At 32.7% G+C, this 72089-nt stretch overlaps 1 protein-coding gene and 1 long non-coding RNA gene across 3 annotated transcripts; one reads left to right on the forward strand and one right to left on the reverse strand.

The window, feature by feature from the left end:
- The first annotated feature begins 34438 nt into the window (after positions 1 to 34438).
- Positions 34439 to 36982, forward strand: LOC148276905 (uncharacterized). The gene is made up of 3 exons (XR_015823633.1): positions 34439 to 34729; positions 35130 to 35220; positions 36052 to 36982. It is a non-coding gene; the product is annotated as an uncharacterized LOC148276905 (long non-coding RNA).
- Positions 36983 to 38399: 1417 nt separating this feature from the next.
- LOC148276906 (uncharacterized) lies at positions 38400 to 42285 on the reverse strand. 2 transcript variants are annotated; one of them, XM_088233605.1, is made up of 2 exons: positions 41829 to 42285; positions 38400 to 41709 (listed from the first exon to the last, which is right to left on the reverse strand). In XM_088233605.1, the coding sequence occupies exon 2, from the start codon at positions 39804 to 39806 to the stop codon at positions 39270 to 39272; it is 537 nt and encodes a 178-aa protein (XP_088089731.1). In that variant the 5' UTR covers positions 39807 to 41709; positions 41829 to 42285; the 3' UTR covers positions 38400 to 39269. The 2 variants fall into 2 exon arrangements, with proteins under 2 accessions (XP_088089731.1, XP_088089732.1); XM_088233606.1 differs by having other exon boundaries at positions 38413 to 41709.
- Between the last annotated feature and the right edge of the window lie 29804 nt (positions 42286 to 72089).

Consider the following 72089-nt stretch of genomic DNA (forward strand, 5'->3'; position numbering starts at 1 on the left):
ATAACAGAGTTATTTTTGACAGACTATAAAGAAAAACCGATAATTGTATGCGGAAATGATTATATTTGCATGAACATTTAATTTTTTTTTGTCTGTAACCTATAATTGAACATGTTTAGAAGAAAAAATGTATCCATATTCTGCTTTTCATACAGAAAACTTAATTTTTACTTTGAAGATGAATGATAACTTTCTATAATAATCGGGGCCCAGATTGAAAAAAAAATCTGCACAACTAACTCCAGTATCAAACAATCTACTTTTGTTCTTATCAAATTATGACATAGTGTTAAAAAAAATTAAACCGCTCTGATTTAAAGTTGAAAAAACTTACATGCGTCATTGTTCTACCATCTTGACGAATATATAACCACATATTTACCGGCTTCGAGACGTACCCGGCTCTTTGCTAGGACACTAATTATACTAACATGGAAATCCCACTATGCACCTTCACTATAGGTAGGTAGAAAAAAATTGCCTTAAGGCATTATGCCCGCCCTTGTGCATAAGTTTGTACACTGTAAAAGTACATTATGAAGTATTTAAATAATTAAAAACAGCAGTTGCACAAAAATACAAAACCATCACGCTGATATGACAATTGCTATTAAAAGCTCATACCAACGTAAATATAATTGGCGGCCTCCACGGTGCAATGGTTAAGTCGCTTGACTCACGCGTTGAAGGCTCCGGGTTCGATTCCCGGTGAGAACACAGAAGCGAAATGTAATTTTTCTTAAGCCCGGGTGCTATGTTTTGTAATTCAACACTGTAATTGGGCCTTCTGGTCTAATGTGGTGTAAAAAAATAAATAAAAATAATTAGTTTCGTGAAAACAAAACGAGTACGTTTCAAAACAGGTAGACGTAGGAAGTTCGGTAAGTGGTTATATATAAACACTAGCGGACCCGACAGACGTTGTCCTTCTTGGAAAAATACTTTTCATCTCGGTACTTCTTTGTGTATTGAATTTAAGTAGGTACTTGTTTATGGTTGAATTCCAAAACGTAAAATAAATAATTTTTTTTAATATGGCATTCTTTTTGCAAACGTCAAACTCCGGTCGTCTCACCAAAAAAGGAATGTACTTATGTAGGAATACGATTTTTAAAAATGTATTGAAAAAATTCAATAAAAAGAAATAAATGGGTACAAATAATAAGGAATTTAAGGAAAGAATGTGACTGAGATCCACAAAAAACAAATGCTGTTTTGCAAACATTCAAAAACAAACTTTTTGTATGCATAAAAAAATAACATTTTTCCATTTTTTTCAAAATTTATTCTCCTCGAATGCAACCCTGGTAGATCTTTGAATAGAACATTTATGCTGCTAACTTCTTTTTACATATTATATTGAAAAATTTAATATCTACGAACATGCACAGAGCAAAGATCTATATTTTTCTGAAAACCGCACGTAAATCGGCTAAGCCGTTTAGGAGGAGTACGGTGACATTACACGTACAGAGGAATTAAATATATTTATTTTATTTATTTATTTATTTATGTATTTCACATTTTTAAAATGTTCTGAATTTCTTAGTTTCAGGTCCCAACTAGCTAGGAAATTCCTGTGTTTAGGAAGAACCTTATTTTTTACATGTGTTTTTCTTTTTTATTTCATTAAATGATGCTTAATTAATTCAAATAATAATAATAACATTAGAAAAAATCAATATAAATATAAAGTAGAAAACATGCAAGTAATAATAATAAAAATTGAATCATAAAATTAAATTAGAAAATATGCCATTAATAGTAAAGAAATGAGACATAATTATTATAAATTAGAAAACATACCGATGATAATAAAAATTGAAGCATAAATACACATTATAAAATATAACATTAGTAATACAAAAATATAAATTGGAAAACATACCGATAATAAAAAAAATTGAAGCATAAATATAAATTTGAAAATGTATCGTTAGTAATTAAAAATTGAAGAACAAAAATAAATTACAGAATATACCATTTTTAATTAGAAAATTAAAGGAAGTGTAAATACTAGTATTAATAAGAAAAATAAAATATATGTAAATTAATAAAGATAAAAAGTAAAAATAAAATATACATAAAAACAATAAGAAGATCTTTGTCAATTAAAAAGAAATACAATTTTTATTCATGAAAATAATAACAGGATATAAAAAGATTAATTGATTGATGAAAACAAATAGCTTGAAAAAAATAATATTAAGATTGTTTTTTTTCAAGATATTTTTTTTAACGCTTCACCGTGAAAACAACTAAAAATACATAGAGTTTCATATCCTTTTTCATAATGGTTCAACATCTCAGTTGAGATATCTGTTAAGCTGAAATTCCCAATAAAATTAGATTCGTTACTTTGTCAACAAAGACTTGAGCGAGCTCCAAATAATATTGTTAGTAAAATAGGGTGGCATGCCAAAAAATTTCACGATGCTTTGGGACATTGAACTTTCACCGGGTTCAAGTTGATCGTCTATTTATTATACACCCTGTTCGTTAAGACTTATTTTCCTTCAAACACAACGAATCGAGACGGTGTTTCGAGTCTTGTTACCAAACTTTCAGCAGATAAATTGATATAATTTATTTTACCTTGAAAACATTTATTATTATTTGGCCAAATCTAATGACGACAAAAAAGTTTGAAAGAAAATTTGTTAAAAAAGCGAACAGCTTCAAAACCGATTTCAAAAAGTGTTATGAACTGAAACGAGTTCGCTAATTGTACCTATCGTTATTATTCTTCTTCTTTCTGTGCCATATCAGGTCTCCCCGACGTTGGCGATCACTCTAGAGTAGGCATTCCGGTCCTGCGCCAACTGGAACAGCGCCTCAACCCCACGCACTCCCGTCCAGTCGCCGATGTTTCTCAGCCAGGACATCTGTCGCCTTCCAACCCTACGCTTTATCTCGATCTTTCCCATCCTAATAAGCTGTAGAAGCGTATATTTGCTTCCGCGCATGATATGGCCCAGATATGCGAGTTTTCTCTGTTTTATTGAGGACAGTAGTTCTTTTTCGGCACTGGCTCGTCTCAACACCTCCACGTTGGTCACTTAATCTGTCCACGAGATTTTCAGCATTCTCCGGTGAAGCCAAATTTCAAAAACCTCTAACTGGTTCATGGAGTTCACCTTGAGAGTCCATGTTTCAACCCCGTAGAGCAGTATTGACCACACATAGCGCTTGACCATCCTCTGTCTCAGTTTTAAATTAAGACTATCACTGCAGAAGAATGATTTAATGCCATTGAATGCTGATCGTGCCATTTCTATTCTGCATCTAATTTCCTTATCCGGATCCAGATCAGAAGTGATTTGACTGCCGAGGTATTTAAAGTTAGTCACTCTCTCGATTGTTTGACCATTTATTCGCAATACAGCATTTTTGTGAGGGTTTCAGCTAAACACTATCATCTTTGTTTTGGCCACATTGATGTTCAAGCCCATTTCTCTATCATTCGTCAATTTTTATTATCTAAAAATTATTAATTAATCGTTATTATGACATTCGTCAAATTAGCAGTTAAAGATAGAGTTCTGATGCTGACCCTTGCAAATGAGAGCAAAGCATGTGAGTTAGTAAGTTGGTAGTAGAAAATCATAGATAAAACTAGGCTAAATACTATCAAAATGCGACTTTTGATGCTAATATATTTAAAAACTATCCTTTGTACGGGAGTAGGGTGAAAACTTTGATGGTCTCGTAATGTAATAGTCAGCGCGTTTGCCTACCATGCAAGAGGTCTTGGGCTTGATTTCCGGCATGGTTTTTTATTTAAAAATGTGTTTTGCCTTAGAGTATAATGTATATACTCTAACGTTTTTGCAATAGAATATTTCATTATTACAGGACTGGTACCTGAAGTGTTCGACGGATCATCTTACCTAAATGAAACAAAAATGTTCAAGATACGCTACGATTGGCGTACCAAAGCAGTGCTCTATGCACTATTAGGTTCGGAAAGGGAATGATGATGATGATGCTGAAAACTAATGCACATATGATTGTAGAGTGCTAGGTGGAATGTGGAAGTAACATTCCCGCAGGTTTGAAGGCGTTGCGTTCATCCAGGGTATATTGAGACGTATTATAATGTTATGTCAACGCAAGTTAAAAAACGTTCTGTTTTCGAATTTTTAACTGTTGAAAAAGTGGCTCCTGCTGAGATTTTGAAAGTGACGATGCTGTTGACAGGTCAACTGTTAATCAATGGGTAGTAAAATTTTGTGGTTGCGTGCATGAAAAAGCCATAATTGTTAATAAAACACGCAGTGGACGTCCGATCACTGTCATAGACGATAAACATCGCAAACTCGTCGACTAATTGATTCAAAATGACTGGCAAATCACTCAGAACCTTATCGCAAACTATATTGGAATATCCAAGGAACGTATCAGCTTCATTGTTGAAGAACTGGAATAACGTGAAACTTGTGCACTATGCGTATGATACCGTCTCACAGACAAGAACGAACAACATCGATTGGAATGATGCAAGCAACTATTTCAGAGCTACCGTGACAATGAAGACGACTTTATTTTGAACTTCATCACGGGGACGTGTCATGAGTCAATCATTTCAACCCAGAAGAGAATATACAGAACACTAAATATCGACAACCGTCTTGTCGTCAAGAGAAAAAGTTCAAATCAGAACCATCAACAAAAAAAAACATCTTTTGACTGTGTTTTGAGATGTAAACCCAGTTTATGTGGCTGATTATCTGAACGAAAGGCAACGGTATTTTTTCTCAGTACAAACAGACTCTTAAATTTCTCCGAAGTGACGCGATGTCGAGATTGTCGTATAAGAGGTAGCCTGGCGCCAATAACCTTGCAAAATGATAACGCTCGTCCACACACATCGCGCGCAATTGAAGAGGCACTGCAAAACCATCAACCTTCAATCATACGATGAAATGGTCTTAATACAAATGTAAATAGGTGTGAGTTCGAGTAACAACAGAAATGAAGAGCGTTTTGAAAAGGCGAAAATTATTACAATCAAAGTAATATAATTCAATTGTTATATTCATCATTGTGTTTATGTTTAAACAGACATTTTTCTTCAATTCTTCCGTCTGCTGATTTTTGTGAAGTTAAAATGTTAAACTTATATTGATGAGAGTGAGACTCATCTAACTGAATTATTTCATCTTGAACGATTTGATTTCGACGCTGGAAAGGAAAATGTTACCAAGCGCCATGTAGCACCTTTATGGAAGATCCAATTAATTTTTTTTTTTAATTTATAAAAAAAATTCATACAAACATACTATTTTGGCGTGATTCCTAGATAATTAAAATAAAAATTTAAAATTCAAGAAAAAAAAAACTTGTCTCTTTTGTAAAGTTGCTAAATGTCACTTGGTATTTTTTTTTCTTTCCAGCGTCAATTTAATCAACAATATTTTAAGTGAGTACAAAAGAAAATGTTTGTAGATAATGACTGGATTTTATCATCTAGAGTTGTAAAATCCAGTATTTGTCTACAAACATTTAGACAAACTAAAAAATGTTTTTATTTTATTTTTTTTAATAAATGTCACAATAAACATCGTAATTCCTTAAAACTACGACGGTAATAAATATTAAGTTTATCCATTTAGTTGTACATATTTTAGTATATTTATAACTTGTTGACATCGTATTTGATAAATTGGTAATAAATATTAGTTAGTTTGCTTTACTTATGTATAAATAATATATTTATCTGAATATTTTAAACAAAGTACGAAAAATATTTTTTTTATTTTTTTTCATATCGGGTAAAACTGATGAAATCGGAGTTTTTACAAACCGGCCAATTGGAACGTTGCTAAAGGTAGGATTACATTGTCGTGACGTGTTGTGGAGTGGAATGTTAGGGAGCTAGCTGGCGCATCACGCTTTTATGGATTTTGCATGGACATAAAAATACCTCAGCAATGTAATTCTGCCTACACAATATTCATTGAAGTGACATGCACCAGAAAGCTCCTCAATACACCACTCCACAACACTGTAATATGACACTAACTTTCGTTAGCGTAGAAATTTCAAAATAAAAAAATTAAAAAAATCTTTAGAGCGTTGTTGTTTTTTTTTTTAAATCAGTTGTCCTTGGTTTGTTTTTGCTCTGATATTGAAATAAATAAAACAACGGTTAAAATGAAATCTTTAATTACTTTTTAATACGATTTATTTCACGGTACTTACGCGATCAGACGGCATGCAATATGATTGACGTATTTGGACTAAATATTGCAAAGCATACGGAAAATTTAGACTTTAAAAATCAACCCCGTGGAAAACAGGGTATTAAGATTAAAGATAAAAAATTAAATGTCGTTCTCAAACTACGACTAAGCTAGCAGCAGCTTTCAACGTTAGTGACGAAACAATATTATGTCATGTGCCATTAACATTGAACCAAATCCAGGACTGGTTAACGGACTTCAGACCTTGACACTCCATTGTTCAGCGACAGATATCGCCTTGTCAGCAAAAAGAGGGCAAAAAATTAATCAAAAGCAATCCAGCGCCCCCTGGAAACAACAAAAGTCGTCTAATTCTTTCAAAACCGGACAGCCACCCACAAAATTCTAAATAACTGTAATTAAATCATATCAAATGGAAAGAGTATTCTAACGCATCTTATCCTGACAGTCATTTACTCTACTCTACTAAAGTCATCATATTAAAGAAGCTTGAAGAGTAGGTACTTTAAGTACTTTAGGTACTTTACTTGAATCAAATCGAAAATAGATGAGCTTAATATGCAAATAGCAAACATGAAAATTAAGTCAAACATAATCATACTCACTGAAACTTGGCTGCAAGAACATGAAACAAACACATACAAAATAAAAAACTACGAAGCAGCGCACTCATGCAGAAATGGAAAAGGAGGAGGAGTATCCATACATATAGATAATCAACACGATTTTAAATTAGAAAATATCGAAGCCTATAAGGAAAAAAATAATATCATTAAATTACAGGTAATAGACCCAAAACTCACAATATATGCAATTTACAGGCAACCTGGAAAAAATAAAATAAAAGACTACATCGAATACCTCGACCGAACACTAAATAATCACAGTACTGAAAAAAGCATCATTATCGGAGACCTTAACATTAATTTACTAGACACACATAACGACGTTAAAGACTACATAAATATGCTTAAAAGCAAAAACCTAAAAATTATCAACCGAAAAACTGACAAAGAATACACCAGAAAAAACCAACGAGGACAAAATTCAATAATAGATCATGTAATAACAAATATAAAACCAAAAGAGAAAATAGAAGTTTACCTTACCGACACCCCACTAAGTGACCACAGACAAATAGACATACAATTGAAAATACCACCAAATAATCCCAAAAAAAGCCTACAAAAGTATGCCTCTAAAAAAATTGACTATGCAAAACTTAAAGAAAACATAACAAAAATAACAAATCATCTCAACATTGAAAGTTTTAAGGAACTACAAGAAATAATTCAAGAAGAAACGAGACAAAACACAAAAACCACCATTAAAAACTATACAACTTCAACTAAAGAAGGCTGGATGACAAAAGAAATATATGACAAAATTAAAACAAGAGACCAACTGTATAAAAAAATGCAATACTTTCCATCATTTACCCAACAATTTAAAATTCTGCAAGCAGAAGTTAGAAACAACATAAAAAGAACAAAAAAAAAACACTTTGCTAGTCGCATAAATGAAACTAATGGGAACAGTTACAAAATATGGAAAGAAATTAAAAACATTACCCAAGAAAATGATACCAAAAAAACTAACATATCTAAATTAAAAAAAGAAAATGGTGAAGAGACTCAGAATGCAAAAGAAATAGCCGATATAATAAACAACTATTACACAAACATCGGAAAAGAACTAGCAAGCGCTATAGTAAATCAAAATACAACCAAAACAAATTTTAGAAAAATAAAATATGATGCAGAAATTTACTTAAGATATACGAGCAACAAAGAAATCAGCAAAATAATAAACGGGCTCAAAGACAACACATCACCTGGCCATGACGAAATAAAAGTTGTTACAGTCAAAAAAATAAAGGAAGAAATAACCACGACAATAGTGAAATTGATAAATAAACATATAGCAAACGGAAGCTTTCCAGAAGTAATGAAATTAGCAAGAATAACACCAATTTACAAAGGAGGAGAAAAAAACTTAGCTTCTAACTACAGACCCATTGCAAACTTAACCATTCTAAGTAAAATATTTGAAAAAGTGCTACACAATCGATTATACCAACACCTTGAAAACCTTAATTTTATTGCAAAAGACCAACATGGATTTCAAAAAAGAAAGGGTACCTCCACAGCAATGACATCAGTTTGCAACTTTATACAAACCAAAATTGATAAAGGAAATACAGTGACTGCACTCATACTTGACTTCAAGAAGGCATTTGATACAGTCCACATAGATACCCTTCTAGATAAACTAAAACATACAGGAGTTAAGGGACAAGCTCTCAAAATATTTAAAAACTATCTACAAGGAAGAAAACAGTTTACGAAAATTGAAGAACACAAAAGTGAAATAACAACAATGCAATTTGGAGTACCTCAGGGATCAATATTAGGACCATTGTTTTATATAATATACATTAACGACATAATACACAGTGACATAATGGGAAAAAAAACAATCTATGCGGACGACTTAGGAATTTTATATGAAAACAAAAATGACATTGAAACGACTAAAACCATCAACAATGACGTGCAAAAACTATTAGAATGGACAAACAAAAACTTCTTAACACTAAATGCCAAGAAATGCAATATAATACATTTCGAAACACAAAAGAAGAACCATAACATGAACATAAAAATAAACAACGAAACTCTTAAAGAACTAGAACATGTGACTTACCTAGGACTTACAATGGACAGACAATTAAAATGGACAAAACACATAGACGGACTCACTAAAGTAATGGCATCACTACATAGCCTCTTCTACAAAATTAAAGATTTTATATCAAGAAAAGAAAAAATTATGATGTACGAAGCCTATGTCAAAAGTAAATTGAGTTACATGATCGCCTTCTGGGGAACTGGTAACAAGACAGACATAACAAGAATACAAAGACAACAAAATAAAATTCTTAAACTAACATACAACCTACCCTACCTGACCTCTACGACTGAACTGTACAAAAAAACACACCAGTTTGACATAAACTACTTGACTAAAATTGAGACCTTAAAAATTGTGCACAAAATAACACTGGGAAACATACAAGACGACGACATAATATTAGTCAAAAATGCTGACATACATAAATATAACACCAGACAACAAAAACACTATCATATTGAAAAAGCAAAGACAAACACAGGACAGTCAAAAATACTACATAATGGACTTAAACACTACAACGACCTACCTTACTACTTGAAAACTTTTAATGGAGACAAATTTAAAATCAATCTGAAAAAGCACATGATGACTGAACTAACTAGACTAGACGAGACATAAAATGACTAGACAATATTAAATTTCTAATGTAACCCTAACGGGTTTTTTAAAATTGTAAATAAATAAAAAAAAAAAAAAAAAAAGAACTGAATAAACGCCAGCGGCAAGCCCGCTTCGATGTCTGCATTACTCTGCTGAGACAAAAAAACCTTAATGGGCCTTAATACCAACCTGGTATAAAGTTACGCCGACGCATAATGGTAGAATAAAGATGGTATTCTCATCATTATAATCATTGTTAAAGGGATGGTATTCTCTTCCTTATTTAACCATATACATTTTTTTAAATTTGAGGTTAGGAAATGATAACCGTCACTTTGAAAAAAAATATTTACATATTTGCGTCTAATTAAGTGATCTAATATGATTATTTATCTTTTTCTGAAATAAATATTTTAGAGATTTATTTCGGGGTACTTAATATTTTGCCATTTTTGGAAATACTGATAGACAAAATATTTCACTTTAAATAATTTAATATACCTAAATATGTGAAATGATTTTTTCATTGTGTGTTGACGTTTACTAGAATCTTGCAAAAAAATATCATAACTATGAAAATCAAAGTCGAATTATTTGTTTTGATTTGAAGATGACCTTATACCACAACCGTAAGCGTTAATCGCAATAGTCAAATAAATGGTATCTTGCTAAACGGAAGATCGATAAAAATGTCGCCCAGATGTAGGCGTAACCCACTTCAGATTCGTAAGATCAGGCCCAACGTTAACCTCAGACGTATATTGGCAAAAATTGCAGACTGTGATGGATAAGCTTCCAGTTAAGGTGATTCTAAACAAAAATATAAAACTAATTATTTATAGATATAACTTTTTTATTGAAAAATGTAATTTTTCCGTTTATTTTCAATGGACATTTTACAAAACTTTAACACTATATTTATTGTAACACATAATTTTTATGTTTTTTTTTTTCATTATGTATTTTTGTTTAATTTAATTTACTTCAAACTATTATTTGGCATATGATTTATTGCTCTTATTTTTTATATTTCTTACTATAAGTATTGAGTGAGTTTCTAGAATGCATATCTCAATTATCATTTAAATTTTGCTTATATATATATATATATTCTTTTTTCTGTTGATTTAAATGATACTCTAATTTTTATTTTATTTTTAATACTACTTTATTTTACTATTATTTTGTTGATTTTAATGATACCACTATTTTGCATATTTGATTATGTGTGATTTTTAATTTGTATAATTTATATTTTAAAAATTATTTCTGATTATCTTTTTTGCATTGTATTCTTTGGATTCATAATAATTTCATCATAATTTGATCAATTTAATTTTACTTTGTATTTTTATTGTTATTTATTGTGGCTTGACACGGACATAGCCTAAAAAGCCTTAATAAGTTCATAAATATTTAATTTTGTAATTTTGAATAAAAAAATAAATAAATTAAATAAAAAAAATAATTAATAAATAAATAAATACATATTTATATATTTATATACACATACATATACAGATACCCACAAACACATACAGACACATATACACACATATATAAATAAAAATATTATCCTTCTTGTCTTTGTATAGTGTAGTGTTTAAAATGTCGTGGATAGTTTATATATTGGTAAATAATACTTATCTTGCAATATAGTTTGACAAACTTTCAGTTTCTTTTCTTCCTGACTTAATAAACCACTGGGTTATCCTGTTTTTTTAAATAGTAGTTAATTACTAAACATGCAATGCTATATTTCAAATACACCCTCACAACGCTCACATTTCATGCTTCAGTGGAGACGATTTTATAATTTGTAAGGTGAGGCTGAGGGAAACTTAAAATAATTTACTTTAAAGAGCATCTAAGTCTTACGTAAGCTAAAAACGTCTCAACTTTTAGATTGGAATCTTGAAAAAAAAATTTTTACCACCTTTGTCAAAATAGAAAATTATATTTCGGGACATTAATTTATTTATTATTTATTTATTTATTTGACGGACTTATGCAGTCCATTCTAATGATGGTAAACATATTTTTTTTAATAAATACAAGCACTAATAAAATAAAATACAGCTTAATAAAATTAAATAAAGACAAGATCCGGTCTATCTTAGTGAATTCTTAAATCTATAAAGACTTACACCAAAAAAGTTCCAGATCTTGTCTCGAGTTTACAATACGACACTATCGAGACATTGGTGCATGCAAGCCATAGTATGTGCTGTGTTGATCGAGGAAAAGCACATAATTTAATTTAATTTATGTATTGAGTTTATGTATATACCATTACAAATTAAAACAGGGATGGAGAATGCCTTAAATATTGGAATATAGAAGTCTAGGCATTTACAGGGCTTATGACCTGTCATTGGCTGGTTTAAGTGGCCGCTTTACACACTGTGTAACATTCACCAAATCCAGTCTTTTGTCTACGAACATTTGGACAAACTCAAATATTGTAATAAACCATAACAATATAATTAAGGTTCTTTTCACAAAATGGTGTACAAAACAAAATATAAGATTTTTTTTTTGTTTAAAAAATATATGAAAATTCCGCAAACCATGTTTTGTAAAATTTCCATTGAATATAAACGTAAATATGACATTTTTCAATAAATAATGATAAAAGTGCCATCTATGAATAATAAGTTTCATATTTTTGTTTAGTATAACCTTAAACAACCAAAGCTGTCAATTCTTCACTACACTGCCAAGCGCATATGAAAAATGGTCTGTTTGTTGCAAATGCTGTCGCTGGAGTCTCTACGTCACCTGCTATACTTGCTGGACCATGTTCCAGCTGAAATTTAACTCTGGTGAGTCGGTGAGAATAACTTTTAAGTATTTTTTTATATGGGAATTGCATTATTTTTTACCTTGCTTATAATATACAAGGTTTGTATTTCAAAAAGAGGATTTTTCTGCTATTATATTCCATTATTTTAGCTAAACTATTAGAATCAGGAAGGATATTTTAATGTGGGCCAATCAGGTACTTCTCAGCATTTTCTCATGTGGAGAGGAAACTACTTAAAACTCTTCAGGAGAAGCCGGCCTGTTGACAGTTGTCAACCGGCCTTCCGTTCCACTAGAAGAGTGTTCTGCATTTTGTTCCCTACTTTAGTTTATTTTATTTGACAGATGGAGGCGCGATGCAGAAGCCAGGGTGAAGATCTTTACGACATCCCATCGGTGATAGGTAATAAAGAACTCACACGAGTGGTAGTATCATACATGATCAATATAGTGCAGGCAATTGGTAAAATAAAAAAGACTTTTTAGTATTTGTCTACTCCCCGTGGGATTTTTAAATCAAAGGCATTAATCAACTTAAAAAAAAAAGAGAAAAAATTTGTAGATAATAAAGGATAATATTTCGATTTATTCAATTTCAAACATAACTACTTTTATTATTTTTTATAACATCTCGTTTTTTACTTTTTATCACTCATTTAAATATTGCTTTTCTTTGAACTTTTGATCAAAATGGCTTGCCAATTTAATCCAGTCTGATACCTGCTGAAAGGGAAGTTTTTCTCGGTATTGGGATGGTAGACTCACTGATCACAGGTCCCAGTTTCAGACTCCACCCCACCCCTACTTAATTTCCGTTTTCAAATAGTGAGTTATTTACAACTCGTTGAAAATGGCCACTAGAATTTAAATATTTGCGTAAATTATAAGAACGTTTTTTTTTGTTTTCAAAGTTGCCACATAAACCAGGCAAGGACAGGTCATCAGTTCTATAAATGTTTGGATTTTCATATTTCTATTTCGAAAAATGTTTTCACTCTGTGCTGAAATAAAATTTAATCTTGGTCCCTAGGGAGTGGAATCCAGCCGAGTCAACAAACATTTGTACTTACTCAAAATACCGTTGTTTTTTTCACGCCATTTTCAGTATTTCCGGAATTTTTATTTATGAAAGCGTACAATATTTTTATATGTTTTCAAATCATAGAAAACGTTTTATCCGTAAAAATTTCTTCCTAAATTGTCTTGAAAAGCTTCTCACTTCTATTTTGATTTTTTTGCTTGTAAAACGTGTATGGATTTGACAGCACTCGTTTTATTTGACACCAATCAATTGCCGTTTTTCACATTTCGTTTAAGATATTAGTTCTAACAAAAAAAATATGGCCTAACAATATTTTGAGTAGGTATGTACAAATGTTTTTAGAGATGGCTGGATTTCCCTTTCTGGAAAATTATTTTGAATACATTTTATGGCAACAGAGAGGGAAAATATTCATTAGAAGGATACATAGAAGTCTAGGCATTTACAAAAATAAAAAAGTTTTTTCAAACGTTGCCGAGTAAGAAAATAATTCAAATAATGGCTCTCGCCCTTATCAATAGTTTCAGGTCCGTATTATAATGGAAAGTGAACAGAGTTTTTTTCAACTGTTTGTAAATTAAAATCGAATTATCTATCCGAATATGTATATGTGTAATTAAATGTTTTTAAAAATATATTTTTAAATTTTTTTTAAATTTATTTTTCAAAAATATTTACAAAATAGTCTTAAATTAAAGTCCTGCTGAGTTGCATACATACAACTCGTCAGCAGGTTCTTATAAATTGCATCAATTATTTACACTTGACCTACATCAACAACAATTTTACTTGAAAAATATTACATATTACAAAATATTAAAAACTATTACTAATACAAAAACTTTTTTCTATTATCATAATTTGAGCAAACGTCTCACTCATGTATTTAACTCAGTATTTTTAATATTTTTTGATAACATGTTAAATGTTTTAGGTATACTGTATTGCAGTGTCTTTTTTCCATATTTATTGCAATATCTTAGGAACAGCTAGCCCTTCCATGCTAGTAAACCTGGTGTGTAATCATGTACCAACTTGTGCTTATACTCGGAGTGCGACGCATGCTGAAAAATTAATTTGTACCAAAGTAGAACCATAACAGATAATTTATTTACAAATTTATACATCAATGATAAAGAAATATTGTTTCTGGCGGTATACATCTTTATATAGTAGCAATAAAATGAATATTTTAATTTAAATACAGAAAATTTGCTTTTATTTAATAGACAATTGAAGATTACGCTGTTCACTACCCATTGTAATGGAGGTTCAGGTATTTTACTTCACTTGTCACCAAATGGAAGTGTTAAGAAAATGTGGACTCTCAAATAGACAGAATGGTGTATATTGCGCAGTGCGTAAAGTTCCAATTTGATGATGAGGACTATGGAGAGAGTCAATTATGGCTGGCTCTATTCTGACTATCACCACCGGGATACAATTTTAGTATGTCGTTGTTACCACCTTTATGTAGGCACCTAGTTGGTGGCCTAATTTTGTGATGTACAAAGTTATGTGGGTGCACAGAATGAGAGCAAGTAAAACAGGGTACTTACGTTTTACACAAAGATTTATTCACGAAACTAAACTACTGAAGCTAACACATTGAAAGAAGGATTCTAATAACTATATTAGGCAAAATAAAATGAAGTTGGTAAATCTAAATTGGCGGTAATTTTGTGCCTCGAAGACGCGTGCGGTGAGGTCGGAATCCGGTAGTTTTCTCTCAGTCGGTTTGGCCCGTTCGTACGCTCTACGTCGGCGTTCGGCAATGTTCGGCTCGTGCCGTCGTTGTCGACCCGCCACACAGCCCCCTTCCAAGTTTTGAAATCTGTTTTTCAAAACTGACGCTGTATCACCCTCCTGCCGCTACGCGTTGTGTATGCCGGTTGTTCTGTTGGTGTTTCCGTTTCTGCTGGACTGGCTCGTTCTTCCGCTGTCTGGAACGCCGGCTTGCACCTGTCCAGCGAAACCTTTTTATGTTCGCCATCCACGTCCAGTGTTACCGTCTTTTCCGCCCTGGTGATGACCTTGTAGGGCCCCTTGTAGTTCGGCATCAGGGGTTTGTACACTCTGTCGTCCCTCAGAAACAAGTGTGTGGCTCTCTTTAGTTCCGGGTGGATGAAAACGTTACCTTTATTGTGGTGCTCGACTGGCCTTGGTTTGACGTTTTGCATGAAATTTACCAGTTGCCTAGTGTAGGAGTCCGGGTCAATGTAGTCGTTCGTCTGCTCCAGGATGTCTGCTGGTAACTTTAGTTTGCACCCATACAGCATCTCTGCTACTGAGTGCTCTGCATTCGTGCGCAGTGTGGCCCTCAGTCCGAGTAGTATGGTGCTGATCGATTTTGTCCACGGAACAGGGTGGTGAGCTTTAATGGCCGTCTTCAGCGTTCTATGAAATCGCTCGATCATGCCATTACTTTGTGGATGGTAAGGCGTCGTGTTGGAGTGTGCTATGCCTGATCTGGAACAAAACAAGTTAAAGTCCGTAGACATGAATTGCCTACCCTGATCAGTTATAATTTTCTCCGGTACGCCGTATCTCGCAATCCAGTTGTCCCAGATGGCTCTGATGATTGTGTGGGTCTGGATATCTGCGATAGGGATTACTTCCGCCCATCGAGTGTATCGGTCGATACATGTGAGGCAGTACCTCAGTCCCTCTGATGGTGGAAAAGGTCCGATGAGGTCGACATGGACCACGCAGAATTTCTGTCTCGGCATGTCGATCTTGATGATCGGTGTCCTCGTGTGTTTGTTGACTTTGCTCTTCTGACAGGGTATGCAGGCCTTCGTCCAAGCTGCGCAGTCTGCTTTCATATTTTTCCAGACGCCTCTTTGACTGATGGTCTTGGTCGTGGCGTCGGCTCCTGCATGGTTGAGGTTATGCACTTGGTTGAAGAAAGATCTCTGTAGCGTTTTTGGATGTACGGTCGCATGTTGCCTTTGTTGAGATCGAAGACGATTTCTTGTCTCTGCATGTTGGTTTTGATCAGGTTCAGAGCAGTGTTCTTGTCGTCCAAGAGTGCGAGTAGTTCGTTGTCCTGCCTTTGTTCTTTATGGATCTTTTCGAACGATATGTTTGCCTCTTGTTCGATCATGTCGATTCTTGATAAGGTATCGGCGACGACGTTGTCTTCTCCTTTTATGTATTTGATGTCCGTGCTGAACTGTGAGATGTAGTCTAGATATCTGAGTTGTCTGGGGCTTTCTTTGTCGTGACTTTTCCTTCTAAACACGAATTGTAGTGGTTTATGGTCCGTGTATATACAGAATTCTCTGCCCTCCAGATAATGTTGAAAGTACCTTACAGTCTCAAAAATGGCTAGTAGTTCCCTGTCGTACGTACTATATGAACACTGAGCCTTGTTCAACTTTTTTGAGAAGAAACTTATCGGTTTGTAGTTGATGCCGTCTGTGGTTTGTTGTAGCACGCCTCCGATTGCGTAATCTGAGGCGTCTGTCCACACTGACATCTTGCTGCTTTCCTCTGGGTAGCTAAGCTTAGTGGCGTTGATCAGCGAGTTCTTGACCTCTTCGAAATCGTGTGTAGTGACTTCGTTCCACTCTACTTTTCTGTTGTCATTCTTTTTTGCTCCCTTGATAGGTAATCGTGTAGTCGTATCAATTTGTGTGCTGCTCGTGGTATGAATCTTCGGTAGAAGTTTCCCATGGCCAAGAATCTTCTCAACTGCTTAATGGTTTCTGGCTTGTTGAGGTTCGTGATGGCTTCCACTTTTGTTGGCGAGGTCCGATGCCTTCAGCCGAAATTTCATAACCAAGAAATAACAGTGTTTTCTTGGCAAACTCGCATTTAGATGGGTTTACCACCATTCCATGATCTTGAAGTCGCTGGAACAAAGCTTTTAAGTGTTCCACATGTGTTTCTTCGTCTGGTGAAGCGATCAATATATCGTCGATATATGCGTGTACTCCTTCTAGACCTCTTGTGACTTCGTTGATGTGACGTTGGAATGTTTGTGCAGCGCATGATAGTCCGAATGGCATTCTTACAAATTCAAATAACCCGAATGGTGTGGTTATAGCTGTCTTTTTAATGTCAGTTTCATTAATTGGAATTTGGTGATATGCTCGTTGTAAGTCAATTTTGGAAAAAATTTTACAGTTAAATAAGTCATTGCATATATCGTGGATATGTGGCAAGGAATAACGATCAGGTCCGTCTGTGCGTTTAAGCTACGGTAATCGCCACAAGGGCGATAAGTACCATCGCTCTTCTTCACCATATGCAATGGAGAGGCCCACTCACTCTTGGAGGGTCTACAAATACCTTGAGCCACCATGTGATCGAACTCTTGCTTCGCCTGCCTCAGTAGTTCTGGGGACAGCCGACGAGTCTTACACATAACGGGTTTGCCACGGGTATCTATATGGTGGATTGTGTTGTGTTTATCCAGCCCTGCGTATGGTTTATTGATATCTACTAGTTGTGGATACTTCAATATGAGTGAGTGGTAAATGTTGGTTTTGTCTGTTAATGATATGGAACATGTTATGTTGTTGTTTGTGGAGATGTCAAATGCTCTGACTATCTTGCCGTTTGTATTGTCTACTAACCGTTTGTTCCTAACATCTACTAACAGGTGGAAGTTGTGGAGAAAATCTGCTCCTATAATAGGGCGTGTCGTATCCGCTATTATAAACTTCCATGTAAACATTTGTTTACATCCCAGATTCAGTGTTACCGTGGTAACTCCGAAATTCTGGATCGTAGTCCCGTTCGCTGCATAGAGAATTAGCTTAGACTTTTCTCCATGGCGTTTGTGTAAAGATCTAGGAATTAATGATATTTCCGATCCGGAGTCAACGAGGTATGACACACCGGTATCACGATCTTTAACAAAGAGACGTGTTGTGTTGGTTGAATCAGCCGCCTCCGCTATGATTCGACCATCTAGTTTTTTGAAGCTAGATGCGGTTTAAATTCGCATGGTGTGACGCATTTCTTAGCTTGATCGCCAAATTTTGTGTGGAAGTAACAAAGAATAGTTTTCTTGTTATTTCCGTTAGCCCTATAGCTTGTTTTGTTGAAATTGTTGTTGTATTTGTTGTTATTGAAATTGTTACTGCTGTTACTTGTTGTGTGTTTGAATCTATTGTTATTGTTGTTGTGACTATGCTGTTTGTTGATTGTGTGAAATAAACTCTCTACCTTATGGGTTAGAGCTTGTACGGACTGTTCTAAACTACAAATGTTATTTTTATTGTTGGTACCTACTACCGCTACATTATCCTGTGTGTACACCTGTATTAGGCGATCTGCTATCGTCGCTTGCCTATCCCAGTCATCTTCGCTTATGGCTAAATGCGCTTGGATCGTCTTGGGCAGTTGTTGTATCCACAAGTATTGCAACGTCGTTTCGTCTATTTGTAAACCTATTGCTAGCGTCCGCATCTCTCTAAGTAGGCTGGATGGGTTTCGATCCCCAAGCTGTAAGGAAGAAAACAGTTTTTCTCTCCTTCTGTCCTGTGGACAGCCCATGCGTTGGATTATAGCTTCCTTCAGCCTCGTATATTTTGCTCGGTTCGGTTCCATGAGTAAAATATCTGAAACTTGTTCTATGTGCGTTTGTTCAAGTTTTGACACTAAGTGACTATAACGTGCGTCTTCTGAAACTATGTTTGCCAACTCGAATTGTGCTTCTATCTGTTTAAACCAAAGTTCGATGTTGTTCACCCATAGCTGTGGTAGTTTAACGCTAATCCTATCCGTGTGGAACATGTTGTTTGCTGTGTTGATATTTGTCAAGTCAGTGTTGTCCTTGTTAGCCATTGTTTACAGTTTAAAAATATTCGTTTTTAAAAAAAAAATTCAGAAAAATGTATGTAATAATGATTACAGTATAAGTTAACATATTGAAATAAAAGTATTCAATAATGAGTGTAGTTGTATTAAAAAGTTAAGTTTAAATTATTAGATTTAAATTTAAATTTAAATTTAAATTTCAAACAAAAATATTTATTTTTTAAATGTCAGAGTCACTATTTGTTATGTATGTACTGTGCAAGTTATAGAAAAGAAAATTAAAAACAGAAAATTTAAATAATTATTTTACCATACGGCGGAACACATTTTCCAACTATTAGGTATTTGTATTCTCCAAGCCTGAGTGGTCCCCTCAATATTAATATTCCTTTTGATTGTCCGTTGTACAATATATCAAGTTTAAAAATGTTTATGGTAAAACTTCAAATCTGTAACACATAATAACATGCATAGCCTAGGTTAAAAATATAAACATATATAGTACAGTCACACGATATAATGTATATAGAAAAAAAGTATGGATACTAATGTCCACGTACTAAGTTAAACATTCGTCGGCTTAGCCGCCCGAATATCTGTTTGTTTGATAGTTTCAAGTTGTTTACAAAAATAAAATTTTACAAATTGCAAGTATTGTGCACGACTGCGCCAGCTGAAAAATATTTCCGATAGATTTCGCTGGTAAAAAAAAACTTACTCCCGCAGTGCGTTCACAAGGAGAAAACTTTCGGATGCCTACGTCACGCTTGTCTCGCCATATAATATTTGTCAAAAATAATTATGTTCCGGTACCCTGTAAGTACCTCTACTCAATCTGGCACCCTATGTAAATGTTCGTGTGAATTGTTTGTGTGTTCGACTCAAGAAAAATAAAAAAAAATAAAATTTATATGTGTTGTAGGAATGTATTACTCGGCGTGCGATTTTTGGTGAGCGAGTCGCTCGAACGTATTATATTATGTTTGTTTATAATAATTTTAGTTAAATTATGAATCACCTGTTTGAATTAATCCCGGCCGAGTAATATTGTTAAGAAATTAATCACAGTTTAATCAATTCACTAGTTACATTAATTACATTTACATTAGTTACGTTTACATTGAAGATTGTTACCGACAGAAAAATTCACTCGATTCGCTCGGTCTTTGAAAAATCTAATTCTATTATATATTATAATTATTATAATATAATTCTATTATACTAAATTAATTAACCTTACAATAAGTTAACCTTGAAATAGATTAACCTTGATTAATTACAAATAAATTAAAAGTGCAATCAAATTAAAAATGAAATTTTAAATTTTTCATGTACCGACCGAAAAAAAGTAATTGTTGTACAATTTTGTCAAGCGAAGATATTTCTGTCTGAAATTTTTGCGCAATTTTTATGGAATTTGAATGGGGTCACCGTGATTGATTGTTTAATGTTGTGTTTTCGTGTTCAAACGTCGGGGTATACCACTTTTAGTATGTCGTTGTTACCACCTTTATGTAGGCACCTAGTTGGTGGCCTAATTTTGTGATGTACAAAGTTATGTGGGTGCACAGAATGAGAGCAAGTAAAACAGGGTACTTACGTTTTACACAAAGATTTATTCACGAAACTAAACTACTGAAGCTAACACATTGAAAGAAGGATTCTAATAACTATATTAGGCAAAATAAAATGAAGTTGGTAAATCTAAATTGGCGGTAATTTTGTGCCTCGAAGACGCGTGCGGTGAGGTCGGAATCCGGTAGTTTTCTCTCAGTCGGTTTGGCCCGTTCGTACGCTCTACGTCGGCGTTCGGCAATGTTCGGCTCGTGCCGTCGTTGTCGACCCGCCACACAATCACACTTTGCCGGTGCGACAAAAGTTATACAGTGGAAGCTGGGCCACGGCAAGTGGCACAAGAAGAAGCACTGGCCAACAGATGGGGGACAGATATACTGCTGCTTCATGTGGGTTTAAAATGGGTGAAGGTTTTTTTTTTTATACTTCCCTTTGTCCCTATCTTGTAATCTATGAGGCGTGGTTTTAGAGCGACAGTGAAAGGGGCATTGAAAGTTGTAAATGTAAATATCGCGCTTTTCCTTACTAAATTTGGTTAGTAAAGGATGAAATATAATCAATTCATATTGAAAAAAAAAATGCTCACTTGTATGAGTGAATCCAAAGAAGAAACTTAGTATTTAAAACAGATTCGGGTATGTGGTGGATGCTTTCAATGCTGCTTCATGTGAATCTAATGGCCAACACTTCAAATTGTTCACTCTTCCGTCAGTTTGTCCAGACTTGGGTATCGCGTTGGGAGCTCCTCAGATGCGTGAACGATAAAGTGGGTAAAATATGATGGGACAGGTAACTGTTTCTGTGGGATGCTCATTTAGTTGGGACTGTGCTCCCTTCTGAGCAGAACGCACACGTTCTTTTGTTTTGTCCTCCCCTTACGGGGGTGGTATTCAAATCGTCTGCCTCTGACCACCCAGGGAGTCCTCTTTTATTCAAAACCGTTCTCAAATTGTAAATATCCGTGTTTTTACTTATGTTTCTTGTGTAATTTATGTTTGTTCTGTTACTATTGTTTTAGAAAAATGTTTTTGTAAATTTTGATACGTTTATTTATATAAATTTTTTGTGTAAATACATTTTTTTTTAATTAAAAAAAAAAAACAGAGGCATTGAGGGGATTCTGAGTGGTAAGGACCACGTTTTGGCCTCTGTCAATACATCCTTCTCCCCCCTTCTGAATATGCATAGAGTTTGTATTCCTTAGGAATATTTATAATAACTTTCCTCTATGCGCAGCTGACAAAGAGACCTTAAGGACTTTGTAACAGCTGCGGGTGGATGGTGGGCTTAAGAATCTCCCCTCAATGCTGCTTCATGAGCCTTACACAGGAAATGCGGGTAAAACTAATGCACCAGAAGTTACCGTTTATCAATCGGGAGCATCATCGAAGCATGTCTGTAAAGCTGCGGTTATAATCTGAATTAATAACTTTTGCAGCTTGTTTTGGTTCTACCTTAAGGTATAAAAAACATTTAATATATATAAAATATACATAGACTTGAAAAACTTGTATGTCATAACAAATCACTTCTCTAATAAACGCTTTTAAAATATTTAAAAGCTTGTCCATAATGTAAATGTGTCCATGAATTACGTCAAAAATGTTAAATCATTTTTCAAATATTTTATGAACACGTTATAAAATATCATATAAACTTACTGTCAGACTCTTTTAACCTCAATTTCTGCGTTATTCAAATTTCGAGACATGGTAAATTATGTAGAATTGCGAAATGTTGAAATTGTGAAAATATGTCGGGAACACAGTGTATTTAATGCAGCGATCACGCGACTGATGTCTTCTCTGTCTCACAAGTAAAATAATACTGTATCGTACTGTCTCGGTTTTGTTATCTTTCTCACTTGAGCTCCGCCTAACAAATAGTTTCTGTGTCGTTCTTTTGATATGCTTCATTATTGTGCTCTTTCTTATAAAATTTAATAAAGCACTTATAGTGTTTCTATCTCTTAGGTTCATTAAAATAAATTTCATGCAAAAAAGTGAAAGATTTTTTATAAAAAAGCCTGTATATTTATTAAAAAACCGTTTCCTCATTTCGGTGTGAAAAAGTCCATATAAGGAATACGAAAAATAAGAGTAGGTTGTTAAAAAAATAAGAGATTTTGGCGGGAAAACGAATTCCCATGCGGGTGTGGAGCGAGAAATAACGGGGCGAAGCCCTAGGGCTTCTACAATAAAGTGGACTGTATTTTTAATTTTAATACATATATAAATAAAATATATGTATATGTATGAATAAAATATAATAAAAATATGTATGTGCGAATATATATGTATATATGTATGTGAATGTATGGTTTGAATGCATTACAAGTGCCCCGACACAACACGGATTTTCTAGCGAGTCGGAGCAAGTTCATAGACATGGGTCGTTCCTGATTGTATCGCTATAAACTGTGCCTCTGTCCTTAACAAATGTATGTATAATGTAATTAATAAATAAATAAAATAAAATAAATAAATGAATATTTTTTATATGCGGTATGGAATGTTAATCAGTCACAACCCCAACAAATGAAATGGATCAGGAATGGAAGCCACTAACCTGGTTCGTTCTTGATGGAATTGCGGTAGTCCGACTGGTCAATTGCAAGCGGCTCCAACACTAGGACAGGCCCCCGATCTGGAGCTGAACACTGGTGGTTGGTGGAAACAAATGGTGATGCGGCACACGTTCAGCGAAAAAATATACGACACGAGGTCTTGCTGTGGCAGGTTATCAAAGGATACTTGAGGTGGGAAGTAAACAGTTTTTGTGGGTAAAGGGATATTGAAGTGTGACAATAATCGACGAATGCACACTCACATAATTCACAACTAGATTAATTAAATATTACTCGTATTACATCGTCGCCACACATTAGTTAAAACAAAATAAAAGTTCTGAGTCAATGAGAATTTGCATGCAAATTGGTATTATTTAAGTAGGGTCCAAGTACTTTAGCAAACCTTCATTTTGTTACACTTAGATAACAACGTTTAACACGAGGTACGGTATTTTCAGTAAAAGGTGTAACAAAGCTTATTATACTGTGGCCTACGTAATAAAATACGAAAAACATTGAATCGGTTCGTTCCGAGAAGTCTTTTCTTTATTGAAAAAAAGGAAATCTTTGTCAGCTTTGCAAAATTCTAAGGAAAGAACGGGACAATTATCTTCCCGCTTAATTAATCAGGATTAAGTTTTGTTTCTCTCTATAAGGACTGAGTCCTGGGAGAGGAACAGTGAGTATTGTTAAAAAGAGAACGAGTAAGTAATTATAAATCTAATGAAGGAACGCTAAGAGACATTTCGACTTTACTAAATTTGCATACGATTTATATGAATTAGTTGGATTTGTTCACATTTAAAAGGCAGATTTAATTGTAATTTGACTTCTAAAATAACCACAATTTAAAGTATTTTTTATTTTATTAAAGAAATGTTGCTCTCTATTGTGCAGTGACAAAGACACTTGATTCGTGCACGGGAAGTTCCGTGTTAAATTCCTGGTGCAAACGAAAAACTTTTTTTTTCACACAGAAATTAGAAGAATTAATGACAATTGAACGTAGTTATGCAGAAAGCAGCCATTCCACAATTTTGAATAAATGAAGTTTTAATGTTATCGGATGCATAAATATCAATTCTATGTTCTGCCAAAAACAACCAAACCTCTTTCATACAAAAATTGTATTAATCACCTTCTGAAAATGGTGTCGAACACAAAAAAGCATTTCTCAATTTGCAGAAAACACCCACATCTCAAGAAAAATCTTATGGTTTTTAAAAATCATTAAAACTCTTAAAATATATAACTTAACTCTTGTTGGTTATATAAAAAAAAACTTATGTACTCATTGTTCACCATTTGTTGAAGTAAAAAACATTCCAACTGTTGTTTAGATTTGATAATTCATTCATTTTACAAAAGTGCTATTATCTCAGTTTCATTTTAATATGGCTGGCTGCTTTCTGCATCACTACATTTAGTTCTATTGTAGTTAATTTGGAATCCTTGGGTTTGCTAAAAATGTTGAAAAAAAAACATGATTACTGATTATGTTAGTAGTAAATTGTATATCAAAACGCAACTATTTGATTTCATTTTTGGCCCAACGTTTTATGTAGAATACAATTAATAGAGAAGGTATAAAATATATATTTAAGATACAGTTTCACACATTCTGACAAGTTAATTATTACAGTAACAGTGTAATTAATTTTTATAAAACTGTTTCAGCAGTTTTTTGTACCAGTTTTTTTATCCACGCTAATGTAAACTGTTATTAAAAACCGTTTTACAAAATAGCTCAAATTGTGAAACAGTCCATGTTACTGCAACTTATTTTAGAGAAAATTGATCATTGATTCTGGTTAACTACTTTGATTTTGCCAATTTTAAAAATAACGGTGCGTGATACCTATTTTTTAAGACTCTGTGAACATCTATTAAGGATATCCCATATAAACTGCATTTTTTTTATACAGCGATTAGCAAAGCTGAGAGTAAATTCTGAGAAAATAAGTTTAATGAATGTTCAATTTTCAAATTTCTATTTCAATTCATTATTTTATTTAAATGCATGTACGCAAAAAACTTAAATTTGATGCGTACATATTATAAAAATAAGAAAATTCATACAAGATACTCTAGTTAAAAAAGTAGGAGGATTCTGCTCCGGAAAACCCCTTGGAATACAAAGTACAGATCAACATCTTGAGAAATGATGTGGTCGAGCATAGCGGTATCCTTTTCAATCGGCAAAACCATCAGCAGCTTGGTACTGTACATCGAAATATAAAACATTCTAAGCTGACGCTGTTTTACATTATTATTAAGAACATTTCTCCGATGGCGCTACAGCCCATATCGAGCTTTGGCCTCCTGCAACTTTCGCCTCCAACTCTGTCGGTCCTCAGCCGCCGTCTGAGTTTTAGTCCAATTTACCACCTGGAGAAACTGCGCTGCATCCTTTCTCACTTCATCCTCCCATCTCATCCTGGGTCTTCTCACTAATCTTTTTCCTCCCGGGTGTCCGCTCATTATTGTTTTAGGGACACGTGAGTCAGGCATTTGTTGTACATGTCCGGCCCATCATAATCTAAGCATCTTCATATATGCCGAGATGCTTGGGCCCTGGTATATATTGTACAGTTCTTTGTTGTACCGAATACGCCACTAATTATTCTCTCTCACTGGTCCGCAGATCCTTCTGAGTACTTTTCGTTCAAAAGTGTCCAGCATTTCAGCCATCTTTACTTTCAGTGTTAACGCCTCACACCCGTATGCTAATACAGTACGTATAATTGTTTTGTATATGGTTATTTTGGTTTTCCTGCGGAAGTAACTTGTCACACTAGTCTTCATACGATACAAGACTTGATATATCTCTCTTATTTTTTTAAATGAAGAAATTGTATCTTTGCTATCTTCGAATAGACATTTCCACATCGGATTTGGAAAATAATTTTTTTATAACTAAGCAGGATGTTAATAAAAAAAATATTTATCCTTGCAACGCGAAGAGTTAATGAGACGCCAATACAGCAATAATTATGTATAAGAGAGAGCACGAAGAAAGAACTCAAACAAGGAAGACAGGACGCCATTCTGTGGCTGGTATTTCTGAGAAGAGATTTAGACGGTTATTGGCAACGATGGGGGTTGCAAGCACGCACGAAAGAGGACTGGCGTATTTATAATTTTTAATTTATTTTATTTATTTATTTAAACGCCTTGTAGGTTTTTACATGTTTTACATATATTTACATATAAAAAAGACATATTTTACACAAAAGTAGCAAAAAATTGAAAATGAACTAACAAGAAAAAGAAAATAAAAATATATAAAACTAATCTTACATATAGTACATGCATACATATATTCCAGTAGAGAGAACAAAAGTTCATTTTTTCCCATAGGTTATATTAAAAGAATCTCAAAATTAGAAGAATGTAGAAAAATAATAATAAAGAATACAGATATAAGTTAATAAAGGGTATACAATTTAAAACAACGTAGTATTATTTAAGAATTTAAATTTGGAGATAATAAATTGATACACTGCCTCTTAAAATTCAGAAGTGTTTAATTAAATATATCTTTATCATTTGCGTATTCGTTTGCAAACACATGAATTCTCCTTTTGGGCGAGTATGTACTGTAGTTAGTGGTAGATACATTTACATAGAAGAGTTTATTAAATCGAGTAATCCGGCCGGGCACGCGCAAGCTAATTAGTTTTAACAGTTCGGAACAGTCAAATGTTGAATTTAATATTTCAAATAAAAATAACAAATCATTTAATTTTCTTCTAGTTTTTCTATTTTGCTACAACATGCCTAAATAATATGATGTTTGCTATGAATTATGGATAAATAATTATTTAAAAGTATATTTGCATCAATATTTTGAGCTTGTCCAAATTTTTGTAGACAAGGACTGGATTCAACTCCCTGGGGAGCTTTTTATATTAATATATTACAACAGAGATGAAGAACATTTATGAGAAGGTAATATGGAAGTCTAGGCATCTACAGGGCTTATGACCTGTCAATGGCTGATTTAAGTGGCCACTTTACACACTGTGTAACATTCACCATAAGCCCTGTAGATGCCTAGACTTCCATATTACCTTCTCTTAAATATTTTTCATCTCCGTTGTAATATATTAGTATATTTGCATGTTTTGATTTTCAAATATCTAAACTTTAGAATATTCTGTCTTTTGCTTGTGGTAACACAATGTTACATCACCGCGCGCAAAGAAGTATTTACCAGAGGCTTTTAATGCTTAAAAAATGTGCTTTATGATTTGAGCCCATAATGCGTAAATAAATAAACACGAGAACATGAGAGACCCAGTTTACCACTTTTCCAAAATAAAGTATCTGGTTGCAACGAGAAGGTTTTGTTCCGGGAAAACTGTTTTCCAGGAACTATTGTTTTTCATTATATTACAGTAGCGCCCGTGGGAAAGCGGTTTACTACCTACTTGAAAGGTTTCAAGCCGTAATATACTGCCCACAAATATTTGTACATTATACCGAAGGTAGTCTTGGCACAAACAAGATCGTGAAAAAAAGTGAATTAGGTGATTTATTTACGTTGGTTTTGGCAATGTTAGGTTACAAAGATCGTAACTTATAGTTTTAGCCTTACGATAAAATATTTATTTTAAGTGCTCATATAATTATTTTTTTATAAATATTACTTCTCGGAGGATTTGCAACAAATGGTCTCTAGAATGTTTGATGTAGGTATGCCTGGAAAGCGAATTGGCGATGAACGAAAGTAAGTAAAAAATGATGATATTTAAAAGGGGGTTACTGATTGCATAATAAATGTCAATAACAAATAATTCGAACAAGTTGAAGAATTTGGGTATATGAGAAACATGTTTTCAAGAAATGGATGAGTAGAAAAAGATGTTGAAAGGACATTAAATGCGGGCAGCAAAATGAACGACTCACTAAGCACAGTAATTGCTTATAAAAATATGCCAATCGAAGCTAAACTGGCAGTGCACCAAAGAGTTTTAGTCTCAACACCTAAATATGGTAGTCAAACATGGAGCTGGCAGAGGAAGGATGAAAGCAAAGTTAACGCGGTCAAGATGTCATCTCTTAGACGAATGTGTGGGAAAACAATATGTGGCAGGGTTGCGAATGATAAAATCAGGCAAAATCAGTCAGGTGTAATTGGCAATATTAGGAAAGGGTCTCTGAGATGGTTCGGTCATGGAGACTGGTATACATGGAGAGAAGGAACGGTAACATGGGACAAGGACGACTAAAAAAGACGCGGCATGATCAGATAAACCAAAATCTCAAGTCTGGTCATGTCAAAAGTAAGCAGAACTGAAGGACATGTATGATATGTATGAATGTGGAAGAGGGTAGAAATTTATGTCAGGATAGACGTGTGTGACGATCCATCCTGTCTGCCTACCCCCGTGTTTGTAGTAAATATACATTAGAACTTCGTTTATACGAACTCCTGTCATTCGGATTTCCAAATATTTTAATTGTTATCATGAAATAAAAAATGAAGGAGATGTTTTTAATTTTAATTTAATTGTGCCATGAACATTGCTGAACCAGTTTAAGAAATACAATTCGCTGTATTATTACAAACTCATATTGATCATTGAAGTTTTACGGTTTAAACCGATATATATTTTTAAGACAGAAAAGTCGGTAAGTGGTTATATACAAGTATTCAATAACATTTAGTAAAATGTTTGGCCACAAAGTTAATTAATAATAATATAAAAAATAAACTTATTAATTCAGGGAAAGGGTTCTTTGCAATATCCACTTGACTTCCCCTGGTCCCTAATACTTCACAATTCAGTTAATTTTGAACTTTTTTGTGACCGTCAAACTTAAAAAAAAACATGCTCGCGAATCTTGTAGTCACAATTGTCAAGGCCAAACATGTTGCGTTTTTGTGGAGACATATTTTTTAACAATATTATTTTAAAAATTGTTTGAAAACATTTCTTCACTGTATCCATATTGATTTAGAAAACACAATTCATTTTTCTAAATATATTTCACATATTTTTATCGGTATTCGTAGTATCCCTAATATTTGTAACAATATTAGATTTTAATCATTCAAATATTTTATCAAATACATGAACCCGATGTCCCGTCCAACAAATAAACTTATTATTTACTTTTTGACTCACCTGTGAAATTCACCATTTGTTAACGAGCCTAATTTAGACGTGGACTTAGTTATAATTGTTTCAATGTAAAACCGCTATTTTTTTGTTGTTGTAAATAATAAATGTTAATATTTCACCATTATCTAAGCAATGAATACTGTTCCCACACTTGATTTTAAAAAAATAATTAAAATGTGCTTTTTGTTTTGCCTTACAAAATATTGATAAAAGGAACGAAAAAACATCTAAGTACATTGTGTTAGCATAAATCATTTTCATAATGTGAACATTCTATCGTTGAAGAATTTCTACCCTAGTTAACCCTCTCAGTACTGGCGTCATTCATCAGATACACGAAGAAAAATAATCATATCTTGTTATTTTCTTAACCAATCCGCTCCATTTTTTGCATGCATCTAGACAAGAATTATTTTTTTTACAAAACAATATAATTTTTATGTTGGAAGATCACGTTTTTTCTGACGTTTGTGTTTTGTAACGATTGTTTTCTTAATTATTTTATAATTTTAAAAAACTTCGGAATAATGATTTTTTTTTAAAAATATTTACATTGATTTTTTACTTATTTATAAATCATAAAACACAAAGTACTTTACAAGTATAATACGTTGAATTATATTCCCAGGAGTTACAACAACTCAATTCGGGACATAAATAATATGAGCTAAAACATTTATGTTTGTAAGTGAAAATTCTTGATGGAAGTTCATTGTAATTTATTATATAAATAAAACACGAGTGATACTTTAATCCACAAATTTGGAATATCCAGTGACCGCTTTCATCGCTTTTGCGACATCTTCGAGACTGGTATCTTTATTAAAAAGTTAAATGTATTAATACAGAACAGAAGAACTCGATGAAACCGGTCACTGGATGTTCCAAATTTGTGGATTAAAGTATCACTCGTGTTTTATTTATATAATAAAAAAATAATATTAGCATTAAGAAAATAACACATATTGAGAACAACAAAGAAACAAAGCAGGTTTAGCACCTTTATAACTAGATATACAACAACAATATGTTCGCCTAAAACCCTTTCTTACACAAGCAGAACAAATATATATAAAAAAACGCTTTTAAGAATAAAAATAAGTAGTCGAACTACTAAGGGAGATAAGGTCATTCACATCACATGCCATGCAGATGATGCTGCCAAAATGATGATGAGAACATATCCATCTCAGTTAGTAAACATCTGGATGCCTAATAAATGTCGTATAGTGCAATGAACACATGATTATTGGAAACATAATTTGGATATACAAAACGTGTGTCAGACCAAATCATGGTGTATACAACAGAGGCGAGAATAGATAGAGAGAAAATAAAAAATTCGAAAAACCAAGTAGAAAAACCAAGTAGAAAAACTAAATAGAAAAACTAAATAGAAAAACCAAATAACTGTATATTTGTATAATTTTGAACGTTTTCCTTAGTTTTTTATTTTTTTTATGTTTTTTAATATTTTTTACAAAAAAATATATTTATGAATGCCTTTTGTAGTCGGCACATTTATTTCACACCCCCTGAGCCCCAATAAATGAAAATATTTGAAAAAAAATTAGAATTTATAAACGCCATAAAAATATTTTTTTACTCTGGTACTGAGGGGTTAAGTAATCTTAATATTTAATACTGTACCTATTTATTTCTTAATATTAAGATACAGCACAAGTGTTTTTGACAGATTCGTTCGCAATATTTAAAACCAAATAATAAGTTCATACTTCTTTATTTTACAGAGTATGGTAACGTAAACAACGAATATTACACAATGTGGCCACTTAAAACAGGCAATGCAGCCCAATTTACTATACTCAGTGAAAACAGACTCTGTGCAATATGTTTGTCTTCTGTATGCTTATGATGCCGTGTTTCTTGCTAGCAGCAAAAAAGACCTGCAATTCTTGGTAACAAAAGTCTGCGATGTACGCAAGAAAAGCCATTTGCTTATGAATGTTGATAAATCGAAAGTGATGGTTTTTGAAAGGGATGAAAGTATAACTAAATGTGAGATCAGTGTGAACGGAGATATTCTGAATCAGGTGGCAGAATTTGAGTATCTGGGAAGTATGTTTACTAGGGATGGAAAGACTAAGAAATATATTAAAAAGAGGGTGGGTGCCGGGAACAGAGTGAACGGTGCGCTGAAATCTATTTTGGCAAACAAATGTTTATCGCAGGGGGCAAAGCTAGTAGCTCACAATGGAGTTCTAGTACCGACTCTTATGTATAGTAGCGAAGTATAGAATTGGAAAAAACATTATGTAGTTGGTTAAAATGCGATCCTTCAGGCAAAGAAGTGGTAAAAAAATGTATGATAGGTGCACAAATGTCCAGATCCGTGAACTTTGTAAGGCTGAGACATGCATTATCGACAGAATCGAGAAAAGGGTGCTGCGTTGGTTTGGACATGTTGAGCAAATGGGCAGCGAAAAAACGGCTAAAAGGATCTACTATGCAAATTTTGATGGATGCAGAAAACAAGGAAGACCGAGAAAGACATGGCACGACCAAGTCCATCAAATACTTGAAGATGGACATGTCAAGAGTAGGAATAATCGGCGTGCGTGTATGAGAAGATGTATGAATGTGGAGGAAGCGAGGTCTCTATGCAAAGACAGAGTGATTTGACTTTTATTCCTCTCTGCCTATCCATACGGGGAAAGGGAGTGATGATTTATTTGTTTGTTTTGTTTTTTACTTATAATATTTATTTTAGTCTATCGGTAGCTCAATTACAAACAATTATCGACGGGGTAGTAAGCGACGTGATAACAATTTCTCACCATGGTTGTTTATCGTATTCGCGATCACAATGGAACATCCGTGTTTTAAAATTACTTTATGATAAATGTTAAAATATTTACGTTTCGCAACGTATAATCCTGCCTCGCAATCACATATTTGAATTTCACCGGTGTAAATATGGAAAATATTCCAAAACAGCTACTTTTATTTATTATTTATTTTATTTTATTTATTTATTTTTATTTTTATTTTATTAGGGAAATCAACAGTTCTACATAAATATTTTTAGTAAACAAACAGATAAAGTGTATAAACTCAGAAGTAATAACAGATTTCCACGGAGTATACAAAGTTAGTAAAGAAAATATATTACATATCAAATAAATACATACAATTTATATATATCAAAATGTTATTTTCATGTACTCAATAATCAAAGATTTTTAAAATATTAATTTTAAGAACATTAAGTTACTGTAAATTGGACGGGATAAGGACAAAAATGCTTGAAGAGAGGATAAGGAGGGGAGGGGAGATGTACATATTTATTATTATAATGTCTACTGAGTTACATAATGCATTTTTAGTGTAAATTTTAAATCTGACAGAGTGATGTTTGTGTAATCTATATTTTTAAAATTTGTATTGTACATTGAAAAAGTCCTACGAAAAAAAGCATTTTTAACATACGATGTTTTACTCATTAGTACATGAAACAGGTGGTACCGTCTACAAATCCTGGCTGGCACATGTATTGATATTAAACCAAGCAGCTCTGTACAGTCAACCATTCCTGTCATAATTTTGTAAAGCAGTAGTTGGTCCGCACACACTCTGCGGTATTGTAGAGAAATGCTATCATGCTATTTATTGCATTTGGTCGGCGCGCGGTGGTTGGAAAGTCAAATGTCAAGAAAGCAGTCGCCATAGTAATTGTATGTAATTTAATTTTCACTTATTTGTATAAGATACTCCTTTCTATTTTGCGAATGCAAAATATTGTATTATTTTTTAAAGAAAACGCCGTTTTTTTGCAAATGAACTGTATTTATTTACGAGAAAAACAAAAAACAAACCGACATGAGCGTTGAATTAAAGATTACACACGCGTTAACATATGACTGCGATAACTTAAGCATGTTCATTGTTGTTCATTGTGATCGCTCAAATGCTTAGCATGTACTTAAGCACGTTGATAGTTATTTATGATTAATCTACTGGATTTCTAAAATGCCAAAATAACGATTACTCCAAGACAAATATATAAAACATTCGTTTGAAGGAAAGAAATGTAATTTTATTAGATCACTTAGTAAGACACAAATAATCTTCGGTTGTTAAAAACAAACTTGTAAAATATATTTTTTATTAAAATGAACAACCTTAAAATTACATCTTTAAATATCATTTTTATATAGAAAACAAACCCATGGTTAAAATGATATACTTTTGTACTTATCAAATCGTGTCGTAAAGCGTGATTTTTTTTTTGAACTGATTTCATGTAGAGTTGAAGAAAATGACATGCGTCGTTTTTCTACGATTATGACGAAATGGACTTAAAATGTACATTATGGTATGTTGTATTATTATGTCACGTTGTTACATTTCAGGTAAACGTGTCACGTGACAAAGGTCACCGGCAATCATTATGTAATGATACGGAAGCTCGTATTGTAACATTATTGAACTCTTCGGGTACACAAACAATTCCTAGACGTATTTTCATAATATCTTTAGATATTGAGAAACATAATAATTTATGTTTTATTTAGCTATAAGACGTATTTATAGCTTTCATTTCCCAATTTCGCTCAACTCAAATGGAGGAATTTATTAACTCTTGTGTGGCTGTGATGTCACACTAGTCGACGTAAGACACACGACTTGATATATTTCTCTTATTTTTTTAAATGATGAATTCGTATTTTTTGTAATCTTCAAATGGGCATTTTCACACCCGATTCAGAAAGTAAAATTTGTAAAACTATGCATAATGTTAATACAAAAAATATTTATCTTTGCTACGCAAATAATGAATGTCCGCTAATTCAGCAACACATCTATACAGATACCTCATACAAAAGAGAGCACGAAGATAGAAGTCATAAAAAGGAAGACTTGCATGTTTTTGAATTCAGGAAATTGCAGCGTGCAGGATACGAACTTACACAAATCCTGAAGCTATGGTTTCCTAAGACAGCGGTACCGTCACAAAGCGGCCGTCACGGGACGGCGGATGACGTCATTAAAACGTTGACTATGTAAATCAATGGCGCTGGTTTCCTAGAGAGCGTTGACCGTGAACGTAACGTCGAAGCAACGGTGCCGCCATTTGCAGGACGGCCGTCACAGCGGTGCGAACTGTTTTCGAACGGTTTTTGTCGCGAAGCGGTGACCGTTTAGCTGTCAAAATGAGTGCAAACGTGGTGCGGAATGTTGAAAATGACGAAATATTGATTAATTTTGTAAAAATCATGACGATTTATGTAATGGAAGAGCAAAGACTATTAAAAAGTCGAGTTGAAACAAAGTTCGTGAAGAAATATCGGGACAACGCTTGAAATATCAGGTATGTACTAAAATGTAAATAACAATAGAATCATATAAAAATAACAGAGCAAATGTTTATAAGCTACAAGAAAAAAGCTAAGCATCTATCATAATGTTATTTTTCTAATTCAAAACATTTATTATAACATTGTTTATACGTAACAGATTCCAAGGAATCCTAACCTATTTATTGTGTCTGCAGATAATTGGTTGAATTCTATATTAAAATTTCGTAAGGTATCCAAAGTAAAATGCTTTTATTGGATTCAATTATCCTTTTATTTTTTTTATTTACAAGGGTGTAAAATGTGACGCATTTTGTCTTGTAAGGACATTATCAAACTTTTTATTAGGTTACCTTACCAAATCCTAACCTATTTTGAAGTTGACATTTTATGAAATAACACACAACATTTCAGATTAAAAGTCACATGGGTGTGATTTAAAATAAGGAGTTCTCCATGAATATTAAAGAGCCAAGAAAAATGCCTGGAACATAATCTTAACAGAGTAAGTTTGATGAATTTTAAATAAAATATGCCCTTTGAACATGAAATGAATACAACAAATTTGTCGATGGATACAAATAAGTATACCAATGTAATTCTTGTATGAACATTACTATAATATTTTTTCTGCATTAATTATTACATTTATTTATTCTAGAAAGCTACAAACACCAAAGAGTAGTCACCAATATAAACAATTTTTGTTACAACTGAGGGAAAACATTTTTGAGAAGGGAATACTGAATTTGCGTCGTAGTTCAGTTAATTGGTTCAGGCGAATAAATCTCACCCAAATGATAAAAGTTTCAGCTCTTTTACTTCACAAAAGAAAACAGATGGAAGAGTTGAGGAAATGTGATGTTAAAACATAGGCAGAATGGAGAATGTTACAATGTGTAAAATGCCTACTTAAACCAGCCTATGACAGAGCATAAGCCCTGTAAGTGCCTAGACTTCCATATTCCCTTCTCGAAAATGTTTTCCCTCTCTGTTGCAACAAATTTAGAACTAGATAACTCCCTAGGGAGGAAATCCAGCCTGTCTGCAAACATTTGGACATACTCAAAACATTGTTTTTAATGAGTAAACTTATGGCACAGAAAAACGATTAAATGTAGACATACTTGGGACTTATTAATACATTTGTTCCAGGATTCTTATCACCGAATTCAATTAAATAATATGGTATGTAAATGAGCTCCCATTTATATTTGAGACAAGTTCAAACTAGTTTTATAGCAACTCCATAAACACCAGTAATAAGTTCTTATTTAGATACATAAGGTAGGTTGCAATAACTTTCCTGTATATTCATTGTGAATTTTATTTTCAGAATAAGTACATACTACAAAATTATTTTCACCCAAGTGCAGATCAAGATACGAGTAGTGAGAGGGTAGATACTCTCCCGATAGTACTACTAGATTTGCTGTGCGAGTCGAACTCAAATGTTTGCCAGCAGAAATTACTAGGCTCCCGAGCGATTTCTTCACTGCCTCAACATGCAAGGACAAGGGGACATTCGTCAACGACCTACGACTCAGACTCGCAGACATCAGACAAACACCAGGCATCCACCACAGTCCAAAGAAAACCTTTATCCACAAAGAACTTCTCAACACGAGCCACGTATTTATATTTACTGACTGCCACAGAAGACCATTCCAGAACGCCATACAATGTAGAACAGACGGGAGACAAGACTTTCTGAAATCTACCTTCTCTATTGTGATGGAAAAATCCAATGACACCATACCCACAGCAGTACTTACTTCGGACTCACCAGATCCACCTCCAGGAAGGCAGACACTCCCCTGAAATGAACACTTCCCAGAATAATACTGATCATAAAAACAAAAATGTACTAATAAATATGAGCAAACTATTTTTACCTGGATGCAAATTATGTTTTAAATACCTCTTATGAATGTACACATTATTGTAATTCCATTTTGTATTATAATTTTATATGTATTCTTCTCCGTTTTTTAGATCATGAGAAATGTAGTTTATACTCACATAATATATTTTCTATTACATAATATTTATGTAAATTTAGGATTATAATGAAAAATCCTCAAGTATGCTATACTAAAATGATTTCGTGTTTAGCATTAGGTCTTATACTCATATATATACATATAACTCATAAAATATTAGTTCTTTATACAAATATGAACCAAACTTTTCTTCTTTAAATATCTCTTTGTAAAAAGAGATATTTAAAGAAAAAAAGACAATAAATTTAAGTTAATTTAAAAAAACATCTTAAAAAAATAATAACATATTATGGTAAAAAAAGCAATATATTATTTTTAAATGCTATTCTAAAAGTAATTCAAATAAGTTTAAAAATATAAAACCAGCAGTGAAAAAAGAAAGAATAAAAGTCTTTCAAGTGAAATGTAAAAGAGCATCAGAAATTCAAATATATTAAAAAAATATTTTGTACTTTCTCCAGCCTGTCAATATAAGTAATGTATTGTGGATTCCAAATTATGGATGTAAATTCTAGGTGAGTACTTACATAGCTATAATAGAGTAATAATGAATTGATTACAATGTCTGCTTTGTAATGACAAATGTATTCTTTATGTTTGTTGTTACTATGTAAAATACTATATTATATTTTGACAGACTAATAAAATGAATTTAATTGTGATTCAAAGAGGTTGGATATATACTTGTATGATAGGGAGCAGATGATATTCCTAAAGAGTTAAAAGTTATACAATACTGTGTTGTGGGGTACATAAATTATTAGTTAAACGCTGAAGACATTTTGGTTTCGAACTTACAGTTTGTAGTTATGTATATTATTACATATGGAAGTTATAAGTATATATTATGGTGTCTGTAAGAAGTAAGTGTATAATAATTGTAATTTTTCAGAAGAAATCTGTACAGTTTATATATAGTAAGCAATATTAAGTTCTGATGTTCCAGTATAAATTGTTACTACAATTATTACAAGTTTATATATGTATATTAAAGAAAACGTAAAGTAAAGTGAATTCTGGTTCTTTTGTTTTACAAAGAGATATTTAAAGAAGAAAAGTTTGGTTCATATTTGTATAAAAGTACAAATATTATATGAGTTACATATAATATATGCGTATAAGACCTAATGCTAAGTAATCTCACGAAATGTAAGAAAGCATCAGAAATTCAAATGTTTTAAAAAATATGTTGTACTTTCTCCAGCCTGTCAATATAAGTAATGTATTGTGGTTTGTAAGTTATGAATGCAAATTCTAGGTGAGTACTTACATAGCTATAATAGAGTAATAATGAATTAATAACAATGTCTGCTTTGTAATGACAAATGTATTCTTTATATTTGTTGTTACTATGTAAAATACTATATTATATTTTGACAGACTAATAAAATGAATTTAATTATGATTCAAAGAGGTTGGATATATACTTGTATGATAGGGAGCAGATGATATTCCTAAAGAGTTAAAAGTTATACAATACTGTGTTGTGGGGTACATAAATTATTAGTTAAACGCTGAAGACATTTTGGTTTCGAACTTACAGTTTGTAGTTATGTATATTATTACATATGAAAGTTATAAGTATATATTATGGTGTCTGTAAGAAGTAAGTGTATAATGATTGTAATTTTTCAGAAGAAATCTGTAGAGTTTATATATAGTAAGCAATGTTAAGTTCTGATGTTCCAGTATAAATTGTTACTATAATATTTACAAGTTCATAAATGAATATTAAAGAAAACATAAAGTAAAGTGAATTCTGGTTCTTTTGTTTTACAAAAAGATATTTAAAGAAGAAAAGTTTGGTTCATATTTGTATAAAAGTACAAATATTATATGAGTTACATATATATGGGTATAAGACATAATGCTAAACAAGAAATCGTTTTAGTATCGTTATCGTTTGAGAATTTTTCATTATGATCTTAAATTTACATAAATATTATGCAATAGAGAATATATTATGTGAGTATAAACTCCATTTCTCATGATTTACAAAAAGGAGAAGAATACATATAAAATTATAATACAAAATGGAATAACAATAATGTGTATATTCATAAGAGGTATTAAAAACATAATTTACATAAAATTTTGCATACTATAAAACTATGTAATAGTACTTAATGTTTCCTAAATGAAAGAAAAAAATATTTCTTTCTCTTATTTCTGTTTACAGGATATCATGATTTGTTCACCAAAACACTAGAAATTGGCCCTGTGAAGGAATAGAACGCACCAAGATCAGTTACAAATAAAAATGTAGTTATTGCATATATTATTTTTATTTAATTAAAAATTTACACCTTTTATTTTATAAATTATTATGTAATGTATTTTTTAAAATTATTTGAGTATGATCCTCTTCTTCTCTGGTCTCAATCCTGGGATTGGCTGGCAGCAATTCCTTTCATTCTTCTCCTCCATTCCTCCCTGTCTTGTGCGGCTCATTTAAAGTCAACATATGATGAGCAGCGCACGTCCTCTAATAGGTCCTCCAGGTACTCTCGGCGTGGGCATCCCCTAGAATTTGTTCCCTCGGTCATCCCCTTCATTGCACATGCAGGCCTTCTTGACGTATTACATGACCGATCCATCTCGCTCGCCTTTCGGACAAGGTCCTGAGCAGGTGCCTTCCACCTTCGATTCTTTGGAGAACCTCCTCATTTGTATTGTGGTCTCTCCAGGAAATTCCTAGTAGTCTTCTATAGGACCACATCTCAAAAGCCTCTAGTCTCCGTTTATCTCTTTCGGATAGGCACCATGTCTCGCAGCCATACATCAAGATACTCCATAAATAGGTCTTGATTAGGAGTATTCTTAGTTTTAGGTCTATATTATTTGATTCTTTTATTTTGGACCTTTTCTTAAATGCAAGTCTAGCTTGATGTATACGGCTGTCGACCTCGCTCTTAGACCAACCGTCCCATGTTATTTTGCTCCCGAGGTAGAGAAACTCCTTGGTGTTCTTTAGTGGTATTCCCGACATCACTACTCTCATCTGGTGTTGCATTCGGCCTACAGTCAGTAGCTTTGTTTTGTCTTTATTTATCTTCATACTGTAGTTATTTTGAAGAATGCTTTCCATAGTTGTAAGGGCTCTTGCAGTTCTTCTTCACTTTCAGCAACCATAGCAATACCGTCAGCAAACCTTATCATATCCCATTTAGTATGATATTAATAACAATAATTACAGGATTAAATAAACTAAAATTAGTTATTATATAGATGTGATTATAAGTAATTATGATATTGTACAAATTGCAAATATTTATTTATAAATCCAACATACTCAAGGAGTACTATGTAAAAGTTTAACATATAACATCAAATCAGAGAGACTAAACATATATTATATAAACTATGAATCATATATTTGTTTTTACATTATAAATTTAAGATGTTTCTATCCACTTGTATCAAACACACACTCACCCTTTCCACAAACCCACCCTCACACTCATATACACTAACTCTCATATTCACATACCTACCAAAACCTCACTCCACTCCAGCAATATTACAGCACATTTAAATCAAAGTTTTCTCTCACTCTCTAAGACTTGCAAATAAATAATACAATAATAAGCTCCACTCGTTTGACGATAACAGCCGAACCTCGCTTCTAAGTTATCGTTTTGAAATTTACTCAAGAGTAAATATTCTACTTTATGCATGGAAAATATATATAGGATCATCATTGAAAACGCATCCAATGTAGTAATGGGGGGTTTAAATTTTTGTACACCTAGAGACTAACCCTCAGGTATTGAGAGTCTCCAAGTTTTTAACCAAAGGGACATGTTTCTTAGAAAAATTTTATGATCTACACTATCTTCTCTAATGGGTTCCTTGTGAAGATTGTTGAATCTCTGAAATTCAAATACACTTTACCCATTTACAATCTTCCACCATCTACAAAATATACTTTTAAAATCTAGAGTACTCTCGGGTTCTACAAACAGTTCTGGATTTTTAGGCGCTACGCACTTTAAACCCACCAATTGTTTTCTCATTAAAAACTTTTAACTCTAGGGATACACTTTGTTTTAGAATGTTGCTTGGATATAGGACTTTGTATGATATCATGTGCCCAAATTTGATCAAGGTTTTTTTTTCAAGATCATTAATGAATTTCGAATGTTGAAATTGAGCGTCTAATATTATACTGAAATCATTTAAATGAGGATTATTTTGAATTGATCCAATTATTGCAAACACACTTAATTAAATGTAAGTACAGGATCAAATTTGAAAAATAAAGTTCTACTATTATCTAAAGGGTGAGGTAAACTAGGGAGTAATATTTTATCTGTTTGAAACAATTCAAATGCCTTTTTTGTTAATAGCATTATTATCGGATATCAAAGATATTGTGAAGTAGGCCTTGTATACAAACTCCTGACGTCACTGCAACCTGTGAAGATCTATTGTGATGGATTAAATTGATTAAAAACAACTACTGCACAACATCATTATACTTACAGAGGAATATTTTTCTTTAATGAAATGAACAAAGATAATAAAAAGTACAGTCAGGAATACAATATATTTAAGAAAGAAGTAAAAAATTACATCTATAATTCTTCTTTATGTAACACTGATTGAAAACATCGTTAATATCTTTTTTGTAATTTATTTATGTTATTCTAAAATAATCTATTATAAGACGTCACTCCCCATTATGTACACAAGAATTGTTTATTTCTTTTACGTAATGGGAAACGTTAATGTAAATATATGTAATTGAAAAATGTAAAAAATTGTATTTAATATTGTATTTAAATTTGTTATTAATAAATTTAAAAAAAAAATCTATTGCACCTATAACTTTAAGAAATCCTCTCATACAAAATAAGCCGGATATAACTACATTTGTTCTGGACACTGGCTTCATTATAATATAGTCCGGTGTTTTTCATGCCAATTGATGTTGATGTTGAAATAGTTTGGTGACTAAATTCGTGTATATCAGCAGAGTCGTCTTGAATCTGGAAGATTTATCAAAAGTTAATATCTATAGGCATTAAACATTTACGTATTTAAAATTGTCAAATGAATTGACAGAAACGATACTTACATATTGCCAAAATTATTATTCATTACATACCTCATTACTATCCCAGTACCGAATAGCAAATAGGCCCTGGAGTTCTACTGGTATTTTCTCATCTCGTTTGTGTCCTTCCAAATCGAGTTTTACTAGAGTAATTATGCGCCTCATATTTTCCTTCGAAAAACAGTATTTCTCCTTGAATTCACTGTCTTAAAAATCTTAAAAAGAGTTGACTCTTTTTTTAATACAATTTTCGTGCACGAGAAGGTCGCATGCCTTCGAAAATGTTTAAAATTAAATAAAACTGTGACAAACTATTCATAAATAACGACAAATATGACAGATCGCATTCTAGGGCATATTTTTGACAGATAAGCTGCCGTGGCCGCCAGATATGACAACGTTTTCCTAGGAAACCACTCTCTAGTCACCGTTTCGGCGGCCGTTCACCGCATCACCGTTCGTACGGCCGTTAAGATATCGGCACCGTTTTCCTAGGAAACCCAAGCTTGACAGGACATGGCGGATTTATGAGTTATTTACACAGATTCAAAATATCTGAGATCAACACTTGCCCATGCGATAATGTTACTCTCCAAGATGTCTCCCATCTATTGATGCATTGCCCCTTTTTTAGTCTGCAGAGAATGCAACTGGAGGCGCGATGCAGAAGTCTAAATGAGGATCTGCACGATGTGCATGTAGTGATTAGTCATAGGGACTTGTCAAGAGAGGTAACAGATATAGTGAAGGCAATAAAAGGTATCAATGATAGCAGGACACCAAATGCCGAACACTATTCAAGTGGATCGGAAGATCTGTTGACGAATTACAACGGTCCGCCTTCTTCTGACGAGTTTTCTGTGGTTTCCTCTTGAAACAGGTCACAGCCGAAACATCTTACCGATCCTTACATAAAATAACGAAATAAAGTTTTTCATTAAAGTAAATTTATAAATTTAAAAGAAAAAAAAAAAAAAAAACACAATTTTTTAAGTAAACAAATAAATAACTATCGCTTTGAAGTATATATTAACATTGTACATTACAAGCAAGGTAAAAGAATAATGCAACTAACATATAAATATTTTATTTTTTATTTTTATTTTTATCAAACAAAGAAAACATAGATAAACTAACTGTATTACAAAATAAAGCCTTTAGAATCATTTTGAAAAAAAACAGATATACGAGGGTAAAGTCGATGGTAAATGAAATGAAATTATTAACATATAAACAAAGAATATTTTACAATACAATGATATTTGTTCATAAAATTATAAACTCTAATAAAAAAACAGAATTTTGGAAAAAAATTGATCGGAACTAGCATGAACACAATCACAATACTAGAGAAAAGAACAAAATTAGACTTCCATTTAGGAAAAAGGCAAAGTCACAAAATTCAATTTTATTTAAAGCAATTAAAAAGTATTACGAAATGGAAAAAAATATTTATGAAGAAAAAAACATATCAAAATTTAAAATAATGGTCAAGACATATGTATGTGATAAACAATTTATAAATTAAATATATTTGCAATGTTATTATTAGAACGCACATAACAATATGTACGATATGTGTACCCTATTTTAAGATTTAAATAAAAAAAAAAATAAAAAAAAACAAGGAAGACAGAGACGCTGTTTAGGAGTGGGTGTTGTCTAAAACAGAGTCAATCTTCAGTTCAGTTCAGTTCATGAGCGGCGTATGTAAGATTTTTAACTTATTTTGCTAAAACAGGGCTAAATTATGTTCATTCGTATAAATTATAAAAAAATAATTATTAAACAGTATGACTCCATGTTTTTTTTTTTTAATGTCTGAACTTTAGAATATTACATATTTTACTTGTGGTAACACGATGATACCTCACCGCGCAATCAATGTGTATAAAAAAAATTATCTATTTATTAATCAATAAATATAGTAAGATAAAAACAATGATCTCCATTAAAACATTTTTTTCCGGTGATGTGTAACACTATTTGCATAGTATTTGATTATTATTGTTAATGACAGAAATGTCTCAAAATCAAACAGCTGAGAGGTTATTACAAACTCACCCCTCTGTTTACTGTAGGTACTTTATACTTTATAGACCCAATGCTCCATTTTACCTTCTAGAAAAATTTCAAGGCTTCTAAGTTCATAGCTGACATCTTCACATTCTCAAAGCACCCTCTTAATCCCAATCCATAATTCCTCCTTCACAAATTCATATACTGCACATGTGTCTCGGCCGTTGAATATTCTTCCATCCACTATCAAATATATTTGCTAAGCAACATTGTTTAAATTACGTTAGAAGAAACGTTTAATGTATCTTATATAACTCATAGAAGGCTGTTCTATAAAACTACTTTACGTGCGGTGATGTAACATCGTGTTCATGGAAAGTTCGGACATTTGAAAAAAAACATTGACAAATACGTAATAATATGTAATATAAGTAATAATATAAGTAATAACAACATTTAAGATAAGGTAATATAGAAGTATAGGCATCTACAGGGCTTATGACCTGTCAATGGCTGGTTTAAGTAGCCACTTTACACACTGTGTAACATTCACCATTCTGCCTATATTTGAACATCCATAGCCTTTTAATTCTTGCATTTGTTGATGTTTGTGAAGTTAAAAAGCTGAAACCTTTATTTATGCGGGTGAAATTCATCTAATTGAATTATTTCACCTACACACTAGGCAACGCCTGAAAATGTTATTTTTTAAATTTTTATACTTCTTCATGGACCAGGTGGATTTATCAACAATATTTTGAGTTTGTCCAAATATTTGTAGACAAGGATTGGATTTGACTCCCTGGGGAGCTGTTTATATTAACATATTACAACAGAGATGAAGAACATTTAAGAGAAGGTAATATAGAAGTCTACTCATCTACAGGGCTTATGACCTGTCAATGGCTGGTTTATGGATGTTCAAATATAAGCAGAATGGTGAATGTTACACAGTGTGTAATGTGGCCACCTAAAACAGCCATTGAAAGGTCATAAGCCCTGTAGATGCCTAGACTTCTATATTACCTCCTCTTAAATATTCTTCATCTCCAGTCCTTGTCTACATAAATTTGGACAAACTCAAAATATTGTTGATAAGTAATAACACGTATAATAGAACTCCCGCTTACTGAACAAAACATTGTTGAATTAACTACCTGGTAAGAGAAAAAGTATAATAATTGGAAAAATGTTGCTTAGTAGATGAATTCGTTCAGCCTGATGAATCTCACCCACATGATAAAAGTTTCAGCTCTTTTCAATTCAATTTTAATTCCAATTTCAATTTATTTAAATTATTTTTTTATAAACGTTTATAATTTACAAAAGTCGAAAAAAGGAAGAGTTGAGGAAATGTGGATGTTCAAACATAGGTGGAATGGTGAATGTTACATGGTGTGTAAAGTGGCTATGACAGGTCGTAAGCCCTGTAAATGCCTAGACTCCCATATTCCCCCTCAAAAATGTTTTCCCTCTCTGTTGTGTGATGCAAATATGAAAAATAAAAATGCGAAATAATTGCTTTTCCGTAATTTAAAAAAAAAGTCTTACAATTTATGCCTGTTGTAACAAAATAAAAAATAAAAATCTTAAATATGCCGGTCAGATAATTAGCGTGCGTTCCCGCTTACATCCAATAACCGACTGAACGAATGAATTCCTTTTTTGTCTCTTTCACACAAACACTTGACATAAACCAGCATCTTTCTCTTTCTTGTTATAAGTTCTATTCTCGTGCTGTTTATTTTACAGTTAAACAGATTTATTGAAATATTGCCAAAATCGTCACTTTTTGTCAAATGTTACCTCATATTTATCTCATATTGTATTTTTTGTCAAAAAGCCACCCTTTTGCTTATGGCGGCATTATACATCTCTACGGATGAAAATTGAGTCATCTTAAAAGGGTCCAAAACAGCAAAATACTGAGTTTTGAGAAAAGATCTCTCAGAAGAATCTTGGGTGTGCGATGGTTTGATTTTGAAAGGAATAAAGTAATAAGATAACTGATGCAGCAAACTCCAGCTGGACCATATAGGTATTGCAAATGTCTCCGAGACTCTTAATTAGGCTTCCCTACTTTGCAAGGCATCAGTTTCCCGACGTCCTGGACGTCTGGACCTTGGTAGGCAGTTCTTGTTAGAACTACGTGACTTGAACCTAGCTTGGGAGGATGCACAGGAGCTGGCAGTTGACAGAAATGTCCGGAGGCTCTTTATAATTACAAATTGACAAAAACCTCGAAACCCTAGATTTCCAATTAATTTAATTTTACCTAGATGCAATGCAACAGTAGCTATAAATCATTAAAAAGACACACAAGTCTCTACCAATCCTGAAATCCATACATTCGAAAATGTGCATCTTTTAAGATATAGTGTTTTGTTTTAAATAATCTATTTTAGGTTAGTAAAATATAACGTATATATAAATAAAAATCACTGTAAAACAAACTGTTTTTCTAAACACGAGATTTCACTCTCTTAGAGAGGTAAAAACGTTAATATTTATTATATATGCACAAAAAATTTGAAATTTTATATTTATTTTGTTAACGCTTATTTTCATAAAAAAAAACTTTAAAAAATATATTTAAATGAGCCGTGTAAAACTGAATACGTGACGCACATTAAAAATTCACGGTTTTCATTCCAAAAAACCATAACCATTATTTTCAACAATTATTATTCCAAATGGTTCGTGTTCATATTAAATGGCTGTAATTACATTAACCCTAATTATATCCAAAGCTCGAACGTGTAATATTTGGGTAACAGTAAAGCAAATGATTAAATAATAATAATAATAAAAAACAATTAATTTTCCTAATAGCCAATAACATTTTTAAATGCTTAACTTTAAAAACGACCTATTTCCCTCATTTGGTTTACCATACTCCCTCATATAGAGATACATCAGATTATTTTCTGAATCCACTCTAACATGATGCAATATCTTAACAAACCAATGGCAGCTACGTAAACTGTCGTACATTGAAAACATCAACTTTTCAGAAGAGCTGTTTAAGGTTGTTTTAGTTCACATTTAAATTTATTTCAACAGAGAGGGAAAACATTTTTGAGAAGGGAATATGGAAGTCTAGGAACTTACGAGGCTTATGACCTGTCATTGGCTGGTTTAAATGGCCACTTTACACTCTGAAAAATGTTTTCCCTCTTTGTTGAAATAAATTTAAATATAAACAACTCCCTAGGGAGGAAATCCAGCCAGTCTGCAAGCATTTGGACATACTCAAACATTGTTGTTTTAGTTCACTTACGTTACAACTCTAAATTTTGGATTATACTTTTACAAAATATCTGTATTTTCGAGTCAAATTTAAAAATTATGTCTTTAATCAACATTTTCTGCAATTTCGGGGTTCCATTTTTTCAGGTGGAATCCTTATCGGTTCAAAGTATCGTAAATAAAACTTACAGTTTTTAACATGGAATCTGCATTCGTTCAAATAACCGCATGTGTAAACCTATAAATAAGCCAATGTTAAAAAAATAAGCCAATATAAAGGTGTTCTTTAAACCCTATCACATCCGAAACCACGATGATCAGTATGGGCAAGTAGACAATGTAGACATATTATCATATTTAAAAAAATATTTAGAACAAAGAATTTTGTTTTTAATAAAATATTTTAAAAAAACAAATGGTTGCTTACTTCTGCAGAAGAGAAGCGAGGGGGGCGTGGCCGCGCGGTCGGTGGGGTATCAGACTCCCCCTCCCCTTCCTCGTTTCTCCATTGCAGTAAGCAAGTATTTGCTTTTTTTTTTTTTTTTTAATTTTTTTATTATTCGCTCTAAAAAAATATTTTAATGTGCCAAAATGTCTTCTTGCTTAAAATGATCATTGTGGTTTCGGATGTGACACGGTTTAATGAATACCCTGTATATTGGCTAATTTTTTGAACGAATTAAATGACCATATGTGTTACATTGTTACATATCATTCATTTTTTTATACTTAAAATACAACGTGCATAATTTTTTGTATTTCATACGATAAGTATGATGAAGTTTTAATAATTACCATCAAAGTAGTATTGTTCTGCATGTCGAGAACCCCAATTGGGATTTTCCTTTTGTATCATATCCTTTTCGCTCTTTTAGAGCCCCCGCTGATTGTGACAAAAAGTCACGGTGACTTTTTGTCACAGTGTCAAGTGCTATGGAGATATACAAGAGTCCGCTCACTGTGGCGACGTGACGATACGGTGACAAAAAGTGGCAGTGTGACGTGACTGTCACCCGGCCCCGGCCTATACATTGCCATGGCAGAGCGCTCACTAGGAACTTTATGTCACTCTGCCGGCAGACGCTTACCAAACGGACGTGTGTTGTGAATTTTGCAGTTATATTTAAGATTAACATATTATTACAACAGTGATGAAGAACAATTTAGACAAGATAATATAGAAGTCTAGGCATTAACAGAGCTTATCAGCTGTCATTGGCTAGTTTAATGGCCACTTTACACATTGTAAAACATTCAACATTCTACCCATATTTAAACATCTATATTCCTTCAATCCTTTCATCTGTTGATGTTGGTGAATTTAAAGAGCTGAAACCTTTATTTATGCGTGAGAGGTTAAAGATGGCTGCTTCTCTGCGAAAAGATGAAATTGACAACAAATTGTTGATAGAGACATAGAGAAAAGGCCAGCATTGTATAGTCAAGTATCTAGGGCACATACTGACTGATGATTGTACCGATAATCAGGACATAGAAGGACAGAGAAGAGCCATCAATGCCAGGGCCTCTATGCTAACGAGACGCTTCTTTCAGTGCAGTAACAAAGTGAAGAAAATCATATTTACTTCGTATTTGACGTCCATGTATACAGTGTAACTATGGGACAATTATACGTAAGCAGCATGAAATAAATTAAGGGTCACGTATAATAATTCAAACAGGCAATTATTCGGACTGCCTAGGTATTGCAGTGCCTCCGAAATGTTTACAGCTGGACGGGTAAACACCTTTGCTGCCCTACTTCGCCAAATAGCCTGGAGCCTATGGAAACGCCTAAAAAGCTCTAAGCCACTGCAGGGTGGATCCATATACCGTAGACGGGATATGCTATGACTACCATAAGTGCTGCACATATAAAATGTTGTTTTATGTTTATATTTATGTCTATGGTTATATTTATGTTTATGTCTATATGGTAGAATTGGCTCTGCACTATGTAGCCATTTTACTGGAATAAAAGATTTTTAAAAAAGGCGGCGTCACGTTTGCCTCCACTCGACACAATCGTTTGTGTTGATACCATTGTTTACGGCGCGATTGGCAAAAAAAACATTTTTTTACTGAAAAAAATATTTGTATTTAAAGATATTAAAATTAATAATAAAGGGATTAAAGTTATTTTTTTTGTCTTCGCATTGCTATTAAAAAACGAAATTTGACATTTTGCGGGATGCGATAGTATATATAGCTGCCATCAAGACGTGCTACACTAGCAATGATCAATGACGTATATTTAAATAGACACGTTAATAGCGAGTGATAAATGGCATTTGTATTCGTGGGTAATTGCTTTCTTTGCTTTCATTTTCTAACGGGCTATCATCGTGACGTGATGCTATGAAAAATAATGTCGCTATGAGCGATGAGAAAATGCTTTATTACACTGTAACTCTGAAAAATAGAAGATATATATCATTTTACTCACAAATACAATCATAGTCATTAAGTAAAAAAAATAATTGTTTTTTTAAGGAACGTTTTCTACAGATACATTAATATGTAATTACACAATTACAGTCACAGCTGGCTGCTGGTGTTTTTACAAAGGTAACAAGTTAAACGGAAATAAATATGAATTAAAAAAATATGTTTGTGTCCGGGCGAATGAATAATATAGTTCTGTGTATAAAATAGAATTCGAATCCTGGACGAATGTTTTCGACTCAATGGCTGCCATCAGGTAAAAATTCTACAATGTTTGCGTTCCTGTTTTCGATTTCCGGGAAGGTTGACATGAATTTTTTGTTTTTAAAGGTGGTTTTCCACTAAAGCATTTCATTGCCCATGAACTGGCTCTTGAAGCTTAAGACTGATCACCTTGCCTTCTTTTATATTATATTGAGTTTTATGATAAGTATGAAGGAAATATGTATATTTAAATCTTTCTCCCATGAATGTTTGCATAGGTATTGTGATTCGCTTTCTCTGTTTTTTTTCTTATTGTTGATGGCAACGCTATATTTGTTTTAATAATATTTTTCAAAATTCAATTTTTATATTTTATTTAAAACAGAAATTCCACCAAGCAGCTTTCAGTAGCTGGTTGGTGGAGATTGTATTTAAACAATCTTATATAATATTATCTACATTTATAAAAACAATGAATTAACAGCCGGAAAGATCAGAATACACATGTTTACACAAATAATAATAATAATATTCTTTCTTATTTTTTTTAAATACATGAAAAATTTAAATGTTGCATGAGCTATTATTCATGTAAGAACTTTTGATAAAGTAGCCACTCTCTTAATCGGATTATGGTCTCTTGGCTAGTGTTGCGGATTCACATATTAAAGGTTCGAGGTTTGAACTCCACTCTCCCCAACTTAATTCCCGTTTTCTAGTTATTTTAAACTTATTCAAAATTACCCCTAAATCCAAAATATTTGGTTAAATCATAAGAACGCAAATATTTCCCCTTTCTTTAAAAAAAAGCCCAATAACTGCCGAGACTAAGTAAGTTTCCTTAAGAAAAAGGTCTTCATTTTTGTTAAAACGTATATCTATCTAAATAAGCGATGTATTTCAGGTATTTGTACGTAGGTTCATACTGATGTTAATGTTTAAGAATAGTAATTTTACTTGCTTTATTTAGGTGTAGTCGTTATGCAAAATCGGTTTATTTACTCCAAAAATTGTTCGACCCTAACAAAGAAACCGGAAACAGGATGTCAGCTCGTTGAGTTTTATTGTCTGTACATTTACTTCCTTTGCTAGGAAGACATTTTGAGAAAGACAAAATTTTCCATTTTTTATTTGAAAAGGAACACTTTGTTTTGAATACCAAAGCGGTTGGAAAAAGAAAAGACTCAAAATTTAAAAATCCCTTTAAAATATTACAATATTGACAAAGAAAATAAAAAAAATTGGTTGAATATTTGTTTATTTATTTATTTACGCCCGGAGGGCTTTTACGTGACAGGAACTTAATCAAATCAAATCAGTCAAGAAACCACGTACGAGCATCAAACTGAAGCCGACTGAACTACTCATAAATGAGTAGTTTTAAGTTTGGGACATTAGTTACTCTGTAGACGTCGCTTAGTACGCAAATGACAATTTAAATTCAATAATAACACATTTCAAGTGTAAGTAGCAAATTTAACAATTATATTATTTAAGAATTTAATTATTTAACCGTCTGTCATATTGTGGAAAAAAACAAGGTGGACATTTTGTAAGTATTGCCAAGGTCGTCAAATTTTTTTGAAAGAGAATACTGAATACTGAAGTACAAATTTTGCCAGTCTCTTTTGGTCAGAAGATATCGCTTCTAGCAATAAATCCGCCAAAGTACGTAGATTTTTTAACTTAAAGACTCATAACACAAGTTTACATAGGATACAAGACGTGTTGTATCTTCTGTATTAATTCAACTTATAAAGTTTTATTTTTTTGTAAAATGGACATTTTTGCATTGGATTTGGAAAGTAAAATTTGTAAATATGCTGGATTTTAATAAAAAATGTATGTGCGAATGATAATAATACGAATGAAAGTGATGCCAATACATCAATAAATCTGTTTATCTGTATAAGAAAGAGCACTAGACAAGGACTTATAACAAGAAAGACAAAGATGCGGTTCTGCGGCCGGTATTTGTTTGAAAGAGACTAAAACAAAAGAAGCAATTCATTCAATATGTCGGTTATTGGCAGTCAGCGGGACTGTACGCTAATTATATGACCCCCCCCCCCCTGAAAATGGCTTTCTTTATAGGAAACTTTATATATTCATTCAGGACATTAAACACCCTCTATTATTATTTATTAATTTATTTAAACGCCTTGTAGGATTTAACATGTTTTACATAAATATGAAAATAAAACACAGGACATTTGTTAAACCTAAAAGTAACAAAAAATAAACATTATTTAAGAAGAGTAAGAAAATTAAAAAAAAAACATTTCCGTTTTAGTAAAAAATATAAAGGGATACATAATACTTCATTTATATATTGCAGTGGAGAAAACATTTTACATTTTTTCATTTTTGTACATTTTTTCCTATTAAAATAATCTTAAAATTAGAAGACGCTGGAAAAATAATTATTCAGAATACACATATAATTTAATAAAATGTTTAGAATTTAAATTAACACATTAATATTGAGGTGCTTAAATTAGAAAATAATAAATTGATACACTTCCTTTTTTCTGCTTTTGAGGCCACAAAAAAGAAATTTTTGTGAGCGAAAGTCGTACATGTTTACATTCTACCGCGGATCCACTTTTCAAACGCTTCAAGGTGGTTTATAACTTTATTTATTAAAATTTTAAATTACCATTTTTCTCATTTACAAATTCACATTTTCCTTCTTTATAAACAAGGGTTCATCTTTATTTTAGGTAGCGCTCTTATCGTAAATATTCTGTTTTTAGTTATGTTCGTTGTAACTGGAATTTGATTTATTTTATTTATTTAAAATACAAACGAATGTACAGGTTACATAATTATAAATAGTATCTGTAAAAATATATATGTAAAAAAAGTATGGCCTGCCTTCCAATATTATGTTTTCTCCTTATTTTGCTAAAATAAAGCGACGACGCGCGATAGTTAAAACTATATAAATAATAAATATATGTACTTTAATTCAGAATAAAAGACGTATGGACAAAACAAGGAGATAATGGAAAGGAAAAGAAAGACATTGATGAGAAGTGGTAAAGGATGAATGAAGGAAAGTAGGAGTGAAAAATTGCATTTGTTATAATGACGAGAAATAAAGGGCAAAAAAATATAAAACGTCTATTCTCTGTTATTCTGAATCAATCGTATTAGTTCTTTTCTGTACCTATTCAATATAGTCATAAATATATCAAAACTATTTTATTTACTTTTGTAAAGAGAAAAAATAAATATTTGCGATCTTATGATTTACCCAAATATTTCATTTTGGGGGCCATTTTCAACGAGTTGTACATAACTCACTATTGGAACATGGGAATCAAGTTGGGGTAGAGTGGGATTCGAACCACGAACCTTTGACCTGTGAGTCCGAGACACTAGCCACAGGACCACAACCCGACTCTTAAATAAAATATATTTTTTAATTTTTTATTTATTTATTTTATTTGACTTAAATTACTTGTTAAATGTTTCACATATACGAGGGTAGATAGAATGTTTCCGACAGAAAATATCAGTCTAGTTGGTATGGAGGGGACACGGTAAGCAAGTAGATTAATTAGTACTAGGGAATCAAATTTATTATTCTCAATTTTGTGAAGCAGGATCTGATTGGGAGATTATCTCGACTTTAAAATATTAAAGTTATTTAAAATTATCTTGGTAGTGATTAAAATGATACGCAATAGTGATTACTCACAAAAGATTTATATTTTTCTAAGTTAACAATAGTAAGAAATACTTGAAATCAAAAGGTTTGTAGTTTAAAGAGCACGAATTCGTTAGAAAGCTGTCAGCGTGGAATAAAGCGATCTGTCTAGTACTCTTCGTTATAAAAAAAAATGACATCGCCCTTTGTTAACCGCTCTTGCATTTCGTGCTATGTTAAGGTATATATTTTATTTGCGTTCTTATGATTCACCTGAATATTTCGATTTCAAAATACACCATCATCATATGTCCGCACCCGTTGATGTACAGCGTTCATCAATCGTCTGCTACTCAAGGGTAAGGATATCAACCTTACGCTTTCGGTGCCAGTCCAGGAACATGAAATATTGCAGTTTAGTACCACCATTTCAATCAACATTTTATGTTCATTTTCCCAGGAATTGAACCCGTAACCACAAACACGATAGGCGAACGCGTCAAGAACAATGCAATGAAGCGGACATAATTTATCTTGGCTCGATTTCGTATTCACAATTTTCACGTGAGATCAGCAATAGAATCTAAAGCCAGGATAATGGTTCTATTTCACAACTGTATTCTTCACGGAACTGTATTCTTAATTCGCCTGACAAAGTAAAATAAATAAATAAATACAAATATTGTGTATAACTACTTATTGGCATTTCTATGTCTACCGGTTTCAGAACGCACCCGCCTCTTCGTCAGGACACTAAATACAAAGTCCACTATACCAATGTTTGTAGAAACAAAAACATGACACGCTTAGCCATGTTTATTTTGAAATTTTGAAATTTCCAGTCATACACTGCGCAGTAAGTTTAATCGTGATTAGGGTTTGCTAATAACATTAAATTATCGACCAAGCTTTCACCCTTATCACATTTAAAATTCCCCTAAGTAATTGTCGTTTGGCCATTTAGTTCATTATTAATTTAATCTCATTAATTGGAAACCAGCGTTCTTTGTTAAACACCCACAAGTTGAAATCAAAGAACATGTAATAAATATAATTACAAGTTGTCAGATAATACAATAATATAATTGACTGTTTGCTGCTGCAGTCAGGTTGATATTGATTTTTTGAATATGTGGTTCAAAGCCAGCTACCTAGAACTAAATATAAAAAAATGTAAAATAATATATTTTTATAGAATGAAAAAATCTATCTCCTTTGATAACTAAATAGAAAATATTAATTTAGATGTAGTCAAGTATATTTAGGACTGATACTATGATTAAAAAGTCACTAAAACTCTTGGGTTTTGTTTGCAGGCTAAATGTTTTTACAGAAATCTATTGTAAAAACATTTCAATATTTAAAAAATAAATCAATGTTCGATGTTCGATGTAGCCACCCTTAGAGCGGATAAAAGCATCGAGTCTGTCCAAGAAGGCTTGCACAAATGTGGGCTGATGGTATTTTGTCTCATTCTTGGCGAAGAGCAATCTCTAAGGCGTCGACCGTATTCTTTAACTGATACTTTGGCCTCTAGAATGGACCATATAGAAAACTCCATTGGGTTTAAGTCAGTGGAATATGGAGGCCACTGTTGCGATATAACGAAGCTGGGAACTTTTTCTTGTAAAAAACGTTGGGCTTAACGGACTGTATGGGATGGTGCCGAGTCTTGTCAAAACGTCCGATGGTTTCTACTGAATTTTGTCCGAGCCCAAGGTAACAACGCATTATTTGAAATCTTTTCATGGTAGATTCGTTGATTTACCTTTACGCCCTGTTCAATGAGAACGAGTGGTGAACGTCCTGTGGCAGCTACCGCAGCCAAACCCATCACTTAAGCAGGCGCTTGTTTTCGCAGAGCAATTCGCTGGTCAACATTGTCTTTTTATTTGCACTGTAACTATACACGATCATTTTGTTTGTTTACGTATTGCGAAACCGTAAAAAAAAATTCATGATATAAATGTCAAAAAGCAACATTTAATTAAGGAGGTTGATAAACAAATATTTTTACCCTTAGTTTAAATTTTGTAGAGACATTATGAATTGATTTTTTTTTCTTCTCTTTATAGATTTGTAAAATTGTTTTTTTTTTATGTATTTTTTCAATTGATGGAACATAAAAAATTTGAAATAGTTCTTTTGTTGGGAATGTTGATGGTTTTTTTTAAAATCACTTTGATTATTAATCTTTGTACAATATTTACTGAGTTTATAATACTTGTGTAGGAACCTCCCCAACGAATAATACCATATTGTAGTAAAGATTGTTCAATGGAATAATTCACGGTTTTGAATTGTTCAATATTAAGAATATTTCTAAGTCTTATAAAAATATATATACGCTTTCTTATTCGCTTAACCAATGTATTAATACGTGTTTTTAATTTTAAATTTGGGTCTATAACCAGTTCTAAATATTTAATTTTATATTTCGGATTAACTTTTGAACATATTTGTTTACAACTTTTTATTTCATTACATTTGGAATTGTGTATGATTATTTTTATTTGTGGATCAATGTTGAATTATGTTTTTTCTGCATTAAATAATAAAAGATTTTTATCAAACCAGTGTTTTAAATTGTTCATGTCTTCATTAGTCAGACTATTAACAGTTTTCTGGTCTACACCCTCTATTGTTTTTTATATATATTTGGACCCCTATATTAAGTAGCATTACTTGTCATGTACAAGGCTAAGGTTACGAAAAAAATCGTTTTTGTTTGTCTTGGAAATAGGATGTTTGATCACTGATTTTGGTTTATTACCTTTATGAGTCCAATCACCATTGTTGCAAAGTCCAAGAACAATGTCGCGTGATAAATACTTTTAACTATAGTGTGGATATCTGTTAAGGATATTCCATCTTTCCTGCATTCTACTTCAAGATTATTTAATTTATGGCGTTGCAAACTGAAAAATGGGCACTGAAATAACATATGTTTGATACTCTGTGAAGAAATATCATCGCATGGACAATAGTCATCATTCCTTAATTTAAACCTATATAGATAACTTTTCATGGCTCCGTGTCCAGTAAAAATTTGGGTTAAGTCAGCATCACCAAAGTATTTTCGTTTCGAAAGTACTTTGGTGATGCTGACGGAAGTTTGCTTCATCAGCCAGTGTTGAGAAAAACATTTTAGTGATTTTACCTGTAGAAAAAGCGCGGTAATGATCCTCCCAACGCTGCTGCGTATTTTGTTTTATACAGCGATTAGCAAAGCTAAAGGGAAATTCTGAGAATAAAAGTTCCGTTCTTTTACAAGTTGCAGCTCTTGCTCGTTCATCCGCTCTCTTATTTCCTACGATACCAGCATGTCCTCTTATCCAGCATATTTGAATGTTCATCCCTCTTATTTTTAGATGCTTAATTTTACTCTGAATATCTACAATGAATGGATTTATTGTTATACCACCCTCTATTGTTATAACTGTATCATCAGCGTACGAAATGATTTTGCCATTTAGTTGCTGTGAAAAATATCATTGATATATATTATAAATAGCAATGCCCCCAAAACTGTACCTTATATATTTACTAAAATTTAGTCACATGAGATGAGTTAATCAATCTATAAAGAACTTTCAATTTAAAATAATGATTATTTTTTAAATAGCGTATCTGGGACTACTGATGATTTTTTGAACCAAAAAAGTGGACTTAGTATGTTTATTTCCATTCAAAAAAGCGACTTAAGTAGATTTCAATATTTTGTTCACGTGTAAAATATCTAATTGCGATAATTTCTGCATTTTTAAGTTCTAAACGGCAAAAGGCGGACTCTCATGTTTTATCCTCTGAGGCAGATAATTATATTATCGTACAATAACCGGGATCCAGGTTTACGTTTTAAGACCCACGCTGGGTAGATATTTTATAATATTAAATTACCGGCAAGTTGTTTTAACAGTTTCGCAAAAGTTTTCAAATATTTCACCCCGAAATCCATCCACATCTACCTTTAGAACAGATTAAAATCGTTGGAATTTCGTTTCTCCTATCTCGGCATCTTGGCAACTATGTCAGAACTTCCAGAAACCTGAAAACTTCGAGCAAAATAAGATATTAAACAGCTATTTTTCGGTTTGCCTTACATTCGTAACTAATAAATTCTATAATTACCTAAAAAGAGAACTTTGTTTACCTATATTTAAACCCGATGCAATCTAGACCGTGAAAATGTACTAGATACCGCTTGTTTGTCTGAGAGAGCTTAGCCAACCTCTATCACAACATGAACTATCTCTTCGTTTTTGTAATGAGAGATCCATTTTAACTTTTTTTTTTCAACGCCCATGTTGACAGCATCATAAAAAAGTCATCGCGGGCGTCTGGCTTTGTTATGCGTAGCTCTACGTCGTTCACTATGGCAAAGACACTTAAAATCCTTTACTGTACATTAGTGCGAAGCAACTTAGAATATGCGTCACAAATATGGAATCCTATGTACAATGTGCAGATATCACGCATTAAAAATATTTTTTTAAAAATCGTAAAGTTTATGTGTTTCCGGTTGAAACTTGAGTTAAAATCCGACCAGTATATTAATTTATGTAAAAAACATCACCTATTGCCTCTGCAAAAACGTCGGGAAAAAGCGGATATAGTTTATTTACTTAAAATTGCCTCTGGTTCAATTGACTGTCCTGAACTACTATGCAAACTTTCTACCAATGTTCCTTCCAAAGTTTTAAGAAATAACCCTCTTCTTCACATACCTCTTGTTTCATCTAATTATAAGCAAAACTCATATCTATGGCGAACTTTTAATAATTTTAATGAAATAAATAAACCATTTAACATAGATTTATTTGCAAATAATCTTAATGACGTACGGCGTTTGCTTTCGAAATAATTCGTAGTATTTTTTATTTTCTTTTGAATTTACATTTAATTACTACTCGAGTATCTTTTTTAACTTACTGTGATGCTACTTGTGAAAACCTGTAATTGGCTTATTTGTTATTTGTTTTGTTATATATAAAATATAATTATAGCTGTTGGTTATCCAAATAAATAAAATAAACAAATAAAATTCTGGCGTGGCTGTGACGTCACACAAGTCTACATACGATACAATACTAAATCATTCTTCTACGATATTTTGAGTTTGTTAAAATTTTTGTAGACAAGGACGGGATTCAACTCCCTGGGGAGCTGTTGACATTAATATTTTACAACAGAGATGAAGAATATTCTTTGAAGTCTTTTTTTTCAGCTCTTTTCCTTCACAAAAGTCAACAGATGGAAGAGTTGAGATAATGTGGATATTCAAACATGGGCAGAATGGTGAATGTTACACAGTGTGTAAAGTGGCCACTTAAACCAGCCAATAACAGGTCATAAGCCCTGTAGATGCCTAGACTTCTATATCACCTTCTCTTAAATGTTCTTCATCTCTGTTGTAATATGTTAAATCATTATTATTTTTTAAAATGATAAAGTTAATTGTAAAACATATATAATATATATATATATATAAGTTAATTGTTTAATTTGTAAAACTATGCTGGATTTAAACACAATTTTTTTTATCCTTGCTATGCGAAAAATGTATTTGATGCCAATTTGCCAATGAATATGTTTGAGAGAGCAAGAAAATAGAACTCATAACAAGAAAAAAGGAGACGCCGTTTTGTGGCCGGTATTTATGTGAAATACTGTGAAAGAGATTCAGTCAGTTATTGCCAGTGATTAGGGCATGTGACAAGGTGACCGACATATTTATGATTTTTCTATTAACTTTGCTATAACAGGGCTAAATTACGTTTGTTTTTTTAAATTATGTAAAAAGAGTTATTATACAGTATGTCTCCATTTTTTTTTCAATAGTGCGTGAACTTTAGAATATTCTGTCTTTTGCTTGAAGTAATACGATGTTACATCACCTTGAGTAAAGATTTTTATTTTATTTTAGTTCAATTTTTTTTTGTTATTTATATATCAACTTAAATACAGTCAAGCTTAGATATAAGAGACCTGGAAATAAGAGAAAGCTCTTTAAAAAAAGCTGGTTTGATGACCCGTCATTTTACCCCGGAAAGCCTCTGTAAAAGAAAGCGGGAAAAACCATGTATAAGAGAGTCGTTCTATTTGCTCTGACCTCTATATACTTGTAAAAGTGAGCCAAAACTGTAACCTTTATTAAAGAGCAGATGTAGCCGCAGCGTCACTGCTTGTGCACGGGCTGACAAATTTATGAGCGTCTCTTTATGCACCTGTTTACTTAACACATAAATATTTTTTTTTATTAACATAAACGGCACATCTGCCTTTTACAAATATTTATAATATTAACATATTTGGCTTAATATTTTTTTATTTTTTTTATCAAAAACATGAATACTAAAAACAAGATTTAAAAAAAAAAAATCACACCAAAAATTATTCAAGACTTATATTTAAAAAAATAACCTAAAAAATATTCAGCATATTCAGTAGAAAATTTAAATAATAAAACATTCTACAATAAAACAACAAGAAAATCATAAGTACTGTTTCACACAGCCAGAAAAAGTGAACAAAAAATTGCATTTATTATGAAATGCATAAATAAATCAATATAATTATCATTCACCATCTTTGAAAAAGTTCAAAAGGTTTGTTCTATAGGAACAATACCCTACACTAAATATATCAGATACGTGGGAATAACTATTGCCGAGTTCATGAAGTCTATTTAATACTGCATTACAAGTATACACTGTCCGTGAATTGTTGCTACAAAACGGTGGCACCTGTCTAGTCATTCTTCCAGGCACCCTAAAGTTGATGAGAGATAACAGTTCAGGGCAATCCCATATTGAACCCATATTGAAATATGTCACGTACTTTATTTTTTTTGTACTTCCTGTACATGTAAACATAGTTGTACAGACGTAATAGGAATAAGAAGCCTGATTATGTTCGTAGACCTCTATAAAATGAAGCATGTATATAAGAGATATCTTTTTATAGGAGAAAAATGTCACGGTCCCTTGGGCTGTCTCATATCCATGTTCAACTGTAATACACCTAAAATATGTCCATATACCAACTTTTTATTCTCTCAAACTGAGCGGTTTGGGTAAGTAGGAAGAAATTGCTTTAAGGTTATAAGCCCCCACTTATATATTTATAAAATGATGGAAAGATAACGGTTTACTGATCAATCCAAAAAATCGGGTGATTATAATTGGTAACCTTGTCTTGTTTTGTCTTAGTGATCGACCAAAATGAGATTCCCTTTACAAAAACAGTTAAAACCCTTAGTATTATTATGAACCAACACTCAACGTGGCAAGAACAGATTACCGAGGCCGGGAAAAATTTTCATCGCACCCTTCATTCACTGAAAAGACTGCAGAATTTTCTACTAACCATAACAAAAAAAATCTGTCTCATTCTATTTTATCATCTTCTCTGTGCTATGCTAATATTTGCTACCTTGACGCTAATACGGAACTCATAGATTGTCTAAAACGATTGCAGAATCAATGCATCCGCTTTTTTTTCAATCTCAAGAAGTATGGCCATGTATCACCCTTTCGCTCCGACCTCAAGTGGTTTTATTTTTATCAGCGCATAAACTTTCAATCTCTCTTACTTCGTTATAGTATTTTTCACAATCCTTGCGCTCCAAAATATCTTGCTGAGAATATAATTTACCTTTCTGATCATGGTCTTTCGCTTCGTTCTTCTCAGGAGAGAACACTTTCCATTCCTCGACATAGCACATCATTTTTCAGATATTTTTTTTCCGTTCAAGCCGCTAGACTTTGGAATGAACTACCTCTTCATATAAAAAATGCACCGTCTCTAGCCACTTTCAAGAAACGCCTGAAACATTATTATATATCCCCAGAATCTTGAACTTCTTGGGTTTTTACTGCTTTTTTTTTCTCAAATGTTTTTTTTCTATCAAGGCCACCATAAGCACGCCAATGCTTTTTCTGTTCATATATTAAGTTTGTGTACAGATATACTGGCAGTGCATACCAGAATTTTCGTCCCAACACTTACATATGTTTGGAAGTGAACTATGGAACTGGCAGAGGAAGTATGAAAGTAGAGTAAATGTGGTCGAAATGCAATCTCTGAGAAAAACGTGTGGAAAATCAAGGAATGACAGGTTTACGAATGATAAAATCAAACGAGTGTGCAAACCCAAGACAAGTATAATTAATAGGGCGATTAAGAAATGATCACTGAGACGACTAAAGAATGTTATAAAAAATATGTATGGAGAAAATAATTGTAACAAAAAACGAGAACGATAAAATAAGACGTAGTATGATCAGATAAACCAAAATATTCAAGACTGGACATGTCAAAAGCAGACACAACTAAAAGACATATATGTCAAGATATATGAAGGTGTAAAAAGCTAGAATTGTTTGTCAGAATACACGTGTGTAGTGATTCATCCTCTTAGGCTACCCGTACGGAAAACGTCGTGATGTTAGTGGTAGCAATAACATGATATAAATCAATTTAACGTACCAACCGGTTTCAAAACATGAAAAATAACATTTATCAACAGAGATGTGGAATATTTCAGAGAGAAAATATAAAAATCTAGACATTTACAGGGGTTGTGACCAGTCATTAACTGATTAACTGTGTAACATAACCCGTTCTGCCTATGTATTATGCCTATTTCTTCAACTATTCACGCGCTGACTTTTGTGAAGTCGAAAAACAGAAACCTTTATAGATGCGGGTGAGATACATTTTCTTTATTTTGCTCTTTAACTTCATAAAAATTAACAGATGGAAGAATTGGAAAAATATGTTGAAATAATGAAAAATTGTGAATATTACACGGTACGTTAGGTGAACACTTAAACAAGCCAATGACAGGTAGTAGACTTGTTTGTGAGTTACGCACTACAAACACATTTTTTTATCCTCCTCTATGAATGCTGCAAATTGACAAGTCATGTACGACCTGTCTGTTTGTAGGATTCACGAAGGAAGATAAAAATGCTAATTTTGAAGTTACCTTATTGTAGTAATTACCACACCATATGTTTAAGTGTTACCTTTTTATATTATGGGTCGTAGATTATATACAAGTATTATTCTTGCTTTAATATGTAGATTTTATGTGCTTTGTTACATTAAAATGTATGAAACTTTCTAAAGCAAAAAAGGTTAAATAAGATCGATGGCCTTGCGTATAACGGAAAGAAAGAAAATTCATCTATTTTTGGATCAAAGGGCAAACTGTAAGTATGTAAAATCATGTTTGAATTTTGTTTAAAAACCGCTGAAATTTTCTTTAAAACATACACGTTTTTACTTATAAAGCGTGGGCCTTATAGAAGGTAACATGCTAAATGCGACACATGGGAGTTTGATCGTGCGGGTAAACTCCCGTTCCCAAACAAACAAACCGTTACGCCGCTACCCCGTAAAACTAGGTAAATAGGATAGAATGCCATATCACTCTGCCTTTGCATACATTCAAAAACCTTCTCGTGCACATTGGCGGATTATTCCGACTTTTGACATGTTTATCTTCAAGTATTTGTTGGGTTTGGACAAACCATATCTTTCTCGGTCTTTCTCACATTCTGTTTTTTGGTTTTGATTTAAAACAGTAGTTTTATGCTATTCTGCAGTAGGGAACTTTGTGCCACCATTGATGATCTTTTCCTGTGTTTGAATGAAAAATGAACTGATGCATGGTGCTCCTGCAGGAACCGTGGCAGTTTGCCTCCCAAGTGGAAAGATCCAACAGCATACTTTCACGAGGTAGATACGTCATTTTATATCAAACGTCAACAGCATACTACTGATTTTATATACCCGCGCGACGCAAATTAAAAATATCGATGCGAATAAATTAGCCGCCATATTATGTTTTGCCTACCTCCTCACTATACGCACCACCTTGATCAAAATGCGGTATCCGGTTTTACCCAATGACACGGGATGTAAACGGATTTCCCTATCTCTCGGAATAAACTATTTGTTCTGAAACTGCTTGATGGTCTCAAGTAATTCGGGGCCAAAAAAAGAAAGTTAATTATTTATTATTTTGTAAAAAAAATATTTTAAATTCTGAAAAGAATGTTCTAGAAAATTCATTTGCATGTGGTGATGTAACATTGTGTTACCTCGTACAAAAGACAAAATATCATGAAATTCAGATATTTAACGAGAAAACAGAGAAAAACTATTAAATGATTCGTTTTCCATTATTTATAAAAAAATATATATAATTTAGGTCTGTTATAGCAAAATAAATTTAACATCATATATATATGCCGGCCATAACACTAGCGTACTTCCTGATCACTGTCAATAACCGACTGATTCAATGAATTTATTTTTTTGTTTTCGTCTTTTTCACTCAAACACCGGACACAGAAGAGCGTCTCTGTATTCTATGTTGTAAGTTCTATTTTCGGGCTCTTTCTTAATAAGTGAAAGTTTTTTTTTTTTAATTTTACCATACGCTCAGGGGGCATTTACAAAAATAATACAAGTAAGTACAAACCTACAAACATGGTAATAATTTAAAGAATAAATAAATATTTTTTTTTAGACACGTAGAAACCAAAAAACATACTGCGATGCAAAATCAAAAGTAAAAATTTTCCGTTAAAAAAAAGAGAAAAATATGGATGTCAAACTAAAGGGTGAGTCATAGGGTCTACTAAAATTTCTGAATTCGGGAAAAGAAATTGCAGGTTTTTGGGCCCCAAAATATTCAATATGTAACCCGAATATTACAAAACCACGACCCGGATTCAATTGAATAAATTTGTAAAAAATGGTTACTGGATTAAGGTCGAGAAAAATGGGAAAAATTACTCAAAAACATTCATAAATAATAAATTGTATAAATTGATATTGTTTAACTGTATAGTAAATTAATTAGGAGGTGGTAATGTTATTGTTTATTTTTGCATAAAAATGTCTGCCTTAAAACAGGTTGTACCTATTTAGGCAGACTAGACATGATCCAGAGAAATCTATTATCTAATTGTGCGTGTTGTAGATAAAGTAATTGTTAGTTTTGTTAATAAACCATGATTATTATTATTAATGTAAAATGTAAGGTATAAAAATATGCATAAAAAAATGTATTTATTATTATATTGGCATCACTTTCATTCGTATAACTATTATTCGTGTAGGAAAGATAAATATTTTTTTATTTAAAATCCAGCATATTGTTACAAATTTCACTTTTCAAATCCGATTAAAAAAAGACAATTTTAAGATTATGAAAAATACAACTTCATCATTTAAATTAAAAAAAGAAATAATATGTCAAGTCTTGTATCCTATGTAGACTTTACTTACACAGCTACACAAGAGTTAAACACACATTTACAAAAGGATTTTATTTGAGTTTTTCCTAAATTGTTCAGTTTCCTCACTCCCACTCCTCATTCTAGCGGGGAAAGTAGGAAACATTTTATCAATTACTTAAAATTGCAAGCCCACAAATAAAACCCTAAGGTACTAAATCCTCGTCACTTGACGGCGATTCTGGGAATATTTTGCTGGGCGACATGTGTTTATTTAAGCTTGGACAAGAGGGATGACACCCCCACTGCGGAAGTTTACCCGCAAGTGCGCGCATGTTAACACTCGTCCATACATTACAATTTTGTTTGCGAGTACCGCACCGTGTCAAAAATGTAACAAAGGGGCAATTACAAAAGCTATCTTCATCGGTACATAACGAGACGAAATACTTTACTTCTGTACTATTTTTATCTACCGCGGTATGTTCTACCAACTTCGACAAATCCCAAACCATTTTTTTTAACAATGTTTTGAGTACGTTCAAACACTTACAGACTAGCTGGATTATCTCCCTAGGGAGTGGTTCACATTAAAATTTGTTGCAACAGAGTTCTGCAATATGTTTGCAAGCGTCTACCAGCCAGTTTGCAAGTGTTTGGACATGCTCAAAACATTGTTGAATTAACTACCTGGTGAAAAAAGAAGTATGCAAAATTAAGAAACTGTTTTCAGGCGTTACCTAGTAGGTGAATTGGTTCAGCCTAATGAATCTCACCCACATGATAAAGATTTTAGCTCTTTTACTTCACAAAAGTCAACAGATGGAAGAGTTGAGGAAATATAGATGTTCAAACATAAGCAGAATGGTGAATGTTACACAATGTGTAAAGTGGCCACTTAAACCAGACAATGACAGGTTAAATGCCCTGTAAATGCCTGGACTCCCATATTACTTTCTCAAAAATGTTTTCCCTCTCTGTTGTAACAGATTCAATTTTTGTTTGTTTGCAAAGCCTGAATTTCAAGAGGTACCTTGCTGTAGAGTCGTATGCAGTTGGAAGCAATAGCAGCTGCAAAAGCTCAGAAAAAAAAACGGATTGTGGACCTATCGGAGCAGTACGCTTTTTTATTTTTTTATTTTTATCTTCATACTTCACAAGAATACAGTACATAATTCAATTGACAATGTATTCTTCACTGGGAAAACCCGTACCGTGAAAGGCATTTTCAAATTTTTGTTAAGTCTGATGTATTATTATTATATAACTCAATTATAACTTATGACATAATAGGCAGGGGAGACACAAATAAATCAATAATAAAACCCCTCGAATCTGCTCAAAAATCTATGATTAAAATAATTTTTTTAAATCCCTTCAGGTACCCCAGATCTTATATATAAGGCAATTATATATTTTTAGAATATGAATGTTTGTGAAAGCAAATTATTCAACGAAATCCCAAAAGGAACACTCTCACACTACCAGAAGTTAAACTAGAAAATGGGTCATGGGGTCTACCACAAAATCTGAATTCGGGCAAAAAAATTCCAGGTTTCTGGGCCCTAAAATATTCAATATGTTAACCAAACACTGCAAAACCATGACCTGGACTCAAGTAAATAAACTTATTAAAAATTTACTGAAAAACATTTTATTGTACGTATTTATATTGTATAACTGTATAATAAGCAAACTTGTAGATAGAATTGTTATTAACAATATTTTGAGTTTGTCCAAATTTTTGTAGAAGGACTGGATTCGACTCCATGGGGAGCTGTTTATATTAACATATTATAACAGAGATGAAGAATATTTAAGATAAGGTAATATGGAAGTCTAGGCATCTACAGGGCTAATGACCTGTCAAGGGCTGGTTCAAGCGGCCACTTTACACACTGAGTAACATTCACCATTCTGCCCATATTTGAACATCTACATTCCTTCAAATCTGTCATATGTTGATGTCATCTCTTTAACTTCACAAACATCAACAGATGAAAGAATTGAAGGAATATAGATGTTCAAATATGGACAGAATGGTGAATGTTACACAGTGTGTAAAGTATCCACTTAAACCAGCCATTGACAGGTCATAAGCCCTGTAGATGCCTAGACTTCCATATTACCTTCTCTTAAATATTCTTCATCTCTGTAGAAATGTTACTGTTTATTTTGAATTTCAAGATGTACTTTCTTGTAGAGTCGTATGCAGTTTGAGGCGAAAGAATTATCGATTTTTTGCAGTCTAGTAGTGAGCACAACTAGCATATTTTTATTTCTAGTGTTGAATTTATGGAAATTTTTGTTTCTCCTAAAATAATCAATATTTTTGTAAAATGCATTCCTTCATAAGGTGATAAATCTTTTGTTTTTAACAAAGTTGAGTGAACGACTGATCTACTATACGTTATTACGATACTTTTGTGACATAATTCTTATTATAAATACGAAATATTAGAAAACAAATACTTTAATTTTGTAGGTATACGTGTAGGATTAAGTAGTTGAGGGTTTGGTTGGAGTTTCTACCCCAGTTAGAGATTGACAGAGAAGACACGAGGTTGCTGTTTAATGCGTATTTATTACATGGCGAATAAGATACAGCACTTGGTTGTGTAGCACGAGCGTAGCGGCGATGGTAGGTAGAAGTAACTGCATTTGAACTACATGCTGGAGCTGAGTGAACTGCACTGATCTTGTTGGGCTGACTGAACAAGCTGACTGACGTTGGCTGCGTCCTCTGGTCTCTTTATAGACGACGTTCTTTTGTAGTTTATTTATTCATAGTAAGGATGATGTAAATGTACTGTAGAACGATGCCCTCCAATTTCATGTGAAATACTCATAGAGTTGCATTTTACGAATGTATTGGATTCGATTGAAAATGATGACATTGCATCGTCGGTCATTAGTTTATTTTATCATCGACTATGGACTATAGACCCTACATATGTATGCACCAATTTGTTCTAAGTGTTCTAAAAAGGGTTGAATACTGTAACGTTGTAAAAAACAAGTCCAACGTGCCGCGTTTTTTAAGACATTTTAGTACTCGAATATAATTTTATGTTGCCTGATTTAGCGCCATCTGACGGCCGCGGTAGTGATTCATCCATATGAAGTCCGTGCCCTAAAAATAATCTTATTTCCATTCGAAAACTCGGAACGAGCAGTCCAGCTGTCGCGGAAGAACTTTAAGGACAGGCAACCACACATTTCAAAAATGTAGTCCTTCAAGAAAGAGAACGTTTAACGTAACGTAAGTCTATTTGTTTTTAATTTATTAGCGCAATTCTTGTCAGAGAGATATCATATTCTAATGAGATTGTATTTTATATAGGTTTCCCTTTTTTCTCCCTTCTTCCCCTTTCTTCTTCTCTTTTTTTTTTCATTTTTCCTACACCTTTTTATCTACTTTGTACTATGATAAAGATTTTACAATATGCCATACTTCTTTTATGATTTTAATGGATGATAAATCATTACGAAGTTTATTCGTAAATACCTGGAAAAGTCAGTGTCAGATTTTAAAGTTTTCTTCAACATCACGAGACACAAATTAACAAATGCAATGAAGCAGACGATCATCTACTGAATTCAGATGTCGACAAACAATATTCTGGGAACTCATCAACTGAGCCAATCATGACTTCAAGCATATCAACCGAAGACGTCGCATATCAAATTCCGTCTGCGCATTTTTATTTCGAAAATTCAACATTATTCCATATTACGGCGAGAAGAGAACAATCAAGAACCTATTTTAGTTGCTATTTTTATTATTACGAATATTTACTTTTTAGATAAATTTATTGTCAACCATTTACTCACACTAGTTAGGCAGAATTCTGATTTTTTTAATAATAAGTAGCTAATACCTTGTTATATTTGTAAAGGATTGCTTCTTTTATTGAAATTTTGTATTTCACTAACGAATTGTTTATTTCATAAAATCCAGGCCTCTAAGTCATATTTATTCCATTTTACAGTAAAGTTTTTTTATAAATAATGTTTTTGATGCAGTTCATAAAATTAAATTTAAACAACATAATCTTATTCTTTTGGAAAATTCTCATGTTCTTGCCAATTGAGCAAAACTGGTGAATGGTAAGTTGTTTGTAGGTACTTTATTTGGTTCCCTTCATTATTCTTCTATATCTAAATTTGATCATTAAGGTTGTGATAACCTACCATTACAATGTCGCCCAACTAGGACCAAATAATTTACTGCGACCTTTTATAACTTCTTACCGTTGCAATACACATTGACTTAACTAAAGTAAAATTGAGTTCCTGGTTTGATACAGTGGTTATAATTAAAAACATATCAAATTAAATAAATCATTTTAGTACTTACCCGGTGTGCCGAATACTGAAGTAGCTAATAACACTTGTACTGATCACGTTTTATCAAAATTCAATTGATACAATTGTTTTAATTTTTCATTCAAATTTATTGTTCATCAATTTTTCCGAAGTACACGCCGTTACACGTCCGGCTGAAAAAAAAACAATAAATTGTTAGAATGAAAATGAATAATGAAAATTCAGAATAAAAACATAGTTTTGAGACAATTTTTTACGAAAAATTATCATTATTTCTTTTTCATGCCAGTGGTGCATAGAGTACAAGTAAGGTAACCTTGGGTGATCAGTTTTACGCTTCATATGCTAGTCCAGAGTTTGTGAGAAATTTCAATGAATCACCTTTTGAAAAAAATATTTATGTTGACCCTGTCAGGAATCGTACCTGTGACTTCAGAATATAGTAGAAATGGGCAAACGCACCAGCCACTGTGCAATGAGGTGGATTTATGTTCACTCGATTTACTTTTTCAGGATTTTTACCTGAGAGTAGCCATCAAGTCAAAACGCTTGTCCAGGGCCCTAATTCTATTTTACATCAACAGGCTTAAGTAAGCCCTAATAGATTGGCATTAATGAGTACTACTAAATCTAAACATTCTTAAAATCTACTTAAATTAACAAAATGTATAATTGACAAAAGGTATGTATATAGCATAATCTAGGCGGAAATGACATCGCGAGTCAGGAGAAACAACACCGCTTGCTTCTTAAATGCCTGTCCTTGCTGTAGAAACACATCGACAGTACTGTTTAGTGAGATTTCGTTCACTGTTCTGAGGATCCTTGGCGGAGGGTAAAAGAATCCGATGTTAGTTTTATAATTTCCCACAGCAATGACAGAATTGGTACATAAGAAATCAATAAATTGAAATAAATGTTTGAACAATCCACAATTACACAATATAAAAAATGTATCAAAATCATTGAAATATTTGTCTGCCAAATTCGTCCAAAAATGATTTACATTCGTCATCGCTTCTTAGGTTCTGCAGTGCAGATGAGGAAACACCTTTACACATTCTATGTGAATGTGATGTTTTACATCATAAAAGAAGCCTCATCCTCGGGGGACCTCTGGTTAGGCCTGAAGATGTTAAAGAACTTAAATCGTACCTTAAAACCCGATATTTTACGGATCTGGGCTTGGAGGGGGAGGTTTAGCAAAATGAGAACTCTCACCTTCCACACAGTAGCCTGGCTCTTTAAAGACCTGGGCTTGGAGGGTGACAAATATTCAGGGGACCCGTAATAATAGATTTTCACAGGTGGCAGAGACGTCAAGAGCTCAAAGCATAGCACTGACCCCTACCCCTAAGAATAAGAATTCTCTTTGCCTTACCCCCATACAAACATGAAACATTGACAGATATATTTATTTATTTAAAACTTTAAGTACAAAAAATAAGTACTTATGCAAACTAATTGCTAAAAGCAATATCTTCCAGCCAACCAAAAAACAGATTGGTCAAAAAGAAGAGATCGGTCAAAATTTTGTACAAAAAAAACATTAATATATACCAAAAGATAGGGACATACATAGAATAAATAAGAAAAACCTTATTAATTCAAAATAACCCCAATTGGGGGATCAGGATTGCACATATTATCATCATCATCATCAGTGGCGCTACAGCCCGTTGTAGGCCCTGACATCCTCCAGAATTTGTCTCCATTCGTCCCTGCACCCCGCGGTTCTTCTCCAGTTCGTCAGGACAATCGCTCTAATTTCACTTTCCACACTATCCAGCCATCTTAATTTTGGTCTGCCTTTGCTTCGTCTGCTTTCCGGAGTGGTACAATTAATATTTTTTGGGGAACGGTTATCATTCATTCTGTGCACATGGCCAAACCATTGTAATCTTCTTATTTTGATGAATTGTGCAATGTTGGATTCGCCATACAGTGCCTCTAATTCATGATTAAACCGTCTCCTCCACACTCAGTTTTGATTGACAGCACCAAATATTTTTCTTTCGAATACTAATACCATATTTTCATCTCTTTTGGTTTCCCAGGATTTGGCACCATACGTAATGACCGGTCTGAAGAGAGTTTTTTAAATAATGGTCTTAGTTTTTTAAGTGAGCAATTTGGATCCCAGATGTTTAAACAAGCCATAATAACATCTGTTTGCTATCGATAGCCATGCTCTTATCTCGGTACTATTAGTGATTTCAGCACCTAAATATTTAAAGGAATTGACATTGTCCATATGGTGTGAAACAACGTCAATTGCCTGTTGTACATAGATTATTTGTGACTTTCTTGTAAACATATATTTAGTCTTAGATGTATTAATTTTAAGACCCATGTCATTTGCAACCATTTCAAGCTTTAAAAAATCATCCCGGGACAGTTCTGGAGATTAAGTCTATTGCACATATAAACTTTACCAAAATAAATAAAATTATAAATTAACTAATCAATGAAACTTCTTTGTTTAGTTTTACTTTTTATTATTTTGACCAACGAGCGCTTTTGCCTAAGTAGGCATCTTCAAGACTGGTGAAGTATCTACTTACTATCTATCTATTTACGGCCTAAAAAACTGAACCAAAAAGTTTCATTGATAAGTTTATTTATAATTTTATCATAATCATTAACGGTATATTTGATTTTTTATGCATTTTCGAGAAACTCTGCCATAAAATTAAATGGTATAGTTTTAACACACGTGTAAAAAACATTTGTTTCATCATATTTGCCGTAGCCTTAAACTTCTCCATTTGAATAAATTAAATGTGAAAATTGACAGAAATTTAGTATGACAATATTTGAGTTGGTACAAATGTTCGTGGACAAAAGACTGGATTTCACCCCCTCGGGAGTCATTAAGATTACCAAATTACAACAGGGATGAAGAATACCTTAAATAATGGGAATATGGAAGTCTAGGCATTTACAGGGCTTATGACCGGTCATTGACTGGTTTAAGTGGCCACTTTACACACTGTGTAACATTCACCATTTTGCCTATGTTTGAACATCCAAATCTTATCAATTCTTCCATTTTTTTATTTTAGTGAAGTTAAAGAGCTGAAACCTTTATTGTTGTGAAGAGATTCATCTGACTGAATAGTTTCACATACTAGGCAACGCCTAAAAAGTTTAAAA

This window comes from Micrasema longulum, unplaced genomic scaffold (assembly GCF_059751315.1).
Source record: "Micrasema longulum isolate JH-2025_06_02 unplaced genomic scaffold, ASM5975131v1 h1tg001130l, whole genome shotgun sequence".
Lineage (NCBI taxonomy): Eukaryota > Metazoa > Arthropoda > Insecta > Trichoptera > Brachycentridae > Micrasema > Micrasema longulum.

Bases quoted from the DNA above. Each gene is read 5' to 3' on its own strand.
- LOC148276906 (XM_088233605.1), bottom strand. From the start codon at position 39,806: ATGGAAAGCATTCTTCAAAATAACTACAGTATGAAGATAAATAAAGAC.